This window comes from Panthera tigris, chromosome C1 (assembly GCF_018350195.1).
Source record: "Panthera tigris isolate Pti1 chromosome C1, P.tigris_Pti1_mat1.1, whole genome shotgun sequence".
Lineage (NCBI taxonomy): Eukaryota > Metazoa > Chordata > Mammalia > Carnivora > Felidae > Panthera > Panthera tigris.
Window position 1 is genome coordinate 215,958,443 of NC_056667.1, and position 72,089 is coordinate 216,030,531.

Sequence of the window (72,089 nt, forward strand, 5' to 3'; positions counted from 1 at the left end):
AGTGCAACCAATTTTTACCTCCTTTGACTATTTCTTCTGGAAGCTACCTACTTAGTTCTAAGTAGTATGTTTTCACCGCTATTTGGGGGAGAATATTCCATTAACTGAATGGTTTTGCTTCTAGCCTACGGTAGATTAGGGAAGATTTTGCATGGATGCTGTTTGTCCTTTGTTGTTTACTTTATATTGGAATGTTCCGGAGCCACAGGCAGAACAACCGGTGTTTCTACTGAGCATTGTTTGTTTCTGTAGATTTCGACCCATTTGCCGTTTTTCTTTCCCTTCACCAGTAAGCCTCTCAGGGATGCTGCCCCCTTGGAGCTGCCCTCCCCCTCAGAAGCAGTACCTGCCTGAGGCTGCCCTGAGCCTCCTCAAGCCAGTAGCTGGTGCTTCTGTCCCCAGGGTTCCAGACCTGCCCTCAGAACCCCCACCAGGGACGGGAGACTCTTTCTGGGTGACGCCATCTGTGGTCAGTCATCACCAGGTCCACGACTGCCTCCTTTTCCAGAGCTGGCCTTGTTAATTAGAAACTCTCTTTTTTTTTTTAATTGTTTTTTAAATGTTTGTTTATTTTTGAGAGAGAGAGAGAGAGTCAGAGAGTGAGCAGGGGAGGGGTGAAGAGAGAGGGAGACAGAATCCGAAGCAGGCTCCAGGCTCCGAGCTGTCAGCACAGAGCCCGACGTGGGGCTCAAACTCACAAGCCGTGAGATCATGACCTGAACTGAAGTCAGAAGCCTAACCGACTGAGCCACCCAGGCACCCGCCCCTCGTTTCCTAGTTACTTATAACGCAAAGTCTGCAATATTCTCTGGCCTCCAGGTTACGCTGCGGGTGTGGGTGGTACAGACTTTTGTCTGTTATCTTTGTTGATCTGTGTGGTTTTGGGAGGGCATGTGGGGACATTGGGGTTTAGGTGGTCACTGCTGTCCTATAGGGACACGGTTACGCTGCAGGTGTGGGTGCTACAGACTTTTGTCTTTTATCTTTGTTGATCTGTGTGCATTTGGGAGGGCATGAGGGCATGTGGGGGGTTTAGGTGGTCACTGCTGTCCTATAGGGACACGGCCATCCAGAGACTAATGTGGAGCGATGTCTTCGTGTTCTTTGGATATGCAGAGACGTCTGCAGCAGGGGAGTAGCTAAGATGAGCAGATGGAAAGTACCAAGTGTTGGCAAGGCCGTGGAGCCGCTAGCCCTGGCATTCGCTGCCAGAGGGAGTACAAGTTGATACAACCGGTTTGGAAAACTGGCGGTTTCTACTAAAGCTGAGCACAGACACACCGGAGGATCCCACACGGGTTTTCCCTCCCGGTGACACACTCAGCGAAATGTGCGCACGTGCACTCAAAGACACACGCAAGTATGAGTCCGTGGTCCTCAAAGACTAGAACCCCAGATGCCCAGCATCAGCGAGCAGATACATCCGTTTCAGCACACGCCCGCGGTGGGATACTACAGAGCAAGGGAGAGAAACTCACAGACGTAATATTGAGTGAAAGACGTCAGACACAAAAAGAATACTGCAGGTTTCATTTACATAATGTTTAAAATAGGCACAGACAGCCAACTCCAGAACAAAAGCCATGGTGTAGGCATCCGGGAGAGTGGGGCCCCTCTGGGGAGGAAGGGAGCAGTGAATGGGAGGGGCATCTGGGAAGCTGGTTTGTTCTGTTTCTTGGTCTGGGGGTGGGGGCGGGGGGGGGGTTGCTAAAAATAAGAGTTCACTCTGCAAAACTTCATCCAATTGTGCACGTTGACGTCGTTTACTTTTCCGACAGCTTTTTATTGCAATTGAGAATTTTATTGAGAGTGGGGATGGCCTAACTGGGTAAGGGGCCTTAAGGAATCTACTCCTGAAATCGTGGTTGCACTATATGCTAACTAATTTGGATGTAAATTAAAAAAAATAAAATAAAATAAAGAGGGATGTATAAATGAAACAGTGGAGGCTTTGGGGGAAGGGAGACAGAAGGACTGATGAGGTTAGGAAAGAAAGACAGAAATTTTCAGGACACAGAAGATATTTGGGTTTGGGCTTTGGGGGAAGATGATGGATAGAGAATGTTTCAGGCAGCAGAAATGAAATGAGCAGTGCAAAGAGAAAAGTGCAAACACCTAATAAATATTTACTGAATGAAAAAAAATAAAAAATAAAAGTTCGTGGCCATTTTTTTAAAAATAGAAACGTAGAGGGCAAAAGAAGCCTTTGGAATGGTCATTCTAAAGCTTAACAATTAGCCAACAGTGCTATCACAATGGAATTAGATCTCCATGTGATTAGCCATTGATGCTTTAGCTTTACTTCAAAAACCCGTTTTGTAGAAAATTAGGCTGTAATTGTTTGCATTGTTAAGTGATATTTATCTGGGAAACTAGCCCAAGAGAATTATTGTACGTCGGTGATTTGGAAAAGGGGTTTTTATTGTGCAAGTTAATACGCCATAATACAGATCCCCTTATTTGTACTTTTTGCCTGATTTTTTTCTACAAGAAAAATAAGAAAACTCTTTCTGCTGATGGACTGAAAGGTGCAAATAACTTTTTAATTAAACATAAAATTGTGGATTCTGCCAAAAATAGAAGGAGTTTATTGAGAGCAATCTTTAAAAAATTTTTTAATGTTTATTTATTTTTGAGAGAGAGAGAGAGAGAGAGTGTGTGTGTGATTTGGGGAGGGGCAGAGAGAGAGGGAGACACAGAATCCAAAACAGGCTCCAGGCTCTGACCTGTCAGCACAGAGCCAGATACGGGGCTTGAACTTGAACTTACAAGCCGTAAGATCCTGACCTGAGCCAAAGTTGGATGCCTAACAGACTGAGCCACCCAGGGGTCCCTTGTTTACTTTTCTGATAAATTTTTATTGCAATTAAGACGTTTATTGAGAGCAATCTTTTAAAATTATCTTCAATTCGAAATAAAAAATTTACTCCAGTTAAACATGATCTAAAAGTACGGTTAAGCTTTTCTTTGGCTGTGAACGGTCTTCCGCTTTTCATTAGGTCTATGCATTTTGCCCCTAAAGGAGGCGCCCTCATCAGGCATGCATCTGGGCACTGCCGCATGGACACTGCAGCGCCATCACCTGGCGAGCCCGTGTAGAGATGCTTGTTCAGCCAGGTGCAGAGGAAGAGCGGCCAGCAGGGAGGGGGTGGGGACCGGTGGGGACCCACCCCACCTCTTTTCTTTAACAGTGGTATTTCCAGAGCCTGGAAGGAGGTGGGTGTGGCACCAGGGGGCGGGTCTGTGCTGGTTGCTATGGTGACATTTAAATTCTCTCATCACCTATTTTCTGCCAGTTACACAAATTCAGGGTCCTGTTCCTGTTCCCAAATGTACTAGATAGAATTCAAGTAAAGAGAATGAGGTGAAGGCTTGATCCGTGGAAGCTCCATCGAGATCTTACAGATGCGTCTGCCAAACGTTACACGTGGAGACTTTTCTTATTTAGATTCTTTCCAAGTTGTATGAACAGAAAACCGTGACAACCATTTTCTCTGAAAGGCCGATGTGAGCCCTGCGATCCCACAGCCTCACAAACTCCCATGTGTTCCCGTGAACCCTCTGGGCTTTATCCACCTTGTGCGGATTTCATACCAGTGACCGTCTGGCACATGGGATTTCACGCTTGCATTTCCATATAAAACACTGTATCACGTATCGTTCTATTGCGGTCGCAGACAATTCATAATTATTCTAATTGTGTGGGGGGGACAGCGTGACAAAAGTTTTACAGGAATTTTTGAAGATAACAGATAAGTTACCCAAGGCCATGTTTGAGCTCCTCGCTCCCGAACCAAAAAGCCTCCAGTGGCCTTACTCTGCTCCGGAATGAGACCAGACCTCAGTGCCTGGCCAAGTCTCCGGCCACTTCCCCACCTGCTGCCCATCCCTCTGCATCAGCCAGGACCCCGTGTTCTTCTTCGGGCTCCCAGGAGGCACGCTGGCGAGACCTCGGAACAAACATCGCTGCCTCAAGGGGGCTGTTCTTGATCCCGCCCAGGCAGAGGTGGGGATGACCAGTCCTGTATGTCCTCCTGGACTTTACTACACATCACAGTGAGTAGTTGTACTGTTATCTCCGGGGTTATCAGCTCACTAGTCTCTCTACTCGCAGATGGTAAACCACACGGCTTGGGTCGCCGACGCCTTGCCTGATTCTGGCAGACATTCAGTACTGGGTTTGCTGAATGGCAGAGCCAGCCTGCCACCCCAACACGCGAACATTTTCATTTTGTATGTGTGCTTCCCTCCGATCTTTGTTTATCTGCGTATATACCTTCTACCAACCTGCCATCTGTATATTCATCATTTTACGTTCAAGGACCTTTTTAAAGTACAAACGCCCGTGAACCTATCGGGGTTATCGCGTGACTTCAGCCCATGCATGGGCGGAAAGTTTACAGAGGTGAGGCTCTTGCACAGTCAGAAGGCGGGCTGTGAGCAGGGCAGTGGGGGCTGCAGACGGGGAAGGTGGGGGCGGGGGGTGTTGCCACACGTGCCCAGAGCCGACAGCCTCTCAGAGCGCTCTGTACCTGTTCTGCCTGCCACTGCGTCCCCGAAGGCTGAGCTCGGTTCTCAGACACCTCAGAGGCTGTTGGCACCGAGTCTGTGGATAACTGACGTCACTTAATTTCACGCACACTTGATACCGTGGCAAGAGCCACGGTACGGTTGCACTTGAGCTTGATAACAAGTCATTCACTGCACTACCCTTCCCACATCAAAACTGTGCATACCACAGCCCTTGGGAGAGCCTGCATTTCAAGGTGGCTCCTTCATGGATGAGGTGGTGCAGAAGACAAAGCTTAGTCAAGTTTCTGTAAACTTGGGAGATGTGCACTTTTGGATCTTTTGTATAGAACCTGGGATTATGATCCCATTTTAAGGGTGAGCAGGCCCTATTTTTAAGCCGGCATTCTTTGGGGCCACTCTGCCTCTCCCGACACTTCAGACCAGACACAGAGAGACGTTAGTGAGAGGTGCAGGGTAGCAGTTGCCGGTGATCTGTCATCAGTGACCTTGGACTGACCCGGAAGCCCTGGAGAACCACTCTAGGGGCCCCCGTGAATGAAGCGTGTGTGGTCTCCCCAGTAAACTTGAAAACCAAAGACCAACAAAGACCCCTGACCTACTCAAGGGGGCATCTGAATTGGTAGTGGACTTCAACACGAGCACGTCCAGAGGGAAATCTGCCTGGCATCTACCCAGGGAAATTCTTGCAGTGAATGAGGAGTGTCCGTTCAGGATCTCAAAACCCTGTTCTTTCCGCCCCGCCCCCCACTCTCCGCATTTTCTCCATACGCTGCATCGTTTTAGCAGATTGATTGTGCCTTGTTTTTAATGCGCACTTGTCTTTATTCCCACAGGAGAAAGCATAATAAACAGAAAGCAGGTCTTTTTACCATGCAGAAGACAGGCCATAACATTAAGTCTACCCCGGATGCTCTTACTTGAAGCCCCGTGACTCTGAGCCTGAAGGGCCCTGATGGAAATGAAAAACAGAAACAATAATGCAAGCACAGAGCCAGGTCTGGGTACCCGACACCAGATAATGGGTTTAATGAATTTTTTCCCAGGACGTGGCAGACTGCCTGTCTCGGATAAATTGACTGGCTGTTTTGGCATGATACAGACAGCCTTGAATATCAGATTCAGTTTGTGTAATCAACCAAATGACCATTTCACCTCTCTTTCCCTATCCACAATGCCCTGCCTCTCCCAATTCTTCACCCCATTCAGAGTGGGAGGAGTGTCATGGCCAGAACACGAGCGTTGCGTCAGAAGGCCTTGTGTGATACCAGCTGGGCGATTTACCATGGGGGTGACCCTGGGCCAGGCCTGATCTTTCTTCGCAAAGTGGAGATGGTGTCAGCTTCAATGAGCACACAGAGCTGTTACAAGAATCAGGGTGCGTGGGTGCGACGGAGCCACCAGGGAAGCCTAAATCACTACCCGTAAGACATTTAAAAACGATTCTTCAATTTCTATTTCCTCCCCGCATTGTGTACCTTAAATGAATTAGAACTCTTTTAGGGCAGGGGCTGAGTCACGTTCATCTTTTCCCCTGGAACTTAACAGATAGTCTGTATATATTTGCTGAATTCAATCATAATCTCCGGCAACTCATGGAAAGTAATCATTTGCTTGGCAGGAAACCAGCATCCCCAGGTTCCCTCATCCCAGGGCTTCGCACTACCAGGTGTTTTCTTCTTGGTTTATTTGTTTTCTTGCTCAACTACAAAAGTGCCTTAGATATGGTAGGCACCCAGCTATTAACTGGCAAAGTCTTCCATTTGGAATCCGTACTTGTAGAACCAACAAGTCCCTTGGCCTACACTCCGCGTAACCATCGTTGGTCTGTTCATCTGATTTCATTGTTGGTTTGTAAGTTGGGGGGATACAGCACAGGACCCATAATGTGTGTTCCTAACTTAATGAAAGAACACCTGCCATATTTACTTATATTGTTAACCTTCTTTACCCAGGTTTGTCTTAAGAAAGTATTCTCTGAGCCTAAGCCAACAGTTGACAAGAAAAGATATTGGAAACAACAACAACAACAAAATCAGAACAAAGGGCATCTGGGTGGCCCAGTCAGTTAAGCATCCAACTCTTGATTTTGGCTCTGCTCATGATCTCACAGTTCATAGGATCGAGCCCTGCATCAGGCTCTGTGCTGACAACACAGAGCCTCCTTAGGATTCTCTCTCTCCCTTTCTCTCTGCCTTTCCCCTGCTCTCTCTATGTCTCTCATATCTCCCTCTCCAAATAAATAAACATTGAAAAACCCAGAATAGTGAGATAATCACTTCTTGTACCTGTCTGGCAAAGGTTAGATACTCCTGAGTGTTAGTCAATGTAAAAGAAAATTCAGAAACTTACCACTGATAGGAGTGTTAATTGGTATAAGATTCTGAGAGGTAATTTGAGAAATTGTGGCAAAATCCACTTAAAACTGTATACATTTTGACCTCGAACTTCTGTTTTGAGACATTATTGCCAGAGGTCAGCAAATATGTGAAAACCCATTCATGAAGAGAGGGTTATGATTCGTGGTGAAGAATGTATTCACAAAATGGCGCACGCATTGTATCCTTCATGAAAACTGGGCTCCAGACCCACTGTTTTCTGTCGAAGAGCTTTCCAGAGTTCTTTTCCAACAGTGAGTCACTGTAGACTGGTGGGATCATGGATAGTGTCCTCTGTTTATCTACAGTTCTTGTATTTTCTATAATAAATACCTATTATGGGCAGAACAAAAATCAGTGTATAGAGGCAACCAGATCTTCTAAGACCTTTGCTACAGGCATCATTGACAAATTATGCATGGTCGGCTATAGTATGAGTGACTGCAAGGTACACAGTGGCAGCTACTAACTGAAGAATATTAAATATTTACATGATGCAGAGGCCAGTGGGGAGAGCACACACATGAAGGGGCCATCGGAGGAATGTTGTGTTTACACTGAACGCGGTTGAAGGAAGTTGGTTAGGAAGTCAGGGAGGGAAGAGGAAGAAATATTTGATTGTGAGGGAGGCTGCATTGGAGATGTGGAAAGCAGCCAGTTTACTGTGAGGATGTCCTAAGACTTATCTGAACCCTACTATTCCCTTCTTAAGATGGAGATGTCCACGGCCATGTCCCTGGGCCTTATCTCCCGCGTTTCTTTCTTAATGTCTGCCAAGATCTGAAATGAACAGTCGGGAGGGAGATGCTTTCTGGCAAGCTGGCAAACGTGAGGCCCACACAGTGCCATTTTCTGTGCTACCTGACAGAAGTCTCTCATCCATCACAGCTCTTCGGCCAACCGAGACGTATAGCCAGAAGCTACCGAGAAATTGGAGAGGGAGGACAGCGGTTGAAACGATCCACCTACTTAAAAAGCAGAACAAAACGCCCCAAACAACTATCTTCATATTTCCGTTCAGTTTAAAAGTTCTCTTCTTATCAAAAATATCTTGCATAGGGTGCCTGGGACATAACAGACCCCTAACAAATATTTGTGGAGTAAAGTGGATCAGGGTGGAAATGAATGCAGTTAGAGACACTCATCAATGTTTTGCATACTGTTCTCGTCTAGCCATAAAAGTAATATGGTGGGTCATTACACCGTAGCCTCGGGGAATTGGACCCACAGTTTTTGAATTTCTGCACCGTCCGAGGCCCTGTCTGAGGCTCTTTCCCAGTGGAAATGAGAACACATAGGCAGGCTACCTGGGGAAGGAGGTGGTGCGTGATAGGATTAATATTAAAATGACATGAACCACAATGGGAAGTCAGTGTGGGCCAGAAGGTGCAAAGATTTTGTGCAAGAGGTAGACTTGGGGTGAACCTCAAAGGGTTGGCAGGATTGGGGGAGCTGCAAGGATGAGGGAGAGCCCCTAGGAGATGGGAATCGGGGACAAGCACGGGAAGGCCGAGATGGGGGCAGACTGTTCAGGGAACAGGTGACCACAGACATTCTGTTAAAGAAGAGTACAGCCAAATCAGAATTTGCTCCATGACATGGGAGTAAGGAATGTCACATTTCATTATTTTTATAACTTGGGTAAATCTCTCTGAGCCCTGGGGTTGGCAAGAATTTGAAATGTGGTCATTCATTCCCAAGCTGCTCCCCATCGCCAGGCCTGGTTCAGTGTCTACGGTGGCCCCTGTGCCTACGTGTGGTTGGCTTAGTTACGAATGGCGGCCACTTTCCTTTCAGGCTCAGCTTCCCCTCAACCACCCTCTCTGACGAGACGTGGCTTAGTCTGCTTCCGTGGGGGCTCAGTGCTATGCTATTTCACCCTCCAGATACCCGGGAGCTGCCGGAGCCTCTGGACACGGGGGGCTGGGTTGTCCTCTCCTTCTGCACCCTCTTGCTCGCTCCACTTTTCCCGCTGTGTCCTTCTTGTCATCTCTTGAGGGTGGACTCTCTGGAGTCTCTTTCCCACCGCTGGCCCTATGCTCTTCCTCCCGGAAAGGCGGCCTTTGTCTTGGCCTGGCCAACGCCTACTCATGCTTTGAGTCACAGTGGATTGCCCCCCTCTCAGAAGCCCTTCCCGGAGCCACCACCCCAAATTCACGGTGCCCTGCACTCCCCTCGCTGTCTCTCATTAGATTCCATTTCCTTCAACTGCACATCAACCACGGGTAGCTTGGGCCATGACCTGTGAGGAGAGAGACCGTCCCTGCGCCGGGCCGAGGACCTTTAGACATGGCAGACGCTGACTCGTGGTGGCCCCAGAGTGACCGCAGCCCACCCTTCCCCTCATCACTGTCCCGGTCTAGGGGGCGGACTGAGATGAGGGCGAGGAGGCCCTGCTTCAGTGAGGCCCTGCATGATGAGGACCGAAAAACTTAAAGGAAAGAGGACATTGAGAGACCTCTCAAGCCCTCCCCAACCCCCGTCGCGGCGGAGGCTGGTCAAACTGGCTGCAAACACAGCAGCACACAGAACCACCATTTGCCATGCGTTTCCTGTGTCTCTACCACCGACAAAGCGAACACGGCGTGAATGTATCCACAAGACTTACTTCCCGTCTCCCGCAAGCTTTGGCCAAGGCTGATCATTTCACATCTTACGGTTTTGTTGATTCCACTGTAGAGACAGTTTCTCATTTTTCCTATTTGTTTATCTCCCGTTTTCATAGGGCAGATGGAGAAGTCGTTTTACACCGAGGGAAAAGAAAAGACCCTCAAGGCCCAGGTGGACGGATATTGTTACGGATTCCTGCTCAGTGTTGTGCTGTTAAACAGCTGGCAGATGCCTTATTCTCATTTCCTCCATGGGGCATCTTGAGGGGACAGAGTAGGAACCGGGTTTGGAGCACTGCCCCCCGGGGTGATTCTGCTGTGGCTAGTGTTGAGGCTTTTCCCTGCAAGGGTCCCCTCGTCCAACTGTCCCCGCACAGGAGGCTTAATCCGCGTCTGCACAATAAACGTGAGCTGCCCTTTATGATGAATCTATTGTGCATTTTGTAGGCTCTAGCATTCGCCTCCTGTCCAATTAGGAGGAAGAAAATGTGTTGTGTAAATACAGCTTATTTACCTCGCACAAGGCGATTGAATTGCAGATACGCCACATTGTCAAAGAGCGTGGGACATTTCGTAGCCGCCACCTTTGAAAACGGACGCCTCCGATACGTGACAAAGGTCAGCCAACGGGGACAGGGGCATGGTTATACTTTCCTTTTCGAACTTTCTGGTATCATTTGCAGTAAGACGTAAAAAGCTGAACGTCAAGTTTAAAAACCTCAAAGGGAAGCGATATCCATTAAGATGGAATCCGGGTTAGTCTTTGAAACAGGAAGTGTTCTCCTTCGCTCAGGTCTCCCCTTCGGGAAGTCTAAATGTTTGTGCGGCACCTTCATGCTGGATGCGGGGGCTTGGGCCCCTGGCTTCCTACTTTCCTGTCTTGGAACCGGCACGTGCATTTTGTACTCAGGGCTTGTATTTTCAATTGCCCTCCAGATGCAGAGGTGGCTCCTCACAGCCAAAAAGCTGCAGAAGCAAGTGTCCCCCCTCGGGAGAGGCCCTCCACTCGAATGTTCCCACTGCCTTCCGTGGGCCGTGGGCCGTGGGCCGTGAGCTGTGGGCTCCCGTTCCTAGGAGTTGGACTGGATTCCTTTTTAGGGTCTGACACGAACCATTTGAACTCTTCCTTCCCACGGTCAGTTCTCACTCTGTGTCCTGATGAGGCATTTTACCATTTTATTTTATTTTATTTTATTTTATTTTATTTTTATTTTTTATTCTATTTTATTCTATTTCATTTTATTTCATTTTATTCTATTTTATTGTATTTTATTCCAGTTTATTTCATTCTATTTTATTTTATTTTATTCTATTTTATTTTATTCTATTTTATTCTATTTTATTTTATTCCATTTTATTATTCTATTTTATTCTAGCCTATTTCATTCTACTTTATTTTATTTTATTTTATTCTATTTTATTCTAGTTGATTTCATTCTAGTTTTATTTTATTTCATTTTATTTTATTCTATTTTATTTCATTCTATTTTATTTCATTCTATTTTATTTTATCTATTTTATTTTATTCCATCTTATGCTATTCTATTTTATTCTATTCTATGTATTCTATCTTTATTCTATTCTATTCTATTTATTTTACTCCACCGTGCTAAGAACACTTAACATGAGATCGACTCTCTTAACAGGTATTTCAGGGTAAATACAGTACCGTTCTCTATAGGCGCAACACTGCACAGCGTTTCTGGAAGTTACTCATCTTGCATAACTGAAATTTTATTCCCAGCGTTCAGCAAACCCCTCTCTCCCCTCCCGCAGCCCCTGGCAACCACCATTGTATTCCTTCCTTCTGTGAGTCTATTTTAGATTCCTCATGTATGTGGGATCGTTCAGTATTTGTCCTTCTGTGACCGGCTTCTTTCACTTTGCATCACGTCCTCCAGGGCCATCCACGTTGTTGCGTACGGCAGGATTTCCTTCTTTTTTAAGCCTGAATAATAGTCCATTGTGTACCTATGACACGTTTTTTCATCCATTCATTCATGAACGGATGGCGAGGAGGTGTATGAAAACACGCACGATGTCCCTGATCCCCAGCCGACCGCAGACCAACACCACAGCCACACCGCCTCACCGCTGTGGGGACGGCCACCGCCAGCAAGGGGACAGGTGTCGGCGGGGAGGCAGACCAGAGACCGGTGCGTCTCTGCCAACAGCAGAGGTTCCTGGAACGTTGAAGTACCACAGCCGTGTGATCTAGGAATCCCACCTCTGGGGATTTGTCCAAAAGGACTGAAACCAGGATCTCCAAGTGGTCCAGCCCCACCCAGCCTCTTGCAGCACCGGTCCCGGTAGCCCAGGCCGGAAAGTCCTGGTGAGCTGCCGAGCCCAGAGTGCTCCTCCTCCTCCTCCTCCTCCTCCCCCTCTTCCTCCTCTTTCCCCTCCCCATAGCCCACCTGGCCCCTTCCCTGGCGCACTCCAGGATGAAGCATCTGCCTCCCAGCCGGCCTGTCCTCCTCTGTTGGCCTCAGCCTCAGACATGGTCTGTGAGCTATTGCCAAACATAACTCTGTAAGGACCGCGTTACCCTGTGAAGCCGATGCTTAATGGTGCAGAACTCCCCACTTCCTACCCTTAATTTGTCATCGTGTTCCTTAATAGCCTGTGCACCCCACTGACACCGAACTGGGCTCTTCCCCAGAAACTCAAAGCCCATTCCCGCCAGCACACTTCCTCTCCTCTGCACCCCCAGGCCGTGCCTGCACAGTCCTGGGCACCTGACTCCCCCTCAGGGACCCCACGCGTCCCTCCTCCACCCCTTCTCTCTGGGCACCCTTTCCCTCCTCCCCCCACCCCCCAGCCCCGCTGTCCTCGAACCTTTGCAGAATTTGGATCTGTAACAAATTACTTGCTATTTCATTCTGTTCTCTTGCCCAAGCTGATCTTGGCTGTGAACTGCCCACTCCTTGAAGGTGGAAATTCCTTATTGTCCTGTGTAGCCCCAAAGCACAGATCCCAGGGGAAGGGGCTTCCGACCTGAGGTCATCTGACCTCCATCAGGCTTGCGCACGTCTTCACGTCTATGTTTTCCCAGACCAACCATCCCTTTAAACTTAGATGACTTCCTCATTCAAGGGACTTCTTATCACCTCTAGAAATGGAAAACAGGTATCGCTTGCCCTCAGCAGAAGTCGGTTGGAAGACAAATGCCCTGCAAGCAGAGTGGTGCTGTCCATCAGCGACTAGCTCCCCACGTCTGAGACGTTAGGGATGTGAGAGAGAGGGACTTGGAGTGAACTAGAACTCTCGCTGTATCACAGTTGTGGAATCCAATGTGCAGTCGCCTCCTGCGATGGCCACCCCGCCCACACTCAGGCTCTAATAACGACCACTGGTTGTGCGATTCTCAAGCAACGGGTCCTGGGTCTTGACACATCCGAGCCAGCCAAACTCTCCTGGAACGTGGTGCTTTCATCGGCCATTTTCCAGATGAGAAGATGGGGGCCCGGCAGGATAAGCTAGCTGCCTGAGGCCCCACCGTGCCAAGTCGCCGCATCAAGACCCGACGGCATGACAGCAGCCATTCTGAACTGCAGCACAGAGGGGATTTAATGCGGGGACTTCACAGGACAGAAGCTGGAAAGGCAGGGATTTATGTCACAGGAGCTGACACACAGAAGGCAGCAACGTGTGCGACTAGGAGAATGGCCGGAGGGGGGAGCGATAGTATGAAGAAACTCAGTTCCCTCCAGTCTGGTGGGTCGAACACATGGAGTCGGAATCGGATGAATTAGAAGAAAATAAAGACGTGTCATTTGTTGCACGCCTGCGCGTTGTAGACCAAAATTCCCAGCTGCTATGGGATGTGGAAAATGAGGGCATAGTATGAGGTCAGTCTCTGCCCATCCAGGGGGTTTGCTTGAGTCCCTGCAGGCAGGAGTTGGTGGATGGATGTTCATGGGGGCCTCTGGGAGACCCTGGGCCCAAAGCAGACATCCTCCCCGGCCAGGGGTAGGCATCACCCAAAACTAGAAAGGGGCCCATCCTACCCAAGGGGGGACTACAGAGTCGGGGAAGGTGGTTTCCCACTGAGACACAGCAGCCGAGGTCGTGGTGAGTCACCATAGCAGAAGTACTGACAGACTGGTCCCCGGGCCCAGGACAGCTGCCCCTCGCAGGTCCCGCGTGAGCAGGACGCAAGCAGTGGTGAGATTTCCGGTCCTTCCCCACTGGGCAGGGGCAGGACATTCAGGGTCACTTGGGCCACTGCGAGTCAAAAAAACATTTTCTGTCCAATCATTTCTTTTCACAACCACCTGAAGGCCGTGGACAGTTTCCTGTACTGGTGTTTTACTGTGTTTTCATGGGAGTTCTGCAAACCAAGGACACTATTCACGTCTCTTACACGAAAAACCCGAAGCTGTGTTATTTCCAAAGAAGCAGTCATCAGAAAATAATAGGGTCTCTTGAGAATTTACTTCCTGCTTCCAGGGAAAAGAATTGTGTTTTCGGCTTATATCTTGGGGACTAAAAGCTTTCAGGTCACAGGTTGCTGTTCCACTGAAGCCAATTTCCTCCCAAATTTCCTGGAAGGGTCTTGGCCATGAAGTTTAGGTGACCCAAAGATTCGTGCTGGGCCCCCAGAGGCCCTAGGGAGGTTCCCGGCCCACATGGGGTAGTTGACCCCCTGGCAGTGGCTGGCTCTCCCCACTCCTGCTCTGGATGTGCTTTGGTGAGCTGACATGTCAGGCGTGGCTAGTCGTGAACTCTCCCACCCCAGGGAAATAGGAGGGCCGTGGGGCTTGACTCCCAGGACTTGGCCCTTGGGACGAGGGCCACGGGCATTATGTCCCCCGGAGCAAAATTCTTAGACCCCCCCCCCCCCTGGGTAAAAGTCACACGCTCAGAAACGCTCGGGTTTCAAAACGGTCGGTTTTCATTTGACATCATGCCTGGGACCTACTGAGTGATTTCTTGGAAATATCTAACTTCTTGGAACTGGTAATGGGGCGTACAAAGCTGAAACAAAGAGATTAACGGGAACCTCAGACTGAGAGAGAGAGAGAGAGAGAGAGAGAGAAGGAGATAAGAATGCAGCTGTGGTCTCTCCTAAGAACACTGGCGGTAGGTGGGGCTCCCTGGGATGTCCCTTGTGCTCTTGGTTAACCTTAACCTTCCTTAAGGCCCTTGAACAAAACCTGAGCTTTGCTCTTTAAACCCGGCGTGGGCTTTTGTGTTGGGAAGAGGAAAGCCAATTTGTCTGGGGAGGAATTACTCAGAGCTGTCTCACGGGCCTCCGGGAACAAAAGAGGAGCATTTGCAATGGGAACAGAAGCCTCTGAAAGGGTGTCTTTTAGACTCAGAGATGTGAGGCCTCAGATACTCGGGTCTGTCCCCCTGATTTGCATTTTAACTGCTGTTTTCAGGCGCGGCCATTGTGAACGGGCAAGGCGTCTTCCCTGTACACCCTGTCTGGGCAGCTGGACACTCTGCCCATTGTTGGCAGGTGCAGTGGGGGACATCGGTCGCTTCTGTACTCTTGTTTCAGCTTCTTTTGGTATGTTAACGTCTCCTCTTTCGAAAGAATTTTGTCTCTTATTTCACTCGCGCAAATAGATAGAATTCCAAACAACCCCCTTATTTATGAAATATTTACAACAAAAAATTGGAAGAAAAGAAGAGTAACTATGGATCTCTCATAGGGGGACAGATAACCCAAGGCACACGAAAGCTTAGGATGTTGTGACAAATACTATAGACTGGGGTTAGATGGTGTTAGCGGGTCCTCCACGGTGAGGACCATGATGTCAGTCCCCACAGGTGCTGAGGTGTCCTGGGTCACCTAACAGAATTCCATTTGAAAGACCAGGAGCTGCAGAAAGACGTTTCAGGGAAGGACTGGGATTTCCCATCTAGAAAATCTCATCTCATGGATGATTCCCTTGCACAGTTATCACAGAAGAGGAATGGTCAAAAAAAAAAAAAACAAAAAAAACAAAAAACAAGAAATGTAAGGAGAAAAGAATCACCACGTGCCCTTTCAATGTCATAGAATAACCTCTAACATTTTAACAAGCCCATCCAAGGAGCATCTGAAACTCTAGAAGAATGTTCTTTTAAAAATGTAATACTTAGGGATGCCTGGGTGGCTCAGTTGGTTGAGCATGTGACTCTTGATTTCAGCTCAGGTCATGATCTTACTGTCCTGAGTTTGAGTTCCACTTTGGACTCTGTGCTGATGGTGCAGAGCCTGCTTGGGATTGTGTCTCTCTCAAAATAGATAAATAAAAACATAAAATGAACTAAAATAAAAATGCAATGCTTATTACTGATGTGGGGGTACAGCAATGTGATGAATGATCAGGAGCAAATTTTTCTGTCCAGTAGGAAGGAGGATCAAGTCAAATGGGTTCCTTTCGCTGTTCGTGATCTGTTTTGCTTTGCTTTCCCTGTAAGCCACCAGCTTTGTTTCTAAGTGCGAGCTCATTCAACATACTTTCCCCATGGATCACATACACTCACATCTTTTTTTTAACATTTGTCTATTTATTTTTGAGGGAGAGAGCATGAGTGAGGGGTAGAGGGAGAGAGAGAGCGAGAAACACAGAAAGGGAATCTCCATGCTGTCGACGCAGAGCCTGATGCGGGGCTTGATCCCACGAACCAGGGGATCATGACCTCAGCTGAAATCAAGAGTTGGATGCTCAAGCGACTGAACCATCCAGGCACTGCTCGTATGTTCTTTTGACCTAGCTTTTATCCTTCTGGCTTCCTCATTAATGAGTTCAGCAAATCTTTAAAACATGCTCACTGTGTATTTGTACGAGTTATATTTTATAAGCTTCAGGAAATAATGCTCTGATTGTGTGGCTAAGTTTTTAGAAAACAGTGATGGTCTTTGTGCTACGTTTACAACAACAGAGAGAACCAGAGGAAGAGCTTTCATTCTGCACATATCCCTAAATAAAAGCAAGGACGCAAAATAATTGCCTAAGGGAGTTTTGAAAAGCCACCATTGACTTGGGAGAAATCTCCTCACGGTAGAGCACCCGTGACAGCATCAATGTTATCCACACATCAAAAAATATTTTGTAGGTAGCAGCTGAAAGAGATATTATTTCCATTTCTTGAATGAGAGTGGAATCATAGCTGGGCCTTTTCAGTTGTGCATGGAGTCGCTGTTTAGTCATGGTTTTTACTGTCCTTCCCTCACAAAGCCATGTTATTCTAGAAGAAAAGGCGATCAGAAAACAAACAAACAAAAAAAAAAAAACGGAAGATGACACAGTAAAGAACTCTACTTCAGATCTTTTCTATATGGAACAATTGACATTTTTTCCAGGAAAACTCCACTTGTTTGTAGAGGCAAATATCAACGCACGAGCTCCAGGAGTGTAATTGCTTTAGGAAAGGAAACTCAGCTGCTCCGTGTCCTTTCGAGGCTTCAGATGAAGGCCTTGACTTCTTTCCCAGGGCTGTTTTGCTTATCTGCTGCAGCTGTATTATTTATAGGGTCAGAGAAAGTCAAAGTCTCACCAGTGCTCACGGATCAAGGGGACCCTCCCGAGAGCTAACTTCCTAACGTTCATTTGGAGAAATCCAGGACGTTTCCTACACAGAGTTTGGCTACTGACAAGTTCAGGGATCTCGTGATAAAGAAAATATATCTTCCTTCTGAATTCTCCTACAAGACAGTGAGAAGGGTAGTGAGCTATCATCTTCCTGAAGATACACAGGACAGTGGCCACAGCAGCAGTTTTACAGTGAATCGCAGAGCCTGAATGATCAGAGTGGCCAGAATGTCCGTCAGATTGAAGTACCACACTTCAGGAAATGTCTGCCGGTCAACTCACAACCTGGGATTAAGGTATATGTGCCTCTAAAAGCCTCGTCAAAACAGAACATGTTATTTGGGAGGAATAGCTTATTAGCTAATCAGGACAGACTTAGGAGTTCTTGATTAGAGAAAAAAGGGCACAGAGGTGAGAAGCAGAGGTGGGAAGGGAATTCAAGAGAATTCCTGCCCAGGGAGGAGTTTTGTCTTGTTCTGTTTTGTTTGCAGGCGGGTCCGGGGTGTGGGCAGTGCTGAACAAGGGCTGGAGGGGCCAGGGGAGGACAGCAGGGAAGGAAGCTTCTGTTTCCCAGTTTTACCAAAGACCTCACATTTCACATACAATTTTCTTATTTCTGTAATCTCTGATAATTCACACACACACACACACACACACACACACACACACACACACACTTTCTTTCTCAAGCCTGTGTAGCTTCACCATGGTCATCATGAGAGGGGCTTTGAAGTCAAAAGCCCAGATTCCACCTCAGCTCTGCCCCTTCCTCACCGTGTGGCCACAGATAATTGGCCAGACTTCGTGAGTTTCAGTTTGTTCTTCTGTCAAATGGGGACAGTAGCCCTTATGCATGTGCCTGGCTTGGGACAGACAGTCAATAAATGTTGGCAACTAGCATTCTATTAACACACTGTAAAAACATAAAGCTGCTTCTTGGGAGATGCAAACTGGCATTTCGAGTAGGCTTGAGTCTTTGTGTTATTTGAGTTCTTATATAAGGAGTCTTGGTCTATCTGATGCTTCTACTAGGAAGAATATGTTCTTATCATTGATGCTGGACGATCATACGCTCCAGGTACAAGAGAGGTGCACAGCATCCTTCAACATTATATTGTATATCCTCAACCATAACTCTGGTTGCGGATGTTGAACAACTTTTGGAAGGCAATAATTATCTGAAATGTAGACAGAAATCCATAAGATGCTCCATGGAGCTGATGGTCCCATGCGGTTTAGGGCCACAACTCCTACCAGCTGCCTGGGGAAGTCAGGTGACATCTCCCTCAGGCAGAGCTTGAAATGTGGGATCTGGGTACTTGGGCTGAATAAACTGGAGTGCATCAAGGGAGGGAAAATGTGTCTCCGAGGCCAGGTTGAAAATAGATTCTCCTCTTGACGAACTGGAGAGATTGCCTTTGTCTTCTTCCTGAGCTATTCCCTTAACACTTACAAAAACACTCCCCAGGTGATATGAAATGTATGTAAGAACATGTAAAGATGAGTATTCATAGTCACGAGTCTTTGTCGTACCTGTTTAAATTCTCATGTATTTGGCCTTTGTTTAAGATTTTTTATCAAGTGGACAAGAGAAGCAGCAAATTTGTATTTCACACAAATTGCCAGTGTGGCCCTCATATCCTCAGGTCCCAGCAGCTTTGGGAGCAAGGGGTACCTCACTTTGCCGAGTACTTAACTTTCAGCAGAGTCCTTGCTGGCCCAGAACTGGCTATGTCAGGAGACCTGCAAGGGTCTAAAAGTTGCCTCACTGGTCTTGGACCCCGTATCTCCTGTGCCACATCATGCCACTTCTCCCTAGTTGCCACCAAAGTGTGCTCTTCCTGGCCAGCTTTGGAGGTTCTCCGTCATTTCTCTCCAACAGTTAATGTCTTCGAGATATTGCCACCAGCACTGCTCTCACCTTGGCCCCATTGGTGGCCACCGAGGGTGGTCTTGGTGTTCCATTTCTTCCAAAGCAACTGTTTGCCCATGGACTGGGGAGGAAGTTTGGAGAGATATTCTCCCTCTACTGGCATTACTTGCTGGCCAAGTCTTTGTGCCGTGAGAGTCCCCAGGTAGAGAAACTTGGTCAGAGAACATTTGAAAGGTATCAGGCATCGAAACTCTTTCTTCATCTTTGATTCTTCTAGTGGCTCACTGTCCCTCCACCCACAGGGAACTGTCTGGGACTGGGGCCGTCTGAAGAGGACCCTGGAGAACTCAGTGAATCACCAATGGGTCTAATTTTGGAAAAAATGTCACTATTCAGAACTTACTGAAGAGGCAAAGAAAAGCAATGTCTTTCATGAATAAAGCTTGAACTTCAGACAAAACCACAATGGTTGGCTGCCTCCCTGCAAAGAGGGCAAAATCCCATCAAAAAGAGAGCAACTCACTTTGCACTTTCTTCAAAAGTGTGGAGAAAATACCTTTGGAAAAGCTTAGTTCATTCAAACTTACAAAACAGCCATAAGGTCACTACAGATTTAAGTACGATGTGAACATATGGGATAAAATTAAAGAAAGGTTTATGAACTTCTGAGGAAAAGTCCAAGAGCAGTTTTCCCTTTCCAATATAACTGCCTTCTTCCCTTCCTCCTCTTTTGAAAATATATTGTCGTCGTCGTCATCATCATCATCATCATCATCCTGAGTGGGCAATTTAGTATCCAAATTAAATGGAAATCAGCAACTCTGCATTAATGCTTCCTGATTTAATATATTTTTATTAGTACTGCTATTTAGTGTGTTGCATTTTTTCATAACTTTAATGATCATAATTTTTTTAAGTTTAGTTATTTTTAAGTAAGCTCTACACCCAACATGGAGCTTGAACTCACAACCCTTGATCAAGAGTCTCATGCTCTCCCAACTGAGCCAACCAGGTGCCCCTAGTGATCATAATTTTTACATTTTTATTTATTTTTGAGAGAGAGAGAGAGAGAGACAGAGCACAAGTGGGGGAGGGGCAGAGAGAGAGGGAGACACAGAATCGGAAGCAGTCTCCAGGCTCCAAGCTGTCAGCACAGAGCCTGACGTGGGGCTTGAACTCATGAACGCTGAGATCATGACCTGAGCTGAATGACGTCAGGTGCTGAACCGACTGAGCCACCCAGGCGCCCCTATAATTTTTAAAAATCATATTTATTGGATTTCTATTGGCTCGGTGGTAATACAGTTCTTTTAATATTTTACATTGACTCTACTCTTGACCATAACTGATTCTCCAAAGAGCGATGCTTAAGGAAACCTAACCCTCACATTTTGGAAAGAACTGCCATACATAAAATGGTACCATAAGATGCTTTATGTATATTTATGGCCCATCGCTATGAACAAATTTAAATAGTTTGTTGAGAAACTATTTAAGGAAACACATATTTAATTAGAGAAATGTTAGACTATTAGGGGAAAATGTTCAAATTCTAAAAGTAATATATTTAGCAATCACATGTTGTTGATTTGTAATATATGGCTATATTGCCTGGAGACATTTTGATGATTAATGAATAAGATTAGCAAGTACAGAGATTGCTTTCGTTTCTAAAAACTTTACAACTTGTATTGAGCCCTCACACGGCAGAAAGAAAGATCAATTATCCCAAGATGAATAGCCACTCCTTTCGTACAACATACACCAGATTAGAATCAAAGTTTGGATTTGGAATTAAAAGGCATAACTGTAACCTGCAATTTTGCACTTCCTGTAAGAAAAAGTGAATTATGTATAAAATAGTGTTAGCACAGCAAAATTATTTTGTGACACTTGGTTTCGAGGTGTTAAGTACGTGGATTTACACGGAGTTAGGATTTGGATAATTCGCAGGTTTTCATTTTAATGGTATTTGCGTAAATTAGATAGAAAGGCAGGGCCATCAAAGTTCCTAATCAATGTAAGGAAGGGAGAAATTTTTGACTATGTGTACCGACAGGTTATTTTCACTTAAAACAGCAAGAAACTTCAAACCCATGTTAATATTTGGACATCTTCTGATGCTAATAATAGCGAGCACTTCTATAGAAGGTGCAGCGAGCACTGTTCTGAGCAGATGTGCATCACCTGTGTAATCCTCCCCTCAACCTGACAGAGTAGGTATCATCACCATCACCACCATCATCGTGGTCATTGTCTTTGTCATCACTATGTCACAGGCAAGGAGACCCATGCACACGGAATGTAAATTGTCTGCTCAAGACTGGGCAGCAAGCATGAAGGAGCCTGATATAAAGCCAGGCATTCCGGCCACCTCGCCTGCACCCTTCATGATGGCTGTGCTCAACCTTTTGCCAGTAGAGCACCTTGGCATAAGCACCTTCACCTCTGGTGTGTCTGCAGTGTTGGTGCACACTTCACCGTGCTGTGTGTAGACACTGTGATGTCTACTGTTGCTGGCCTCTAGTATCTTACTTCCTGAGAAAGACAATGCCATCGATCACGCACAGACACAGTTGAGCTTTTGAAAAATGTAACTTTGCCCTGAAATGTTGAATGACTATTTTGGGTCATCTGTACTAAGTGCTTTCTGCTAAATGACACAGTCGCTCACCGGTGAGTGTTTGTTTCCATTTGTGTTTTCAAATTACAGGGTTTCATTTGTCCTGAGGCCATTCTCTGCTGTAAGGTTGAGTTTTAATTAAGCCTCCTAAAAATAGAAAATAGAACTGGATTGGCCACGGGTATTTTAAAAGTATTTTTCTCTTCTCTTTTGTTTCTGGTTTATTTTAGAACAAGAACACAGAAAAATAAATGACAGACCAAAGTATCATTTCTCTCTAAATATCGCTTCCTTCTCTTTTCTTTTCCTTTCTTTCCTCTCCTCTCCTCTCCTCTCCTCTCCTCTCCTCTCCTCTCTTCTCCCCTCCCCTCCCCTCTTTCCTTTCCTTTCCTTTTTCCTTCCTTCCTTCCTTCCTTCCTTCCTTCCTTCCTTCCTGTGTGTGGCTTATTTAATTACACTAGTCATTTACTTTTATTTAGCCAAAAATTATATTATTCATTCACTTCTTGTGTTTTTTTTTCAAGAGAATGTTCTCTGATGCTCACATCATTCTGATGTTCAAGTCATATCTTTTTTTGTTTGTTTGTTTTATTGTTGTTTTTGCTTTTATTTTTAATTTATTTTTATTTTTTACTTTTTAAAATATAATTTATTGTCAAGTTAGCTAAATACAGTGTATACAGTGTGCTCTTGGTTTTGGGAGTAGATTCTCTCATCAATTACATACAACACCCGGTGCTCATCCCAAAAAGTGCCCTCCTCAATGCCCATCACCCATTTTCCTCTCTCCCCCACCCTCCCCCCATCGGTTTGTGCTCTGTATTTCAGAGTCTTTTATGGTTTGCCTCCCTCTCTGTTTGAAACTATTTTTCCCCTTCCCTTCCTCCATGGTCTTCTGTTAACTTTCTCAAGTTCCAAGTTCAAGTCAGATCTTATTTCTTTGGTACTTAAAGGCAGATAATTCTCAGTCCAAAATTATCTTGTTACACTTTAAATTATGAGTTATATGGTTTATCAGTAAAGCGTACCTTACTGAGAACAGCTTAAAAGATAGTAAAGCTAGCAAAGGAATTTACTTAAAATTGTCTATTGTTTTTTAGGCCAGAAATGTATTTGTACACATGTATTTCCCATTTGCAGATCGATAGCCCATAACATTTCTAATTCAGATTACCTCTCAAATTTATATCTTTGCAATAATAATGACAACAAGAGTCCCTTAGTGTATGTCGAGTACTGTTCTAAGCATATGACAACCCTTAGCTCATTTCACCTCACAACCTGCCCGTGAGCAGTTGTTATATCCACAAGGTCAGAGGGGCTAAGTGACTTGCTCAGGTCACACTGCTAATAATGAGATATTACAGAGGCATAAAAATATTTTTTATCATCATCATTTTTATCATAAGGTTCTTTATTGGGAGGATACTATCTATGACTATCCCAACTGTCCCGTGAGTGATGCATTAAACATGTCGCTCTGGTGTAGAGTCAGTAGTGGTAACTGACATGTGGAAGATCAAAGACCTGAAGTCAGTGCTGGAAATCCAGTTCCGCTCTCTCTTCCTCTGCTCTTCCACACCTGTTTACATCTGGGGGGGGGGGGGGGGTCTCAGTGTTCTCAGGCAAAAGATGAAAACAAGGCCTTTCTAATCATGACAACGCATGATTGCATACGAAAGACAATTATTATGGCTCCAAGTCTGAACACTAGCAGTCATTTCTTAAACAAAAGGCAAAAACTTTTGGTGTTGAGATAAAACATTCTTGATAGGAAAAAACAAACAAACAAACAAAAGACAGTCCAGGCAGGTCCAGCCTGATAGACATGATACAGATTTTCTGTGGTCTTAAATAATCAAAGAAAAGGCCTGAAGGTTTCGAATCTGTTGAGGCTTAATGTATTTCTGGGACCATTCGTACTTCTTTAATATTATTTGTCTTGGGTGGGTATTTGGCAAGATTTATAAAGGAGAATATATGCACGTCAAACTTGAGGACTTGTGTTTTAGGCATTCTTGGCTCTTTTCTGCCTTTTTACCATCCGTGAAGCTTATTTTTTATTTTGTGTAGATCCAAAGTTCTATTGGGTATCCCATCCTTTCTGCTAGAAGAACATTCCATGTGGTACAAGTATGCTGGCAATAAATTCAGCTTTTGCTTTCCCGAAAAAGTCCTCATTTCATCTTTACTTTTGAAAAAGCATTTTAACTGGATATAGAACTCTGGGTTCACAGTGTTTTTTCTTCCTTTCAGTACATTAAAGATGTCACTCTACTGACTTCTGGCTCATGTGGCTTTTACTGAGAAATCCCCTGTAATCACTACCTTCATTTTTCTGTGTGTTATATCCTTTTTCTCTGGCTGCCTCCAAGATTTTCTATTGTAGGACTGTGATTATGATGTATCTAGGTGTATGCTTTTGGAAATTATCCTGCTTGGGACTCTCTGAGATTCATTCCCCTTCTTGTGGTGTGAAGTATATTATTTTTGAAAAATCTTGATGATTATCTTTTCAAGTACTTCTCCTCTTTATCTTTTTTCTTTTATTTCTGAGAGTCTAGCTATACCTATAGTTAAAAAAAAAAAAAAACTGTTACTATCCCCAAGGTCTTGAGAGCTCTTTTTTCATTATTTGTTTTTCCCTCTTTATGTTTGAGTAATTTCTCTGGACTTCTGTTCAAGGCTACTGATTCTTTTCTTAGTTGTTTCAAGTCTACTGAAGAGCCTGTCAAAAACATTATTCATTTCTAATATTATGTTTGTTTTAATTCATGGCATTTCCATGACACCTTTTCTTACAGTTCCCATCTCTCTGGTAAAATTCCCTGTCTGGTCATGCACATTGTCTGCCCTTTCTGCTAGATTATCAAACACATTGGCCAAGTATTTGAAAGTCCCTATTAGAGACTTCTAACATCTATGTCATTTCTGAGTCAAGTTTTGTTAATTACACGGAGTTTCAGCAATGAAATTTTTTTCCTTGCTGTTTTTCTTTTTTTGGTGTGTGTGTGTGTGTGTGTGTGGTTCCTAATCATTTATTAAAGCTTCATGTGTACAGCCCAGTATACCATTTATATTCCAATAACCAAGGAAATTTTAGAAACCACACTTATAAAAGCAAAGCAATAGTCATTTATTTTACAGATCCAGATGGGACTTTAACACACAGTTGGTCCATAATACATGGTACTGTGACTGCCCTGAGTCCAAAAGACGATTACTGGCCCACCCAGCCTTACTATGAACAGGAGTCCCACAGCACCTGAACAGCAAGAATAAGAATTAAATGTAGACCATCCAACTGTCCTATTGGTCCAGGCTCTGGCAGGTCTGGTCATCCTGTTTTCGTTATTCTGGATGAGTGAACAAGTGAGCTACTCGTGAGAAGACTGCTAGGGAGATCTTTTAAAGTGGTCCTCAAACCTTCCCAGCCACACAAATAAAAACAAAGAATGGATTACAGAGAAAATATAATCTAGAGCAGACAGACATAAAAGTTATCTAGCATCAAAAATAAAAACAGAAATACAGTGGAGAGATGCCATTAAAAACACAAGAGCAAAACAAGATTTATTAAATGTTTATTTGTTAATTAAATAAATGATGCTTGGTCCATTGGTTAGTTCTTTGAGAGAAAGCTGAACAAACACATGAATTCAGAATCTTCTTTAATACTGCATCCAGGTGGCCACTATCAATTAACCAGAGTTAACATTTAACTGAAAAGAATTGATCATCCCTTATACAGTATCCTACTTCTAAAAGACTAGAAAAATAATCAACATTCTCAAGGACTTCCATGTACAAAGATAGAGGATAATTTTGACATATGGTCTTTGGACTGTTAAAGACTTTCCTTTTTAAAAATTTTAATTAGTTAATTCTTTTTATTGATGAATAATTGACATATGACATTACATTAGTTTCAGGTGTACAATGTAATGATTTGATATTTGTATATATTGCCGAGCAATCATTGCAATAAGTCTAGGTAACATCCATCACCATACATGGTTATAATTCCTTTTTCTTGGGATGTGAACTTTTAAGGTCTTTTTAAGATCTCTTAGCCGCTTTCAAATATGTAATACAATATTATTAACTATAGTCACCATGCTATTTGATACCTCCCAGGACTTATTCATTTTATAACTTGAAGTTTTTACCCTCTGGCAATCACCAATCTGATCTATGTACCCCTGAGTTCCATTTTTTCTTTTTTTTATTTTAGACCCCACGTATAAGTGAGTTCAGACAGTATTTGTCTTTGTCTGACTTAATGCACTTAGCATAATGCCTTCAAGGTCCATCTATATTGTTGCAAATGTCAAGACTGTATTTTTATGGCTTTAAAATATTCTATTGTGTGTGTGTATATATACATATATATATATATATATGCACATATATATATAAATATATATATCAAGTTGTCTTTAACCATTCATTCTAAGAACTAAAATTACTAAACAAACCACTAAGGAACAGATTAATAAATGTGAATGAAATTACAGAAAAATTTTAGATGTCTCCATAGCAAAAAAAAAAAAAAAAAAATCCTCTAGCTAACAGTAAGAAAATGAGTTTATCTATATATAAGATTTTTGAACAAATATGACATGAGAGAATTATGTATACTGAACAGTGAACTCGATCCCAACTATCACATCTCCAGCACAAGCTTGGGGCAAGTTCTGTAGTCATTATTCATGGTAAAGATGAGACCTTAGTTCCTTCATCTCTAAAATGAAGATGTTAATAATTGTCACCCCACAGGATGATGATTTTCAATGACTTCCTTTTGCATCATCGCCCTACAGTAAACACTGTACCATAGTGAGTGTTTGCCACTATTAATATTGTTTCTGACTAAAGCAGTGCACTTATTCACTAAATACTTAGAACTAGTTAATACGTATTGTCATAAAAATAATATATAATCACTGAAGACTATTTACCTAAGAAGTTTAAACAAAGTTATTCATAATCATAGATAAGCCCTTTAGGAATTTTTCCTTCTAATTATATGTATGCATTCTCTTTAGTATAACTATGGATTGTATTGCATAAGTTGTTCTGTTCTGCTTTATTATTTACTATTTATTTTAAACAGCATGTTCCCCTGTATCACTAAAGGTCTTAAAAAATCTGGGTTTTTGCTGTTTATCCATTTCCTTTGAGGACGCTTTGCCAGTTTGTTTATTTTTACTACAATAATCCAACAAAGAGCACTATTGTGTAAATGCATCTCTGGTTATTTCCAAGAAGAGTCAAGATATTGAAAACATATTTGTTTGAGTGGAGAGATGGGTGAATGGATGAACTGAAACATGGATGAATGTGTGAATGTTAACCACTGGCATGTAAATGTTTGCATAAGACACAAAGCTCCAAGAATATCCATTGACAAGTGAGACAAAAGTCAGTTTTTTTTTCATGAAAAGGTCTTGAGAATATTTATGCGTTGAATAAAACTACTTAGGGAGTTGAGATCCTAAGCCCAAGATGGAAAGAATATGACTGAGAGAAGCAGACCTCCAGGGAGACCAGAGAATCAGATACAGAACAGAAGTAGAAGGCCAGTGTCTCAGGAGTCACCGCATCCTTTGCAAATGCAGAGGAGGAGGCAAGATTGCAAGGTTGTGTGTTGATGTGACATGATCTGTGGAAGCAGAAAGAAAGTTAGGAGGGTTCTGAGGCTCCAGCGGGGTCTCTAGGTAAAGTCAGGATGATTTTTTCAAAATGGAGGGGGAAAGGAGTTGGTATTAAAGTGTGGGCAGATAGCAAAAGTCCACAGGAGCCTAGTTACTACAGAATATGAGAAGACACTGGCAAGGGCCACCCAGAGAGCTGGCCAAGCAGCTCTGCAGTGCTGCTTGATCCTGGAGGCCTCACAATGCCAGATGGAGGGGGGGAAGTCATGACTCAGCTTTGCTAGAAGGAAGGCATAGAAGGACAGGTCAAAGAAGGGAACCACCCGGGTGTCTTGGCAGGAATGTGAATGTTGTGACAACCCAGAATCAGGGCTTGATATCAGCACAGTGGAGGCAAGGCCGAGGGAACATATAGATTGGCAGAGTCCAAAGGATCAACTCCTCTGGGTTTCACTGCATCTCAGACAGAGCTCATAAGAGAAAGCAGGAGTGATGGGAGATCATGGTCAAGGAATTCCTGGAGTAGAGGAGTTTAAGATTTCAGAAGTAGGTAAATTTAGGCACAAGTCTAAGATACGGTCCTAGGACTGAGCACCTGAAGGATGTGCCATTGGGTTGAGAAGCTGAAAGTCATCTGGTCAAACCCAATGGACACTTAAGTCATCCAGAATAGAGATGAGTCTTAGAGTACAAAAGGAGACAAGCATCTGGTGAGAATGTTTTCTAGGAACATGAGCCAATGATTTAAACTGGATACATGGTCAAGAAAAGGAAGGCCAGAAGGTGGTAGACAGGATGACAGAATCTTCATCGACACAAGAACACCTGGCCCTCGGAAGGGAGTAGAACGGGATAAACAGGATTGCCATCAACAAAGGAGGGGAGGAGAGCCTGTTAAGCAAAGGCTGCTCCATGAGTAGAGTCAGAGTTCCTAGACCATGGTGAACAAGAGAAGAATGGACAGCAGTGAGTCCATGTGGCCAAGATGTAGTCAAGCACTCAGCATTTAATGGCAGGACTCTTGTACCAGCGAGGCTTATAGTCATGAGTAATGGAAAGTGTGTTCCAGTTGTCAAAGTAAGTGAATAAAATGCATTTTATGGGGTGTTATTTTTAGTTTTATAAGGCCAGATGTTCCAGCTGTGCATTGCCTTATGTGCCTGTATTTCCTGGAAGCGTCACACTCTCCATTTTCCTTACAGTCTGGAAACACCAAGTTTGGCCTCTGTTATCCAGAGTCAACCCTCCCATAACCTCACTTATTTGAAAGCTGGAAAAGGAAACAGAGGGGACATGATGGGCTTCGGAGTGGCCAAAACAGATGTCACAAAGCCCAGGAAATTTAGCCACTGAACATCAGTCACAGCTCATTGGATTTTAAGGCAAAACTTTAACAAAGAACAGTTTTCTGGGTTTTTAACCCAGAAGTGTAGGTTCTGATGCTAAACTTGAAGAGCAGATAGGGAATAATAAATCCAAAGGATCAGCTCTCAAAGAGGCCAAGCAGAAGAAACACGAGAGGCTGCCTCATTCTGGGGCCGTCAGGAGCAGCTAGGACAGGAAGAAATGTGTGGTTTGTGGCCATGATTCTGTTATTACCATAAAACTCTGTTACAATAAACAGTCCATTTCACCTGAATTGAGGGCCTCCAAGGTAGGGCCCCCTCCTCCCTCCCTGGCTGTCACCTTCCTTGAGTGCTCCTGTGTCCCTCCCATGGGGTCCAGGAGCTGAGCCATCACCCTATAGTCTTCTTATCTTGTGAGCCAGCTGCAAACGGAGAGCCCCTTTTCTTTTCAAGAGTTTTTGTACCAGGGTTTTGGGCCAGAAAAAGATAGAGAGAGAGAGACAGAAACAGAGACAGAGAAGAGAGAAAACAGATACATGGGAAAGTTTCAAAGAACGAGAAGTTCTCTAAGCAGTCATGCTACGGTCAATAAATATTTGTTGGGTGGATTAATGATCTGTTTAGGATGAACTCAGACCTCAGCCAAGCTCTCACTGCCCTTCCCCCAGGCCAGGGGTCTCAGCTGTCCTCTGGAAGTCAGAGTGTTTTATTTCCATCAGATGCTTTTGGATATTCGGGATGGAGGGACAGAGCGTCAGCTGGAGCACAGACTCCTGAAATAAGCCTGGGGCCCTGAGGTTTTTCCACATTTGAATCTGCCACACAGCGCTCCTCCCCTTGGCTCCTCCCTAGGCACCTTTCCTCCAGCCCATTCTTCCAAAGACTCGTTTGTAATGGCAGATCAGTCCATCTCTGGACTGGCTCCTGCAGTAAAAGAATCATTTGCTGACCCAGAGAATTCCTGATGAGTCTGCTGACTTGGTCCATTCTCCTTATTCCCTGGTACTAAGGAATCAAATAATTATTATATATATTTTACAAAAAAATATTAAGACCATTAATGTTTTATAAGCAGTGGTGGTGAACATCATAGTCTTCATTGTGAAAAGTGGACTTTTGGAGCCACTGTGTCCCAGCTCCACATGGACTCGATGAATGATGACAATAGGTCTCTCCCTTCATCTCAGACCACTCAGGGCTCTGAGTCGCTCACCATCTTCTCTCCTCAGTGTGTGCAGAGGTATGTGTGTGGCTAGTGGTGATAAAGGGATTCCTGGAGAATGAGAATGAGTTCTCAGCTTGAAATAAAATCTGCACAGAGAGACAGGGTAGAATCTTCTGGAAGTCAACAGAGTGGTCCAGAGTAGTGCTCTCTAAGAGTACAAAGACTGACTTCGGAAATGAGAAAACTTCCACTTTGGTTCAATTCCCCAGTCACTGTGCACAAATCATGAGCCAGATGTAGGCTACCTGCTAGAGATACAGAGAAGAAAATTCAGTCCTTAAATTTGCAAACCTCACAGTCCAGAGGGGTGAAATGGAAGCGGGAAACCGTTCAGATGCAGTGAATGAAGGGCGTAGGGTGAGGTCTGGATCTCTGATGTGGACAACTTAGTGAGGGGTGATGCCTTGTCTGAGCCAGCAAACATAACAGAAGTGGGTTGGAGGAAAAGATAGCAGGTCCAGTGCCGAGACTTACCATGATTCTTCTCTGAGCCAGGACCGTGTTAGCGTTAGAGACAATCGTAGAATCCAGTCCAGTGGAACACAAGGAGTCTTGCACAACAAAGCATGGCAGGAGACTCGCAGCTTGGGTTTTCATGGATTCGTTCATCCTGTGACCAGCAGGGCGTACATACAATGAGGACAGACCCAGATCCTGCAGCAATGGATGGAGAAAGATGCGATAAATCTGCTGGAGAAGGGGGTGGGGGTGGGTAGCTGGGGGTAAAGAGGAAAGTTGTTTTGCACACAGGTTGGTGGGGGGACGAGCAGGGCACAGAAAGTTGCCCTTTTCAGGAGTGGTGGCCTGGCCTGCAGGGAAAGGGCAGAGAGAGATCCCCCAGCCCCTAAGCCTAGTTCCTCCTCCCTGTGAGTTTTTAGAAGTGATTCTAGAAAGAGTGGGATCAACACATTTAACGGCCTGGTGCACCTTGGCCTCTTCTCAAGGGTGCTTTGGAAGAAAATCTGTTCTTCCTTTTGGGCCACTGGGGCATCCACCAGAGAGCCAAAGCAGAACAGAGCCCCTGGCCACCTTCAGGATCCCAGAATACTTTACTGTCTGGTGAGAGATGACGCTTTTCCAGGAAGGCTAATTCTTGTACTCTCCTAAAGGTCCACAGAACCAGAATGCAAGCTATTAGCTCCCTAAAACCCCTCTAAAATGAAAAGCCTGTATTTCTCAACATTTTAATGAAATGCATTTTATTTTTTTAAGTTTATTTATTCTGGGGGAGGAGGGGGGGGAGAGAGAGCAGGGGAAGGGCAGAGAGAGAGGGAAAGAGAGAGAATCCCAAGCAGGCTTCGCACTGTCAGCTTGGAGTCTGATGCAGGGCCGGAACTCACGAACTCATGAGATCATGACCTGAGCCGAAATCCAGAGTGAGACGCTTAGCTGACTGAGCCACCCAGGTGCCCCTAAAATGTATTTTAGAGCTGAAATCTTGACTACTCAAAACTCTGGTCTGGCTAACCAGGTGGCAAGTTTCTATGCCATTGTTGCTGTCATTGTTTCCAAGCAACATTATAGACTGCATGATGGGACTGTAGAGTTCATTTTGAATCGTAACGGCACATGAGGCTTCTTTAAAACTGATTTTCGTGTAGAATCAGAACAGATGCAAATTATTTTTCCTGCCATTGACAGATCTGTTGCTTAAAGAAATCCTGTTTTTCGAATGTTTCAATCATATTATCTCCTTCAAGGTATTCTCTTCATTTGTTGCCTTTAATTCTTTCACATCATGTCACGTATCTTTCCTTTTGACATTTCACAACAGTAACACGGCAGCTGGGCCATGCCACATTACTGCAGCCTTAGTGTATGGAGGGTTTTATTTGATTTTAGACTTCCAGATAACAAGTGTGGGTGTTGGGGCACCCAGGTGGCTCAGTCGGTTGAGCGTCCAACTTTGGCTCAGGTCATGATCTCCCAGTTTGGGAGTTCGAGCCCCACGTCGGGCTCGGCGCTGACAGCTCAGAGCCTGGAGCCTGCTTCGAATTCTGCGTCTCCCTCTCTCTCTGCCCCTCCCCTGCTCATGCTCTGTCTCTCTCTGTCTCTCAATAATAAATAAACGTTAAAAAATAAATTAAAAAAACAAGCATGGGTGCTGATTGCAATGAATAAGAAGCCCTATTTCTCTGTGTGCCACCAGCGTGAATTTTGATCGCGTGATGATTTCACATTTGTTAATCCCTTATAGTCAATGATCAGTTCCTGTGGGGCAGGGGGAGGGCACAGGATTTTGCATGGAGCAGCATGGAGACTGGGTCTTGCCCTCTCCATATGAGGGGAGCCTGTGGTACGTGACTCACATCTAACACATAGAAGTTGGTGACTGTCTAGTGTAAGGTTGACAATTGATACTTTCATCCATTTAGTTCAGCAAATTTGCATCAAGTAGCTACTATATGCCAGGCACTGAGCTACACGTGGAGTAGTTAGTGATGAGTAGTTACACACACCTTCTTTGGGGAGACAGATGATAAGCCCACTTAGGAAACACAATGGCGAGTTCAATGAAAAGTATAGATGAGGTAGTGGTAGGGCAGAATACGAGTGTGTGCGTGTGTTCATGTGTGTGTGTGTGTGTGTGTGTGTGTGTGTGTGTGCGCTATCAAGTGTTAGGAGAACGCTTTAGCTAGGGTGGCCTGGGAACATGTCTCTGAAGAGGTGAGGTTTCAGCTGAGACCTGATGCAGGAAAGAGAGGCACATGAAGAGCATTTCAGGCAGTGGTGATGCACATAGAAAGTTCTGGAAGTACAGGAGTCCTGGGGCGGGGGGGGGGGGGGTACAAAGACTGGTGGAACAGAAAGGAAGCCAATGTGACCGAAGCAAAGTGAACAAGGGAGTGAGAAAATGGAGGGGGTACAGATCAAAGAAAAGAGTTAAGAGCACTGGGGTGTCATTAAAGGAATTTTTTAAACATTTTTCAAAATACGAGAATAATTTTAGATTTGCAGACAAGTTGTAAAGATAGTACAGAGATTTCCTGTATACTCTGAACCTATTTTCCTCTGTTGTTAATCTCCTACATTTGTGGGATGCATTTGTTCGTAACTAATTAACCGATAACAATACATTTTTGTCATAGTTTGCAATTTGTTTTTTTTGAGTGCTTCCTTTCTTTCTAGCACTATAAGGTGCTCCAGACCCACCTGGTACATTTCCTGCCCCAGCCCTACCACCACCAGTCATTTCCTCAAGGGTCCTCATTCCTTTTATTGGAGAAGGGTGGTAGAAACCAAGATCTGGGTGCCAGGTGTGCTCATTGCCATGGGGTGCCTCTGCTCTGAACTCTCAGTAGAAAGAACTTAGAAATGTCTGTGTGTGAAGGGCACCTGGGTGGCTTGTTAAGCGTCTGACTTCGGCTCAGGTCATGATCTCGCGGTCCATGAGCTCGAGCCCCGCATCGGGCTCTGTGCCCGGAGCCTGCTTCGGATTCTCTGTCTCCTTCTCTCTGCCCCTCCCCCGCTCTCATTCTGTCTCTCTCTTACAAAAATAAACATTAAAAAAATAATTTAAATAGAAGACATGTCTCTGTGTGTGCTAACCCAGATATCTGCAATTGCCTCTGTGTTTATCCGTATGTAGCCGTATCAGGATAGATGCAGATCAATGTTTCCAACCCTGATGCTGTATCATGCATACACTCTCTCTCCATACCGCAGCTTATCTCTAACCTCCTACTCCAAGAGGCAGGGACCCAGTCCTCACCACTTGCTGCCCATTTCTGTGACTGTCCTATTCCAGCAGGCATATACTGGTTTCCGAGTTGTTAGCCCCTATGTCCCCAAGAAACAGCTTCACCAGCCATAGCACGGTGCCCGTGTACAGCTCCTTTTGCCTCTAGCCTTACAGACTCCACTCGTTTCCTAAGTTTCTCAGGTCAGCCCCTCTTTTCCCCTTCCACCCTCAGTGGCGTGGTTTCCTGCATCTGTGAGAGAGTCACGTTCTTTGGTCATAGTCCGTGTTCCATCCTGGGACCCCCCGGCCTCCGTCAAGGCTTTCTCTGTCTCATTTACCTTTCTCGAGCCCCCTCCGATTTCTGAATGGGAACCGAGCTGCAGGGAGTTGAGTTGGGGCAGGAAGACACAGACGGGCCAACACAGCCTGCAGGTGAGGGAGGACAGGGTTTGGACCTGGGTGACTGCTTTGGAGATGAAAACATGTACATGAGCTCAATTGTGGGCATAGGTGGATAGATTTGAGGTTAGTTTTTGCAGTAAGTGTTAAGATGTCCCAGAGGGAACTAGACCTCCCCATTCCATTTTGTCCTGAAACCAGCCTCAGCCTCCTCCCTCCCAGCCCTGAGTCCAGCGTTAGGCCTGGTAGAAAGCTTTAAGGGTGACTCATCATACCCCAGAGAATCGTGCTCACTAGCAAAAACGCTTTATTATTCACGTGGATAATGTCTCTCAGTGCGGTTGAGTCAGGCCGTCCGATCATCATAAACATAGTTGCCGGGCTGTTTTAAAGAGTTATGAGTGTGAGAAGGACGTCGCTCACCTCCGCCATCTGCTCAGCACCAGGAACAGCTGAACGAGGTCTGGCAAAGGGGACAGTATATACATTTTCTGCCCCTTTGATAGATTTGTTTGGGGAACATGTTCTAGTGATTAATGAGCCATTTCCTTACTGATACACAACACGTGTCCCCATTAACAAATAAATGATTCCAGGGCAGGCTTGGCGGAGCCCTGCCTTGACCATATCTCAGGATGCAGCCAGAGGGGGCGGGCCAGGAGGGGCTGGTGTCTGGGAGGAGGTCATGACCCGGGGTGGACAGGCCTGGAGAAATACCTTTCTTTGCAGGCTGGTGGACGTGGTGAGCATGGTGGGGGACCCAGGGAACCCACAGAGGGGCAGGTTGGGGCACCCAGGCTGCAGGATGCAAAGTTCCCTCCTGTCCATTCCGATATCACTCCTCCTGATAGTTCCTGCAAACATGAGCTCCTGCCTGAAGGATGCATCACTCTCCCTCCGACTCGTGCTAGCACATCTCATGTCACACCTGCTCAGTGCCTTTACCAGGGCTGTGATGAGCCCCATGCAGAGTCCAGGCACTCTCTCCCAGGACTTCGGACGATGAGATAGAGAGCCAACAACCCAGAGTATACTTGTCACCCCAGCCCCCAGAAGGATTCCCTTAAAGCAGCCATTGTGAGGTCCAGTATCCCTGGGACGATCCCCAAAGAAGCCTCCCTCATGTGAGGTTCCCAGCTCAGAGCCATCTGCCAGGGCTCGCTCCCCACGAAAGGGGTCAGTGAGCCAGATCAGGGCCCCGCCCAGCTCAGGTTTATTAATCTCAGGGTCTGCAGAGTCTCAAGGACCACCTCCCAACCCTGCATCTAATGCAGGTTCCCAAGACTGGGAGAGATGCAGCCCTCTCCCTACGGAAGGCAGAGGAGCAGTTTCCAAGGTCCCAGAGACCCAAGCAGCTTGGCCATGTCCACTTCTGAGCACGCTTTCTCCAACCCTGCCTCTGCTCCCGTTTTCCCCTGGCTCTTTCCTTTTCTCTGCCTGGTGCCCCTTTGCATTCTGCAGCTCTCAGCTCACATGTCACCTTGTCTAAGAAAACATGCTAGTTAGGAGAGACATCCTCCTCTCAGCTCCTATAATGTGCCATGCCCGTCCTAAACATAGGATTCTCGTATTGTCACGGGAGTAGCATTCTTAGTAACTTCCTCATTCTCTGGAGTGTGGGATTCTTAAGTCACAGATGAGGTCTTCATATTCCTGGAACCTCCGAAAAGTACACACTCAACAAGTGCCCGCGGAAGGAAGATTCAGATGAAGGAATGAGCCCGATCACTTCATAGGGTCTTTTTCTTCTTCCGGGTGGAGAGACCCCCACCTTGTAGTTCACAAAGAATTAAGACCGATCATGGAATGACTCCTTCCCGGGGATACTTTAAAGCACAAAGAAAGGGAACTGGAATTTGTTAAGTACTTTCCAATGCTTCTCAAATTGTGGATTGTGAAATCAGTTTAGAAGGTGGTGGCCAGCATTTGTTGAACGGAACGGAACGGAACGTAGTATAGGATGAAGTACAATGGTAAGGGAAATCATACCCACATGGTAAGGATAAGTGCTGTTTAATTCCATTTAAATTACAGCATTAACCACACACACACAGACAGACAGGAATGCCTGTAGTTTGGGGGAATCTGTCCTACATTTGTGGCTTCAGTCTTGGCCTTCAGAAGGCCAGCTAGCTGTATGCCTATTTCACCTCAGTTCTGGCTTCCCCAATCCTATGTGGATCAAGGATTGTGTGATCGTGTAGTATAGGTTATTATACTATCTAATCAGTTTAACAAAACAATAACTTGGACAAAGAGATGACATTCAGATTTGTTATCAGCATATGAATATTTGTTTCCAAACCTAGATAGCCATTCCAGATATAACCAGGAATAAAAATCTCCTTGTCTACTTTATATTTTAAAATTCCACCAATCCGTGGAAACATAAGTGCGTATTCAATATTGCATGAGCAGAATGCTACTATTAATAATAATATGAATTCTATTTTATATCAAATATCATTACAATTTTTCATATACTTAAACAAGAACAAATATTGGTAGATACTGAAGAGAGTGGCCATGTGTTAGGTGGTGTTAGGAATAGCATTGCTTTCTTTGGAACCAAAAATATTCATAAAAATTGAAATAGTAACACAGGCAGAACAGAAGTTAGTTCTAGCCTTCGTAGAAATTTTTGGGTGCTGGTATTTATAACAGTAAACACAATAAATAACTGTATTTCTATTTTTTATTATTTAATTCCATTTAGCTCATGAGTGTTTTAAGAAAAAACAATCCACTTGAGAATACTTCACACCTTATATGGAAGAATTAAAAACAGAAATGTCAACATTTGCCATCTTGAAATATTATAAAAGGCAAAAATCCAAAATTATGATCTTTAGCAAATGGAATAATCAAGACACAATAAACAGTGTAAGAATATGAAGGAATTAAATCTCAGGAACCCATTTTCAACTGAGGTCAGAGGAGGAGCAAAGTATTGGAGGACATCCCCCCCTTCTCTGTTTCATGGTGCAAATGTGCAGTAGGGTGCCAGGAGTGAGAGGTGCCCGTGCCAAGAGATCATCGCTCCTGCACCACACTGCCAAACTTCAACATTTTGGTCTCTACATTTTTTTGAGAGAGAGAAAGAGAAAGTGCACAAGCAAGAGACAGTGGCAAAGAGAGAGCGAGAGAGAGAGAGAGAGAGAGAGAGAGAAGCTTAGGCAGACTCCACGCTCAGCACAGAGCCCGATGCCGGGCTTGATCCCATGACCCTGGGATCATGACCTGAGCCAGCCTCAAGAGTGGGACGCTCAACTGACTGAGCCACCCAGTCACCCCTTGGTCTCTAAAATTTTAATAAAAACACAATAATAAATAAGATTTAAATAAAAGTTTAAATAAATTTGAATTTTATTTTTTTATTATTAAAACCCAGATACTTTGATCTTAGTGTCAGTCAGTTGTTGATTTTAATATTTGGTCATTCAACATTTGACCAATACATGTATTCAGTGCATCTCTAATGTCTCTGTGTGTGCGCACGTATGTGCCTGCAGTGTGTCCATGTGGGCACATGTATCTACATGTGAGTGTGTGCATGCGTCTGTGTGTGTGTGCATGTGTGCTTCTGCATTTGGAGACTAACGTGTGTCTTTGTCACAGCCCACGCTGGGATTATGCATCCAGAGCGGGTTTATAAGGGTTCCTCCTCCTCAGCATCATCCTGAGCTGGGACTGACTTGGGTTGGATCTAAGGTTTTCCCTGGAGGAAGGTGAGAGTCCTAGGGATAGTGTCCTCCCAACCTTCTCCAATGATAATCTAGGTTACATTTAGGGACTTCCTCTTGATCCTATGCTCCTCCATTGATTCATAGATTCAGGGGCAGCCTCTGGAGTCTAGTATGTGGAACGACACAGTGGCTGTTTCCTGCAAGAGACTCTGAGGAACTCGGGATGGTGTATGAGGATTCCACGGGACTGGAGATAGCTCTGTACCCTAGTTACACTTCAATAGATATGTTGAGGAGGCCCCACAAACATCCCAAAACTACGGGTGTGTTTTTAAGAGTGTTTATAACTGTCTTCTTATTTTCAAAGGGGCCAGTGACCCAGAAATGGATAGAAGCCCACTTCTCTGAGAGTTTCATCAAACTTCTGAGTCACCGGCATTAATCCTGGACTGCTTTTGATGTGATGGTAGGAAAATCCTATTCTCTGCTCTGCAGCTGGTAGCAATCCAACATAAAGCAATGCAAGATCAGAGTGTCATGCTGAAGGTCCGGGCGTGAGTCAGTTGCTAGGAGGGGATTAGTCAGGGCAAGGAGAACTGTAGCCTGCCCAGGGTACCCAGAAGGTCCTGAACAGTTTCTGACCCAGCTATAGAAAAAGAGCATGTGGCCCAGGAACAGGGCAAATGAAGGACGGTATTTAGACTCAGAACCCTGAACACTTTCCTGGAATGCAGGGGTCAAAAATCCCTGGTCATTTGGCAAAACGGAAATAGGAAGAAATTTGAAAATTTTAACACACCAATAACCAGCAAAGAAATTGAGTCGGTAATCAGAAAAAATCCCCAACAAACAAAAGTTCAGGACCAGATGTCTCTATAGGTGAATTCTACCAAACATTTAAAAAAGAGTTAATATCTATTCTTCTCAAAGTATTAAAAAAAACAGAAGAGGAAGGAAAACTTTGAGATTCATTCTATGAAGCCAGGATTACCCTGAAACCAAAACCAGATAAAGACACCACTAAAAAAGATAACTACAAGTCAATATCCCTGATGAACATAGATGCAAATATTCTCAAAAAAATACTATCAAACCAAATTTAGCAGTATATTTAAAAAAAAATCATTCACCACAATCAAGTGGGATTTATTTCTGGGTGGTTAAGGATGGTTCAATATTCTCAAATCAATCACTGTGATACATCACATCAGTAAAAGAAAAGATGAGAACCATATGATGATTTCAATGCAGAAAAAGGCATTTGACAAAGTACAACATCCATTCATGATGTAAAACTGTCAACAAGGTAGGTTTAGGGGGAACATAGCTCAGCATAATAAAGGCCATATATGAAAAACCCACAGCTAACATCATCCTTAATGGGGAAAAAACTGAGAGCTTTTCCCCTAAGGTCAGGAACAAGATAAAGATATCCACTTTTATTCAACATAGTACTAGATGTCCTAAACAAGGCAATCAGACAACAAAAAGAAATAAAAGACATTGGTAAAGAAGGAAAACTGTCACTATTTGCAGGTGACATGATGCTCTACATAGAAAATCTTAAAGACCCCACAAAAAAAACCTGCTAGAACTGATAAATGAATTTAGTAAAGTCACAGAATACAAAATCAAGTTTAGAAATCTGTTGCATTTCTATACACCAATAATGAAGCAGCAGAAAGCGAAATTAAGAAAACAACCCTATTTACAATTGCACTCAAAAAAAGAGAGATTAAGGAATAAACTTAATCAAAGAGCTGAAAGACCTGTACTCTGAAAACTATAAAACACTGATGAAAGAAATTCAAGAATCCACAAAGAAATGGAAAGACATTCCATGCTTATGGATCGGAAGAACAAATATTGGTAAAATGTCTATACTGCCCAAAGCAATCTACACATTTAATGCAATCCCTATCAAAATACTAACAGCATTTTCACAGAACTAGAACAAACAATCCTAAAATTTGTATGGCACTACAAAAGACGCTGAATAGCCAAAGCAACTTTGAAAAAGAAAAGCAACCTGGAAATATCATAATTCTGGGCTTCAGTTATATTACAAACCTGTAGTAATCAAAACAGTATGGAGTTGGCACAAAAATAGACACATAGATGAATGGAATAGAATAGAAAATCCAGAAATAAACCCACAATTATATGGTCAATTACTTTTCAACAAAGCAGGAAAGACTATCCAATGGGAACACGAATGTCTCCTCAACAAATGATGTTGGGAAAACTGGACGGCTGCATGCAGAAGAATGAAACTGGGCCACTTTCTTACACCAGATACAAAAATAAATTCAAAATGGATTAAAGACCTAAATGTGAGGGGCGTCTGGGTGGCTCAGTCAGTTAAGTGTCTGGCTCTTGATTCTGGCTCAGGTCATGATCTCAGGGTCATGAGATCATGCCCTGCGTCGGGCTCCCCTAAGTGTGGAGCCTGATTAAGTTTCTCTCCCCTCTCTCTGCCCTCTGCCATGTGGACTGTCTCTGTTTCTCTCTCAAAAAAAAGACTTAAATGTGAGACCTGAAACCATAAAATTCCAAGAAGAAAACACACTAACCTCTTTGTCATTGGCTATAGCAAATTCTTTCTAGATATGTTTCCTGAGGCCAGGGGACAAAAGTAAAAATGACCTATTGGGACTTCATCAAAATAAAAGATTTCTGCACAGCAAAAGAAACAATCAATAAAACTAAAAGGCAACCTACAGAATGGAAGAAAAATTTGCAAATGACATATCCCATAAAGGATTATACATCCAAATATATAAAGAACTTATGAAACTCAACAACCAAAAAAAAAATCCAATTAAAAAAGGACAGAAGATATGAACAAACATTCCTCCAAAGAAGACGTCCAGATGGTCAACAGATACATGGACAGAGTCTCAACATCACTCTTCATCAGGGAAATGCGAATCAAAACCATAATGAGATATCACCTCACACCTGTCAGAATGGCTGAAATCAGCAACACAAGAAATAATGAGTGTCGGCGAGGATGTGGAGAAAAAGGAACCCGTGTGCGCTGTTGGTGGGAATGCAAACTGATGCAGCCACTGTGGAAAATGGCATGGAGGTTCCTCAAAAAAGTTAAAAATAGAACTACGTCATGATCCACAGCAATTATGCTACTGGATATATGCCCAAAGAAAACAAGAACACTAATTAAAAGGGATACATGCACCCCCATGTTGATAGCAACGTTATTTACAAGAGCCAAGATATGGAAACATCTATCCATCAGGAAGACGTGTGTGTGTGTGTTACACACTCACACTCACACACACACACAATGGAATATTACTCAGCCATAAAAACAAATGAAATCTTGCCATTTGCAACAACATGGATGGCGCTGGAGAGTATAATGCTAAGTGAAATAGAGAAAGACAGATATCATATGATTTCACTCGTGTGTGGAATTTAAGACACACAAAAAAATCAAGCAGAAAGAAAAAAAATAAGAGAAAGAGATATAGAAAGAAAGAAACAGACCCTTAACTATAAAGAACAGACTCACGGTTACCGGAGCAGAGTTGGGTGAAGAGAATGGATTAAATAGGTGATGGGAATTGAGGAGTGAACCTGTTGTAATGAGCACAGGGTGATGTATGGAGGTGTTGGATTGCTATATTGTACACCTGAAACTAATATAACACTGTTAACATACAGCGGTAACTAATTGGAATTAAAATAAAATCTTTTTTAAAAAGCTCCGGTCCGTTGGGAAATGAAGTTCATTCATTACAAGTCAAATTGCCTTGTAAACAACTATTGCTGAACCCCAGAAGGAAAGCTCCTTTGGTCCGGACTTGGCATGTGCCTTCGTCATCTGCCTCATTCTCCGGAGGGCTAAAGGAGGTCATGAAGAGCTCTGAGCCAAAACGTAGTCTCATGGTTAGACCACGTGTTTGTCCTTTGGTACTTGGGGCTGTGTAAAGTCACAGATGGACACACGAGCCGGACATTCCGCTTCATGTGGACTGCAGTGTAGGAGTGTGAACCGGGCTCTGCAGAATTCAAAGATTTCCTGACGCAGCCCATCTGCGCTGTGTGTACGAGGACTCGGGGGTTCACGTTGGGTGAAGTCACATCCTTCCATTTCCTGGGCAGCTTCAGTGCCTGCACCGGAGTTTCTCTTTCCCGTTTATCCCAAACCTATCCTGGCTGTGGTTCCTCAATGACACTGAACCTGCTCTTTATCCTCATTTTTGGTGCCTCATTCTTAAACTTCTCTCCTTGCTCCTGCTTCGTTGACCCTCGTGGGCCTACTCGGTCTTCACGATTGTCAGTCAGGATTCTGTAGTTGCAGATAACAAGAGTAGACTATGAGTAACTAAAGCAAAATAGTGTTCTGTAGGACAAATACAGGGAATGTCTCACAAAATAGACAGCTAAAAGCCGACAGTTGCAGGGTCTGTAGATGGCAAAAACTGATGGGCGGATTCCTCAGGACTCAGCTTTCATGACTGACATGTCTGAGCCAGGGTCCGACCCTGACCCACTCGGCTGGATGTTTAAACATCAGAGAGGATCTCATTTGTTTAGTTTGGACCATCTTCCCCCATGGATGGTGTTGGATGCACCTGGAGCGGTGGTGGAAGCAGAACGTGGTGCATCCCCAAATGAAGGTCAAGGACTTGTTACCAGGATATGGGAGAAAGGATCCTGGGCAGGTAGAAACAGGGGCATCCGTCAGAATGCCTCACAGAGGACACAGACCCAGGAACAAGACAAAGCATGCACAGTGGGCAGGGGCATTTCTGAGTGCAGCCACATTCTTCTCTGCTGAGCCTCACAAGCTCAGACTGGTAACGAAAGTTCCCTGGAGCCAGCTTGTGCTCACCCCTCCTGGCAGGACGGAGGTTGATGGATTTTGTTTATGCAAATGGACCATTTGGTAATCTTGCAGACACACTCCAGCTATTGTCCCACAGGATATGAGATAAAACTTGCATGCCCCAGGAAGGGCGAGCCTCAAGCAGAATGTCATTTCAGCGAGGAATTAGATAGGGGAAGACACAATCTCTGACTGAAAGTCTGGAGCTCAGCACCCCTTCAGAGCCCACCGAGACAAAGACCGAGGCCAGCTTTGAACTGTAACACAGAAGTGGGCGCCCCGGGTCAGGAAAAATCTGCCACAAACCAGCTGGTGTCCTTAGATAGTCAGCTCACCTCCTTGAACTTCAGTGTTTTCATCATGAAAATGTTAAGGTAGCCATCCTCACAATAGCCCTCTGTGAATCTATAGTCAACAGGCGAAGGCTGGACAATGAGCAGGGCTCACTGTCCATAACTCCATTCTAGGACTTCTGTCACAGTGCATGACTGTGTGTGTGTGTGTGTGTGTGTGTGTGTGTGTGTCCCATGGTACAGCCATTTCTTCCATGGCTGGAATTCTTATTCATATCTATAGCCAACATATCTAGCACAGTGACTGATGTATAATCAGCTCCTGCTGGATATTTGTTGAACAAAAAAATGGATGCATGGATGGATGAATGAATGATTGAATGAATGAATGAATGAAGATGACTCAGAGGCCAGACTCCATTACCTTAGAGGATGCCATGAACAAAACAATGAAGTAGGCCCCCTTCTGCTTAGAGCATCTAAGAAAGGAAACACCTAGCTCAGCTGTGCTGGTGTGATATCCTTAGTGTCACCTGTTCTGTAGCTCAGAAAACTTCTCTCTTTGGAGCCTTCTGAAAACAGAAAACCATGATGCTTATGCAGGGGGGTGGGGATTGGGTCAGTAGAGTCCCTAAAATTTCCAAGAGTAACTGGGTGGGAGGTTCACATTAGAATCAACCTCATCCAGGGCATGGTGAGAGCCTCATAGCAGAGCAGAAGCCCCTTACATGTCCTCTGTGGTGACATAGGGCTGTGTCAAGAAGGGTGTGGAGTCAGAGCATCACCCAGTGCCCCCAGTGTCATGACACTCAGGTAATAACCCTGAGGCAGGACAAGGTCTTTGTTTCTTTTCTTTTCTTTTTTTTAAATTTTTTTAAAAACCTTTATTTATTTTTGAGAGAGAGAGACAGACAGACAGACAGAGTGAGAGCAGGGGAGGAGCAGAGAGAGGCAGAGACACAAAATCCAAAGCAGGCTCCAGGCTCCAAGCTGTCAGCGCAGAGTCAGACGCAGGGCTCAAACCCACAAACCGTGAGATCATGACCTGAGCCAAAGTTGGACGTTCAACCGACTGAGCCACCCAGGCGCCCCAAGGTCTTTCTTTTCAAAGGCCATCCAAGGACTTGGGAGTTACAGACAGACCACATGTCCTGGAGAGCTCTACAGTTTTCTCCCCATCAACCCCCAAAAATGGGCTGCGGTTTTCACAAGAGCCAAAAGGTGGAAGCAAGCTAGGTCATCATCGAAAGAAGAATGGAGAAACAAAATGTAATCTGTCCACACAATGGCGTGTTATTCAGCCTTAAAAAAGAAGGACGTTCTGATACATGGACAGACCTTGAGAACATATGCCAAGTGAAATAAAGGCAATCACCAAAGATACTGTATGATTCCACATATATGAGGTTCCTAGAGTGGTCAGATTCACAGAGACAGAACATAGAGGGAAGATGGTTAAGGGCTGGAGGCGGGGGGGCAGGGAGGGGAGGAAGGCTAGTGTCTACAAGGTACAATTTCAAATTCCAGAGATTGGTTGCACCACAATGTGCATGTACCCAACATTACTGAACTGTACACTTAAAAATAGTTAAGGGGCACCTGGGAGGCTCAGTCGGTTGAACGTCCAACTTTGGCTCAGGTCATGATCTTGCTGCTTGTGGGTTCGAGCCCCACTTTGGGCTCTGTGCTGACAGCTCAGAGTCTGGAGCCCATTTCGGATTTTGTGTCTCCCTCTCTCTCTCAAAAATAACTAAACATTTTAAAACATTGTTGAGATGGTTAAGAGAAAGAAAGCAAGAGTTCTGGTTGCAACCACATCGCTGATGCAAGGAGCTCGGAAATTCAGATTTCAAAGAGAAGCAATGTGGAATCCTATGTCAGCTCTGCTGATAAAGGAAGGAATTAAAATAAATGGCAAGCAACAAAGTAGGCAAAATGAGCCCATAGATGTGAGCTGGGGGCCTCCCTGCTCCTCAAGAACCAGGCATAGATAGCTCAGTCTCCTGCCAAGGCCCCGGTGCGTGGCAGCCTCAGGCCCTACCCTAAACCCCCACACTTTTGAGGACATCCCACAGCCTCCGCGTCCAGGCTCCTGTTCCCGTGTGCATAGCACAGATGTGAACCCCACACCTCTCTGTGCCTCATAAAAAGCCACAAACTCAAAGTAATTTGAGCACTCTGGGGTCTGGGGGTTGGCGATGTGAAAGGAGGGGTTTCCACTGCCAAGATGCCATGAACGGCAGGGACACTGTAGGCATCACCTGCTAAGGACCGGTGCAGGCTGTCCGAGTTGGCCGCCCCACCACCAAACTTCACTGGCACCATTGCTTTCCAAACCCACCCCCATTTCCTGCCTTCCTCAGCATTCCCCACTCTCCCAAAAAAAGTCAATGCCTCCATGGGAGTCTCAGAACACCTTCTTCCCTCTGTGGGCCTTCAGCACCGGGTCATGTAGGCCTCCAGTGGTTCATCTCTGTGCCAGACCATCAGCAGAATGGTCCAATCAACGTTACTTCTCCACCTGTGTGGAATTCTCACGTCCACTGCTAGGATAACACAGGGCTATCCATGGTGTCACTGGGTTGCTGAGAAATTTAGCTCGTTGTGCAGGGTTGGGGGAGAGGATTCGCATTTCCATCCAGGTCTTACATCAAAGCAGCGGAATAAGCTTTGGACAGAGTTAGATGCAAAAGTAATCCACAGAAGGCAACATTTAATCTAAGCTCTTGAGACTGAAAGTAATGGGAGAAATAATAAAAATGGAAATTGACAGGCTCAACTACACGAAAATACAAAATTCCTAAATAAATAAGCGAAGTTTGAAGGCCTTGGAACAAATCTGTGTCGAACATGGCTGGTTTCGACCTCTTCTGTCCACAGCTCAGACAACCAATAAAAACAACAGCAACGCCTTTAATATAAGAGAAAGCGCTGATTCTCTGCAACAGTTTTCTCTGCACATGAAATAGAAACAAAGTGTTTTTTCCAGTCACTTTTAAAAGAACATGCAATACGACATCAAATGTCATTTATTGTCTATACAATTGTCAAAAGATTTCAATGACAATCCTCAATGCTGACAAATCGCGGTGACATGGAGAGAATAAAAACTTTTTACGGAATATTATGTCCCAACAAATCTTCTGGAAAGCAATTTTGGCAATAACGATGAACAGCCTTAAAGTGTTCATTTGGGTCAATCTTTCTAGACTCTGTCCTAGGTACACACACTGAAATATTGCAATACGTACCTAGCGTTTTCTCAGTCTCACTTATAAGTATGAAAATCTTGCAATAATTTGGCTAACAACATTGGAAAGGCTAAATGAATTGCCATATCGATATAATGAAACATTATGCAGGCACGAACAATTACGCTTTGGTGGATATAAATGACACTTAGTCAACATTAATTTAAAAAGCAATGTTAAAAACATTCTATATGCATTGATATATATTATAAATAAGCATGCATATATATATATATATTCATAATATTTTTGGTAAAAGACTGGAAATATGCTGAGTCAATTGGATATCCTCCTGGGAAAACACACACCATAAAACAATCACTCCCAGATTTATTATAGATTTAAACGTTGAAGGAAAAACAGTGAACGATGTAGAAAAAAACAGAGCATCCTTATGAATATGAAGTAGGTAGAATTCTCTTTTTTTTTTTTTTTTTGAAGCAGGTAGAATTCTTAAGCAGAACATAAAATTGCTGAACTGTAAGGGAAAAAAGGATTAGCATAACATTTTAATATCTTGAGGAATAGAAATGCAAGCCACAGAGCAGGGGAGATTTGCTGCACATGCGTCTGAAAGGGATTTACAACCAGAATTATAAAGAACTCCTACAAATCAGTACAAAAAAGAAAATGAGTAGCCTATTGGCCAAACAGGTGAAAGATATGAATGGGCACCTCACAAATGAAACCATCCACACAGCCGCTACACGGGGAGGAAAATACAGCGTTGGCCACACTGTGGACAGAGCGACTCGCTCGCTCCTCCGCTGCCCGTGAGAGCGTAACTCCCTACAACCACTTGGGAAAACTGGATCGGCTAAGGTTGGACACAGATGTCAATAAATGGAACACGGGTAAATACAGTGAGCTCTGCTCACACAAGAGAACGCCATAGAGCAGCGACAAGGAGCAGCTATGTGGGGGTGGGGGTCTCAGAAACACGATGTTGAGTACAAACATCCGGTTCCAAAAACGAGGCATACTGTGTGATTCCATTTACGTCAAGTTCGAAGATAAGAGGAAAACGTAATCCGTGGTGCTGTCACCCCGGAGGCGAGGGGGTGGGGGGACCAGGAGGGGCGCAGGAAGTGCTTCTCGCTGTGGCCAAAGCTGTTTATTTGGGTAGCGGGTTGCACGGATGTGTACAATCTGTGAAAATGTGGCAGGCTGCACTGTTATTAGGACTTGTATACGTTTCGTATCTCTATGTTGCTTAAAGGTTTGTTTAGGGCCGTGAGAAATAATCCCTGAAAAGGACACAGGTCGTTCCAATCTCTGGACGGTGGGGTTCCTTGCTTTCTTCTTTGTGTTTGTTTTCTGAAACGAGCATGTGTTACTTGTAAAACAACTGTTCTGCTTTGGGTTTTGCTTGTTTTGAGGACAGCCTGCCTGCCTTCAGCAGAGCGAGCCCTGCGATGTATCACACCTGCTGGGCAAGGGTGCCCCCGGGGGGGACGGAGGGCACACGACGGGGTTCCCGCTCTCAGGGCAAGGCCCACTGGTGACACAGCTCCTCGTAATGCTGAAGCCGGAACCGAAACGCAGGCACGTTTTCGGGAGCTCAGGGGGTGTCCCTGCCCTCCGCTGGAACTGCTCCCTCCCGGCTCCCCAGCCCGTGCAGTCCGGCCTCTGGCCACACGGGCACCATCGAAGGCACGCCAGTCCAGAAAGCCAAGAGTGGATCCCAAACTGTCCTTCATGGACCGGAGCGTCAAGGAGGAGAAAGGTTGTAAACCCACTCCGCGTACAGCTCTTTCAAGGGGAGAGAGAACCGGTGTCAGAAGACGCCGATGCGTTGACGTTCTGATGGTCCAGCCAACAGCACGTCTTACCTGACACGCCCTGTCATCCACATCCTTTTGGTTTCAAATCTCAGACCACCTGACTCACACTGGGTTACATAGCAAAGACAGAAAAAATTCGGAGGTGGGCTCGGTATCCAGGCGTCCTTTCCTCTGGACCCTGACTCAGACTTGCCCACCTCTCTCTGTTGGCCACCCCTCCCCCATGCTGGCGAGATGGCGGCAGCAGCCGCCAAATCCACCTGCTTCCTCATTCAGTTCTGACCAAGACCTGAGCTTTGATCTGATGGAACGCTCCTGAACCAACCCCAGTGACGGGGAGAATGGCATGCTCTGAGGTCGTGATTTACCTGACGTGTCCACTCTGCCAGGGACACTTGGTATCCTGTGCCGAGGGTGGGGTCACCGCTACCCACACTGCTAACCGGGGAAGGAGGGCGTGGGGAGGCAATCCTGAGTTCCATTCCATATCCGTGTGCAAAATGGTTGTCCGACCTTAGGTTTCTTAGGTGCAGATTTGGAGTTCATCACTTTAAAAGGACGGAGAAGGGGGGACTCCTGGGTGGCTGGGTCGGTTAAGCCTCCGACTCTTGGCTTCAGCTCAGGTCATGGTCTCACGGTTCGTGAGTTCAAGCCCTGCATCGGGCTCTGTGCTGACAGTGAGGAGCCTGCTTGGGATTCTCTCTCTCTCTCTCTCTCTCTCTCTCTCTCTGTCTCTCTCTCTGCCTCTCCCGCGTGCTCTCTCTCTATCTCAATATAAATAAATAAAGACAAAAAAGGAGAGGAAGACCACAATAAGATCTTTTCCTTCTCCAAGAACCCTCAAAGTCTCCTTTTAAAAAATATATACCAGATACCTACCTACTTGGGGCCAGGTCCTGACCGAGGTCCTGGAATAGAAACATAAAAAGGATAGACCGTGTGACCTTGAGATACTCCAGGGGGCTCCTTTCTGGGGGTGGGGGTGGGAAGGGAGGGTCTAGCCTCTCCCACATGCACATGTGGGGAAAACCCTAGAGGCTGAAGCAGCAGGTGCGGGATCCTTAGTGCCTCTGGCTGGGCTGGGGGTGGCAGACACCTTGTCCTGCCTTCCTCCTAGGTCTGGAGGACACTGGCACCTCCAGAGTGATCCAACCTGGCATTGTCACCTGACCCAGAGGATGGCGAGGCCTGGGGAGTCACGAAGCTCCTCTCCACCCACTTTGACACCCTCTCCAAATTGCGTCCCGTTTTCCTTTATGTCAGTCTGTGAAAGGCAGGTCTGAGCCAGCATGGCCTGGGAAAGGAAGGAAAGGAAACGCTCTGCTTTGGGAAGGGCCACTTTACGCAGCCTGCTTCTGATTGTCTTTTCCTCTGAGTGACCTCTTCTTTTAAAAGCACTGGCCTTTTCCGAGGCCTGGGAAAAATAGCCAAGAAAAGCTGAGGACAGCCTCCTTTTAGGGCCAACCTTTCCTTCCTTTCATGTGGTAAAGAAGCCCCCTTTGAGGGCTGCGCTGTGTAAGCCTCTTAATTGCAGAGCTAATATGAACCAGAGCAGAATGATCCATCCAAGAATCTTTGTTTGGATTCGTGACCATTTTCAAAGGGGACTCGGGGTCCCTCCCTTATCTGGTCTCCTATCAGCTGAATGACGTAAGTGTTTACAAAGGGCTCAGCAGAAGAGATAACACATTATCACCCCTCCCAGCCTCAGGGGGGAGGGAGGTTTACTCTAAAGATTATCAAGTCTTAACTCCCAAAGGGTGAAGAAACCCAGGCTTCTAGGAAGCTGCTTCTGCCCTGTTCATGGCCCGGCCCAGCCAGGTGTCCCAGGGAAGGTCAGAAGGGGGTCCCACAGCACCGTGGCCAGAAGCGTGAGCCAAAAGGGGTGAGCAAGACCGGTTCTTGTTTCAGAAAGGAACTGGATCCCGGTGTAGACGACGTGCTAAGGGGATGGGAATCTTCCTGCTGGAGCTGACAAGACTACACAGAGGTTATCAACCGTCCCTGTTATGAGCGAGCTGGGATTCCCCTTCAGGCTGAGAGCGGTGGTTGGCCGACAGATGTGGGTGACAACTTACAGGTCGCCCCCTGTTTTTGACCCAGGACCACGCTGATCTTGGGGCGCTCCCACCAGGACTAGGCAGGGGTGCGGTACGAGGTCCTGGTCGTTTCCACGCAGCACAGGACTCCTTGAAAGAGCAGGCCTGTTCCGGAGCTCAGTGTTGGGCAGGCAGGGAAGATGTCAGCTTTGCACTGTGAACCTGCTCCTGCTTCTTCCCTTTTCCTCTCAAAGCCATTTTCCGTCCTCACTCTGTCTCCGTGCTTGCTTCCCAGAGGGTCCACGTCATGCGTCCATTCACCTGTCCGTGAGGGACTATCTTGTGACCCCTCGCATTTGAGGACGGAGCTCCACAGCGGGGTGGGGCCTCAAGGACCTTTTAAAGAACAGCAGGGATGATTTGGACAGTTGAGGAAAGAAGAATTTCTTGGAATCTGGCCCTAGATTCTCTTCCACCATCTGAATTCATTGGCCAAGGGAGGGGTGAGGGATACTAGCTGATTGAAGAAGACAGCTTCCCAAGGATGTTCCCTAAGGGAGGGCTCCTGTCAGATTCAGAGCAGCACACTCTGTGTGTGACGAGCCATGCTGTGCACACTTGGGTGGAGATATGTCTGGGGCTTGCACAGCACAGGCGTGCCAGAGTATGCTGGGCTCTAGACTGTGTCCTCACCAGACAACACTTGGAAAGGTGAACAATATACTCCTCAGGGCGCCTGGGTGGCTCAGTCAGTTAAGCATCGACCTCTTGATATCGGCTCGGATCATGATCTCAGGGTTTGTCAGTTCAAGCCCCACATTGGGCTCTGTGCTGACGGTGTGGAACCTGCTTGGGATTCTCTCTCTCTCCCTCTCTCTCTCCCCCTTGCCTGCGCTCTCTCTCTCTTTCTCCCTCAAAATAAATAAGTACACATTAAAAAAATTTTTAAAAATACTTCTCATCACCCAGTTGTGCCCGATCTGGCCCCCAATGTCACCAAAATGTCCTCTCTCCAGGACCCGGAGTCAGGCAGCGTCCAGCTGCCCCTGGCACTGCATCTGAGGAGGCATTTTGCACCTGTCTCTGGAGGACGCCCCAGCCTCGGCCGTCGTGGCCCAGGGCACGCTCCGTGACATTCCTCCCTCACCTTCGTGCAAGAGCTTTCTCCTGGAGAGTAGCCTGCAAACGTTCTAAGGCTGCCATTTCCTCCAAGATACACCCTAGTGGCTTCTTTGTTCCTTGATGTACAGCAGAAGATAGGTTTAAGTGATGTTTGGAGAATTTGGTAATTAAAAGAATATGTTATGCGGAGAGAGTTTTTCAGTTGAAATTTAATACATAAGTGCATTCAAACCAGGTTTCCCAGACCATAACCCAACGGTAAAATCTAGAGTGCTGACACCACGCCGAGCCCAAACTCCGCGTTTCTTGAACTTGAGCCCAGGGAAGAGAACGTATAACTGTCTGTCCACTGACATTTTTGCAGGGCATCAGGGGCTGTCCACAGTCTGGCACATCACTCTGTGAAAATATGTCTCTGAACCAAACCATGATGGCTTTGTTTTATTTTTACAGTGGGTGGGTTGCAGAAAGCCAGGAGGAAATTCTGTTTTCTAGCCTGCTTATTTTACTTGGACAGGGAAAATGCCTCCCTAACGGGTGTCCTTGAAAGCAATCAAAGCCAAGAAAAAGCGTTGCCAAGGTTCAAAGGGTAAATATTCCAAAAAGTAATATTTAGCAAATTATTTTCAGGAACAATGTCGACTACCACCACAATTATTTATTAAGGTTTGGAAGTCTTGGTCATTGTAACATTATAATAACATCGGAAACAGAATAAAATGAATGCATATGGTAAGGGGAGAACAATTCTCTTCACAAAGAGTAGCCGTTAGGAATATACTATCGTTTAAAAACAGTTTGGCTAAGTAACTTTAAAGGACAAATGTGTAAAAACTAATAGTATCTCAGTAAAGGTCTCACCTGCCATAGTGTTAAAAAATTGTATAATAGAGATGATTTTGAGAAAATAGACAACATATAAATAAAACCTCAACGTTCCATCAGAAGTCATAAAAGACAATCAATTTGAGAACCGAAATGTATTTCTAGATGTAAGAATGAATAATTCAAACAGATTCTTTATGGATTTGGCAAAAAATTGGCTTGGACTTTCAAAAGACTGTCTGAAATATAAGACTAATGGGGAAAATGTTTACAGTTCCAGCAGATATTAAAATATATTTTAATAGAAACATTAATTAAAACATTATAATATTGGCTTAAAAACCAAGAGAGAGATGGATGGAATATCGTACATATGCCTTGAGGTAAATGAAGGCAATCGTATATAGAAATTCAGCCAGGAATATATGGAATTTTTGATGATCTAGCAGCCACGTTTAACAAAAGTAAAAGGAAATAAGTATACAACTAATTTTAATAATATATTTTATTTAACCCTATATATCAGAAGTATTTTAATATGCAACCAATCTAAAGAAATGTCATTAACAATATTGTTTATGTTCTTCTTGGGTACTAAGCGTTTGAAATTTGGACTCTCCACATGTCGAGTGTTTGATAGCCACACATGGAGAGGCTATCCATCATTACAGCATAGATCGTGGGGAAGGGGATTTTGTACATTATGAACAAGAATCAGGAAAACAACAGAGAAGGAAAATAAATATTTAATGAAGAGTATGAGGTCCTGGTAATGGTTTGTAAAATCTAGAAATCCATAACCATGGAATCACACTATAGGCCTTCTGATGCAATAAATTTTAGAAGAAGTAGATTATAAACAATCTTAGAAACCAAGAAACAGATAAGCCGACTGTGAGTTGAACAGAGTTATGACTTGGGTGGATCTGGGTGGGAGGCCCACTAGTTCCAGGACAACATGGCCTGCGGAGGAAGGGAAGAAGGCAGAAGGTGACAGACACAATGGAGACAGTTGACCTGTTCACTAAGGCAAGTCCTGGGGATGGAAGCCAGGAGTCCAACAACCAAAAGGCAGAGAGAAACTTTCCAGAGTGATTCAGATAACTCTCAGGACCTGGCAGTCCTGGTGGGCGAGGCTATGTAGCAGAAGTTTCCGGGCCCTGAACCAATTTGAAGTCCAGAAGGGTGTTGCCTGGTGTTGGGTAATCTATCCGCAGTGGACAGCACCCCACCCGTGGAAGCCCCACCAGAAAGAATGGAGCTTGTCCTGGGGAGAAGGGCTTGTGGAATCAGCATGCCTCAAGAACTGCCAGGGTTTCAGACGGCTTCAATCCTAGAGGGACAGGAGGACACCCTCAAGACCACAAACATACCGTTAAGTGAGAGAACAAGGCAGAAGGTAAATGCCTTGGACAGATAGCCATGGGAGTGGAGGATGCTGTAATGTGCTGAACTGTGTTCCCTACATTTATGTGCTGAAATCCTAATCCCCAGTACCTCTGAATATGACTACATTTGGAGATAGGGTCTTTACACATGTAATTAAATTAACGTTAGGTCATTAGGATGGGCTCTAATCCAATAGGACAGATGTTCTTATAAGAAGAGGAAGTTAGGACACAGAAACTGAGAGAGACAGCCATGTATGTGAAGACTCGGGGAGAAGAGGGCCATCCCCAAGCCAAGGAGAGAGGCTTCAGAAGAAACCAGCCCAGAGGAAACCTTGATTTTGGACCTCCAGCCTCCAGAATAGTGAAAAAATAGACTTCTGTTGTTGAAACCACCCAGTCTGTGTCACTCCACTGTGGTGGGTCCAGCACACTAATATAGATGCAGAAACTAAAGACTGCACCAGTGAGAGCCCCCAACCCCAGGCCTGGTGAGCAGAAAAGGAGGATCCATGGGATCAGCACACAGGAGCCTCACTTCTGTGTCTTGGGCAAGCCACGCCTCCTCCTGAGGACTGAGAACAAATGTTTAACCTGGTTAGAAGACTTGACACAGGACACAAAAGAGGACCCTAAGCTAGGGTGGTTGGATGAAACACAGGATGCCTAGTTAAATTTGAATTTCAAACAAGCAACAAAATTTTTTAGTGCCTGGCTTAAATTTTGCATGGGGCATGCTCATTCCAAAAATTATTTGTTGTTTCTCTAAAATCCAAATTCACCTGGCCATCTTATATTTTAACTTCCTAATCAGGCATCCCCATTCAAGGATAAGGGAAGGGCCAGCATGTGTAGCAGGAAATGCAAAGGAAAGCAGAAAGGGAGGACCTGAGATGAAGCAGGCTGGCCATCAGGGAACACTCACCAGGACTCACCAGGGCAAGGGAATGTCCAAAGACCAAAGCCAATGGATGGGATTGCAAAGAAATGTCCAACACATTTAACTATATCAATGCTTCATAACTAAAATGAAAAGAGATAAGGAAAAATAATAGGCTGGGCAAACCATTCCTACGATATGAAAGGTTTGGTATGGAAATAAATAAATACCAATATCTCAGTAGGCAAACAGGTCAAGGACATGATCGAATGATTTGTACAAAAAGATCTACAGTTTTCAAACAAGTTTGCAGAAGTATTGTCTTTTTCATGATTTCTACAGCCAAGTTTCTAAGAAAGTAAGGATCAATTGTCATCTTTTTAAACAGGAACTTAAACAAATAGTAACTAAGATACTCAGTGAGAATGAGAATGCGGTGTAGCCGACAATACCCTTTCTGGTGGTGGACAACGTGTTTAGCAACATGCTCACGCTGGCTGACCCAACACAACCATTCCTGATTTTATCCCAAGGGTAATAATTTAAAATAAAGAAGGAAAAAATGATAAAAGATGGTGCATTATTTCGTTATCATAACTGTAAAGTAATAAATATGCTTGAACAATAACTGGAAGGAAACATGGGGGAGAAAAGCATTTGATGTGAGTATAGCTTTATCTTTAAAATTTCCTCTTGGGTCATGAGTACACTCTTTTATAATGACACGTTTTAATGTGAGAAGCAGTTCCACTGTTGCCAGCAAGGACTATTGGCGAAGGTGCGCCCGGCAAGGATTCCGGGAGGGGTGGGGGGTGGAGGGTCCACCTCTGGATCTGCTCAGGGAACACCTCCAGGAAACTTCCTTTATTTGTCTGCATCTGCAGGGCCATTTCTGGCCATCCAGGTCTTTGAAACAGCTCCTCACAAGCTCTAAATGTCTTCCTCGGGCCAAAGGTTCAATGGACTGTTGGCCATTCTCAACAAACAAACGTTTCCATTGAATGAGACTCATTATTCTGCCATCTATTTCTTCACTGGAATATTAATGCCCTTCATCAGTCTTCACTCTGTCTTCTCCCAACCAAAAGCCCAACTCCAGGAGTTACTGTGCTGCCCATCTTTGTGTATGGTCTGCAGTAATAAATCTTTGCTGTCTTTACCCTGTTTTCCAACATCCCAGAGAAGGGAGAGTGGTCTGCTGGCTTATCCCCCAAGTGCCTGGGCTTTGGTTCTGGAATAGACGGTCATTGGAGCTAGCAGGAGAAAGACACTGCATTATTGGTTGGTTAAGTGCATGTTCTTACTACTTGGGGCGGGAAAGGGGGGCTTCTTTAAAAACAAAGAATTCACATTAACATCAAAGCATGTTGGACTCTCCCGAGGTTCATGCAGCTTTTCTCACAGCAAATGAGCCAACAAGAGACCACTCGTGTATTAATCTGCCCCAGGCTGCCATAAGGAAGCACCTCAGACCCGGGCCGAGAGGAGGGGGTGGCTTAAACAGCAGAGATTTATTGTCTCACAGCTCTGGAGGGCTCAAGTCTGAGATCAAGGTGTCGGCCGGGTGCGTTCCTCTGAGGCCTCTCTCCATGACTTATAGATGGCCGTCCTCTCCCCACACCCTCACCCGGTCACCTCTGTGTCTATGTCTTAATCTCGTCTCCCTATAAAGACATTACTCATCTTGGATTGGGGCTTACCCTAATGGCCTCATTTGAACTTAATTACCTCTTTAAAGACCCTTTCTGCACATACAGTCCCTGTCTGAGGTTCTGCACATACAGTCCTGTTTGGGGTCAGGGCTTCCACCTGTGAATTGGGGTGGGGGTACACAGCTCAGCTCAAACGACTCATGAGATCATGAGCCTTCTCGTGACCTTCTCTCTGCACAAGAGTTAAAGAGGTGAGCCATGAAGCCTACACTAACCACTGAGACCAATGTGCTAGAAGAGCCTCTTTGACCTGCCTGTGGCGAGTGACGAGGACTTGCGGGTGACACACATTTCTCCTTGACTTCCTGAGATGGTCGTCTCGATCCTGCAATTGCCTCTTAGGAGAGGAACCTCTTGCACACAGGTGTCTGTGCGAGCCCCGCCCCAGATGCCACTAAGGAGTGCGTCTCCAGTAGGTGGCTTTGGGCCCCTGAGGGCTGGGTGAAGTCTCCCTGCCTGGGCACCCCTTGGGTTGTAAGTTTTCTCTGTATCTTGTCATTCTCCCAAACCTCGTGGCCTGATGCCACCTGTACGTGACCTGCGGAGAGGGCTGTGAAGCTACATGATCCCTGGTCTGGGCCCTCGTTCACATTTCCTTATATTGCCACGGTGCACCTTAGCATGGCCAGCATCGGCCAGGCTACCCCAGCACGCAGCCTTACTGCCCCCTTACTGGCCTCCTGGCCTCCTGCTCGGACCCTGTTCCTGGACATATGGGATGCACAGAGCACTGGGGGATGTTGTACTCACCTTGTGGAACCCCCACCCCCTGGGGGTCCCTAGTATACCGTGAGGCTAGAGTGACACTTTTTTTTTAAGTTTATTTATTTATTTATTTATTTAGAGAGCACATGGTGGAGAAGCAGAGAGAGAGGAGACAGAGAGAATCCCAAGCAGTCTCCATGCCTGATGCAGGGCTTGAACTCACGAACCTCGAGATCATGACCTGAGCTGAAATCAAGAGTCGGATGCTTAACCCACTGAGTCCCCCAGGCGCCCCTAGAGTGACACCATCTCTAACAGCAAGCTGAGGGTCCCGATCCATTGGCTTCCTCTCCTTCCACGTACTTTATCTTTTAGCCACACCGAGGGTTGAAGCACAGGGTGGCAGGAGACCTCCGTCCAGCTCTCTGTGGAACAAACAGGAAAGAGCATGCATGCGACATGTGCAAGTCATTCTGGTGGCCAGCTGTCCTCCTCCCCACCGGGGTATGAGCCCTCTGTTGAGCCGATCCGTCTGTCTACACTCTTGGGCCTTAATGTGTCTCCGACAACATGTGGAGTCGGTGGCCCAGTGCAGACTTGGGATTGCGCTGCCTCCTTCAGAGGACACACAGCCAACTCCGTAGCTGGCGTTCATGCTGCAAAGAGGTCAACAGATGTTACGTAACATCTGCAGCTGCGGAAGGGATCCCAAACACACGGGGAGCGGCACCGCCCTATCTGCCTGTGAGCGTCAGGGCACAGGATGAGGTGTCTGTGCCTCTGGAGAGCATGTGGTTGGTGTCAGAGAAAGTCAGACCTGTCACTGGCACAGTTGAGCAAGACCGAAGGAAATTCTCCAGGAATCGAACTTACCGGACGTCTCGGTCAAATGCTATCTGGCTTTCCCTCAGGCGGCCCCAACACATTAAATATGGCACCACCGCCTTATCCCCCCGGCCCCCGGCTTGCCTGCCGCTTAACTGCTGATTAAAAACAACCTGAAACGCTTTGCCTTATCTGTATTGGAACACAGGCTCTGAAATTATCCGTAAAATCGTTCATTACTCGAATGCAAAATAGTACGGCGGGCCAGGCCAGTACAATTTCAGATAGATGTCTTACATCTACAAGCAGGAGTTTCTGGATCACTGGCTGAGCTTGGTTTCGTCTTCTTTGTTTGCTCACTAAACATTGTAATTTCTAACAGGAACCACTACTGGAGAAATAGGACAATGGAAGGAGTTAAAGATCCTGGTTTGGCAGATGGACTTCAGAGCAGGAAGAGGTGAGACCCCTAGAACCAACAGAAGTAAGGCGGGGGGGGGGGGCGCTCGGGAAGCTCCTCCCCGCCGCCTGGTCAAGCCCCACCAGGAAATTGCCTGGCTGTGGTAGTGTCCAAGGAATGGAAATAACACATGGGATCCGTCTACGGCATTTTTCACAACTGCGTGCGCATCCTTAAGTATCTTGAAATTGAACGTTTAGTTTCAGCTCAGGCAGCAGGTATGTGGTCCCAGTGGTCTCCCCGTCCGCCACACAACACCTGAACTGTCCTTGTGTCCCTGACACCTTAGGAAGAGAGCACCTTGGGTGTGGGGCGGAGGCCAGGCCTCTCTGCAGACCCGTGTCACTGGTGCTCGAGTCTGATGGGTGCTGTTTTGTTGGGGGGGGGGTGGTTCCTAAAGCCAGGTTGCTGCCCCGCGCCTCCTCCCACCCCACAGTGACCTGCTGACCGGGGCACACCCCCAGGGGAGGAGACGGTGCTGCCCACATGACACTCTTCCTCACATCTGAGAAAGGAATACGGAAGTTTGGGATGCAACTGCCCAGACGGAGACGCGATAGCATGAGCCCCACTCTCAGAGAAGGAAAATGACCCCAGCATAGCTATAGGATTTGGAACCTCAGTATTTCCTCAGGCTCTCAGATTTGAAGGGAGGTCTTGCAATGTGAGCAGTAATTAGTGTTTTTTAGTGAAGACCCCAGCAAGAATAATCATGGCTCAGTAAGCACTGGGTTGGAAGGAGGGAGGGAGGGAGGGAGGGAGGGAGGAGGAAGGAAGGAGGGAGGGAGGGAGGGAGGGAGGGAGGAGGGAAGGAAGGGAGGGAGGGAAGAAGGGAGGAAGGGAGGGAGGGAGGGAAGAAAGAAAGGAAGGAAGGAAGGAGGGAGGGAGGGAAGGAAGAAGGGAGGGAGGGAGGGAGGAAGGAAGGAAAGAAGAAAGGAGGGAGGGTAGGAAGGGAGGGAGGGAGGAAAGGAGGGAGGGAGGGAGGGAGGAGGGAAGAAAGAAAGGAAGGAAGGAAGGAGGGAGGGAGGGAAGGAAGAAGGAAGGGAGGGAGGAAGGAAGGAAGGAAGGAAGGAAGGAAGGAAGGACGGGGGGGAGGAGGGAAGGATGGGAGGAAGGGGGGAAGGAGGGGAGAAGGAAACTAGACTAGCCCAGGTCTAGCTACATCCAAAACTAGGCTGGAAAGGTCTTTTCCCTGTAACGTGGACCTCCATGATCCAACAGAGCTTTGAGGCAAACACTTCCGGTCAAGAGGAGGCAAGCACCCCCCCAACACCCCCCACCCCGCCCCTGCTGATGATGTCTCTTACCATTGGGGCGGGGAGCCTCCGAGAAGCCATCTCTTCTGGAATCCATTTTTGCTGGCAAGGATGCTTCAATATTAATTCTGTAAAAAAGAAAATAGCCACGTTTGGCAGACAACTCCCAACATGCAAAGGCTAAATTCTAAACAACGATTGTCAACAGTTATGTTGTTCAGTTCCCAGGGATACTTTTCATCACTAACCCACCCCGGGGCGGATCCCAGCAGAGTTCCCAACCCCGGGGGCGTCTGGAGCAGGGAATCAGGGGGTTGTTTTGGACGGATCACATGTGACCCCTGCTCCTCGAGTCTCCCAGAGGGCTGGAAACATGATAGCAAAAAGGGATTCACCCTCCTCTACCCTTCCAGCGGCGTTTGCTGTCCACGCACGGAGCGCCAGCCACTGGTTGGTCACACTGCTGGACGATGGCCACCCACCCAGCCACCCACCCCAGCAAGGGCGGCACGTAACACCTCCAACACATACTGAGACTCGAATGTAGCGGGGGCCACATTTCTGTAGTTTGCTTATTGCGAACCCACCCTTAAAGTCACCATTCACCGGATTGGGGGAAAAAATAGCGAACCGCTGGTTCTTTTTTAGTGCTCGCTCTTGTCTGATAATGTCAAAAATTGCTTTTGTCCATCCTAGAGCAAGAACAAAAGGTTCTGTTTCTCAGCAGCTCCCTCTCTGCCTGCCTCTCGACGACGACGTCCTTCCCCACGTCGGGGAGCGGGGCTCTCTGGGGAGTTTGTGCTGGGGGTCAAGAGTTGAGGGGCTTGCGTGCAGAACTTTCTGGCAGACGATGACCTGGGTCCCCAGACTGCTGCCGGCCTGCCTGGCATTCCCAACTCCCGCTGCAGGTGCAAAAGGCAGTCTGGTCCGCCGGGGTCAGGCAGTGCTCTTGCGATGCCTCCTGGTGGCCTCGGCTGCTGCTGGAGAAGCTTCAAGACTAACTCCTGGTTTAGGGCTCTGGCTCCGTCGTGAACCGGGGCTGCGGCAATGGGGCCCAATCCCGGGCTGCCTCAGGTGTGTGCGGCATGTGGGAAGGACTGAAGGACGTCACATGACCTGGAAGGGCTGAAATAAGAGAGGATCCTGCAAGAAAAAGGGCCAAGGGGCCAGTGGTTCCCCAAGTGTGGTCCCTAAAGCAGTAGCATCAGCATCACCTGGGACCGTGCTAGACATGCAGAGGCTCGGGGTCCACGGAATCAGAAACTCTGAGGCTGGGGGTTTTGAGAAGTCCTGTGCCGGGGGGGAGGGGCCTTGGGGGGGGGTGCTCTGCGGCAGGCCAAAGCGTGAGAACATGAGGCAAATCTGCCTTCCTGCGGAGTAATGAGCTGGGAACATGTGAACTTGCGGTCACTTTGCCTCTTTGATTTTTGTTTTCAGGTTCAGAACCCGTGTTTCATCAGCTTCGGGACCAACTACACAGCAAGAGGACAAGTTCTGATCAAACGCGTCTCCTCTCCTCAGGCTCTGCCGAACGTCACCGGGGTCGGGGAACCGTGGCATTTGACGCTTGCCTACTGTTGGTCCAGACGTGGGGCCCAGAGGGGGGCTTCGGGCTCCTCCCAGGAAGGAAGGTGAGTGACCCCACGGGGGCCGGGCGTTCAGAGAGGCATAGGGTGGGGATCAAATCTATAAATCCATTTCCAGAGAGTCCAAACGCCCCATCTGTTATAAATGAACATGCCTTCTGAGTGACAGAAGGCCTCTCCTTGAGCCGGAGGGTGAGAGAGGGTCAGAGGGAGGAGGGCTTGCTGTCGAAATTTTTGTCTTTCCAAAGCATGGCTGTCAGCATTTTGGGCAGCTTCTGAAGGCCGGGCTCCACCCGAAGCAAGGCCAGCTTGGAGCCTGGGTTCCCTGAGCGGGTGCAGGGCCGTTCCTGTGCCTTTGTCTCCAGGCTGGGGGTCCACCTCAGAGCCGGGGCCCCTCTGAGTGGGCCAGCCTTGCCCGTCCCCTCTGCGTGCCCTGAGCTGGCCTCCCGTTCCCGTGGGCCTTGCTGTCCCTCAGCCGGAGAGGAGGCCCGCTAAGCACACCTCTTTGCCCACCTGTCCTGGCGGGGACAGTGTGGCTGCGGCCGTCTGTGACCCTGTGGGGTGAAGGATGCTCCCACCTCTGTGCCGTCAGGGAGTTCCTCCGAGCTCGTTCATCTAGAGATGCTTTCGGTATAATTCTGTTCGCAAAAAAGAAGTTTCTCAGGTCAGCCTCCGAATCCTAAGTGTTAGACACTCGTGAGGAGTTAGGAAACAGATGCTCTGTCTAGAAACGGACGCACCTGGCAGTGCCCTGGCCTTCCAGAACCTGACCAGCGGGCGAATTGAGGGGGCAGAGAACCTGTCACCAGGAGACCCGAGATTGTTTTGCAGAAGAAACGATCCCGTAAATGTTGCTTTCTTACAGACGGAAGCTCATTCACCCACACGTCCTCTCCGGTCCTTCTGGGCAGGTGTGCTGTTTTGTACAAACACTCAGCCCAAGTGAGATGCGTCTTCTGGGTAAACAGCTGACCCAGCTACCTCCCCAGAAGCCCACCCCCTCCCCCCGCCTCCCCAGAACCTGGCAGGCTCAGGCCCATCCACTCTGGCTGCAACACTGAGTAGAGGGGACATATTCTGAGGACGAGAAGCTTCCAGATTGTCAAAGAGTTTATTGTGCTGCCCCGTTCCCCAGGACTGAGCACTTTCTGGCCCTGAAGCCTCAGGACGTGAGTGTGGGCCTCCCCGTACCTGAGGCTGCCGGCCACACCCTGTGCCTGCCTCCTTTCGAGGGCAGGACTCTGGGACCCAGGCTTGTTGGAACCTCTGGCTGAAGAGAGGTGCCAGCCACAGCCTCCCGTCATAGGAGGCCCCCTGAGCGCCCTGCCTTTGCCCCAGTCCCTGTGCACCCCCCGCAGAGAAGGTAGATTGAGTTCTTCCGGTAAAAGGTCCCCTCAGTGAAAGCTCCACCTGTTCAGAAAACGACACCTTCTCCGAATCTGCCCCCGCCTGTTCCCCGTGTGCCAGCCGGGACGTAACCGTAGACAACGGGATTATTTCCTTGACTCGGCACTGGGCCGTTCGTTCTATTACTCAATAGGACAAAAGTGCACGCATTTTGAAGATAAAATCGAGACCATTTCATCTCGTGGCAGGCGGCCCCCCGGCTGTTCCCGTGACTCCTGGAATCACACTCCCTCGCTGCAGTTGGGACATTCGGGGCCAAGAATGTCTGAGAGGGGCGGGCCTCCAGGGACCGAAATAACACTCGGGACCCAACCTCCGTCCTTCGAGACCACGTTCATTAAGCCAACCACGAAGGAGGCTCACGACGTTCTCCTCCCCCTGGCTCCCCTCACCCCCTGTGCCTCCTCTTCTGCCTCGGTTCCCTTAGAAATAGAGAGCTACAGCTACAGTCTTCACGGCCTTCACCGTCCTGGAGGGAAAGCACAGTTCTGGACATTGTCTTGGATTTATCAGGCCGCGGTTCGTTTTCCTTATCAGGAGCATTTCTCTCCGGGAAGGCGGGTCAGTTTCAACTCAGCCAGGACGGGGACACGCGCCCTCGCGGGTCCCCTGTCGTGAAGACAGCCAGCTGGGCGAGCTGCGGTGGGGATGTTCAACCGCGAAAGGCCGGCCGCCGAGGAAAGCTCTGCACCCGTGCGTGGGCCGGCCCGCAAGAATGTTCCTCGGCCTCCTTCCCTACTTCATCACCAGGAACCTCCCGCCCCCCTTCGCCCTGGGGTCTTTGCACAGCCCTCAGTCCGTGTGGGGGCTCCTGTGGGTCCTGCTGACAGCCAGCGTCGCTGGTGCTTTGGGCCACGTCTTCTCGGCCCAGCTAAGGTAGACACCGCTATGGCTCGACAGTGAGCTCTAACCCGGCAGCTCCCCGAATCCGGTGTGTGGGCTGACATCTGCATCATCAGGGGGCGGCGCGGGGAGCTTGTTAAAACACAGACTGCTGAGCCGTGAGCCCTCCAGAGCTCCCGAGTTGGCGGGTCTGGGGTGGGGCCTGAGAACTTGCATTTCTGCCGTGCAGCTCTCTTCTCTGTAGCTAATTCTTGGGGACCACCCTTTAGAACCACTGTGGTAACTGTGGCTACTCAAAGTGTGCTCACGGGCCAGCATCGGCTCGTTCTCGGGCCCTGCCCCAGAACGACAGGTGGAGCTTTCACTGAGGGGACCTTTACCGGAAGAACCAGGGGAGTCGGGGTTCGGGATTTAATGCAAACGTTAAAGTTTGCAGAGCCCTGCTCCCACCTGTGCTACCGGAGGACAAGTTTTCCTTATTTTTCTGGATATTCCCGGTCTCTAGTAGAGGAATGAGCGAGACTGGGGCGTGGGGCTGGAGCAAGTATTCTAGCTTGAGAGAAAACCCCATCCTGGACGTGCATGCTCGTGATAGCACACATCTACTTACCCACAGTGGCTTACTGGGCGCTTGGAAGGAAAAGCCCTCAGCATCTCCAACAACCTGCAAGGTTCTGGAATCTCACAAACATGTACCATCATTTTGGTTCCCAGGTGATCTAAACAGAATTGAAACCTGGATTCGCAAGAAGAGGGTTTTGGCAGGTGTCTCTCCACACCCCGTTTCCGGAAAGAGGGAGGTGGGGGGAACTAATTTCCAAACCACCCAGGCATTGGCTTGTGGGACCTCCCGGAATGGACTGCATCTTGGCTGTCTGAGTCCAGACTTGGAGCTCAGTTTTCTGTTGACAACTTTTCCATCGTTTTGCTGTTGTTAAAAGCTTGTTAACCTACGAGCATTTCCTTCCCCCAAGCTCCAGGACTGATAGTCACGAGCCTGGAAACTCAGGGGCCCATTGGATGATCTTCAGACTCACCCCCACACCCACTCCTGATTATTTGCTGCACGAAAGCCCTGCTCTCTGGGGTGAGTGTGGGCTGCCTTCGACAACCTAGCACACAGATGACGTACGAGACAGATTAGCACATCTGGCAGATGAGGCCCAGAACTGGGTGATGATGAACGTTTTCATTTGGGCAGATGTAATAAAATCCTCCTCGCTCTGCAAATAGAATATTCCAGGAGGAAGGAGCCCTCACCGGAGCCGCGTCTTACGCTAGGGATGTCGCGTTGGTGTCCTCCAGGGAAGGGGGGAGTTCAGCTTGATAGAAAAATGGTTCAACCAAGAGTTGCCCAGACAATATCTTGTAAAATACACATACGGATAAGGCGATCTAAAGAGCCCCCGTTATTATGTGTCAGGTTATGGATAGAGTCCTGAGTGTCCACAGAGTCGGGGCGGGAGCTGACTGGGTGCCCAGCAGCCCCTCCCTCCTCAGGGCAAGCAAATCCTGCAAAGGTGGTGTCAGCTCAAGTTCACATTCCTCTGATCTCTTCCCTCCCCCAGGATTGTCCCAAAGTATACTTTTCTGAAATGTGAGTTCTTAGGGTAGAGTGTAGGCAGGGGGATGTCCAGACAGGAAGGTATACTTTGTGTTCCCACGTTGAGGCCATGATTCATCCCTTGTTTTAAAATCTCTGATCCCAAACATTAAAAAAAATTTTTTTTTAAAGGGGGCACCTTGGGGTGCCTGGGTGGCTCAGTTGGTTGGGCGTCTGACTTCGGCTCAGGTCATGATCTCGCGGTCCATGGGTTCGGGCTCTGTGCTGACAGCTCGGAGCCTGGAGCCTGTTTCAGGTTCTGTGTCTCCCTCTCTCTCTGACCCTCCCCCATTCATGCTCTGTCTCTCTCTGTCTCAAAAATAAATAAATATTTAAAAAATTTAAAAAAAAGGGGGGGGCACCTGGGTGGCTCAGTTGGTTAAGCGTCCGACTTTGGCTCAGGTCATGATCTCGCGGTTTGTGAGTTCAAACCCCACATTGGGCTCTGTGCTGACAGCTCAGAGCCTGGAAGTCCCTTCAGTTCCGTGTCTCCTTCTTTCTCTGCCCCTCCCCTGTTCGAACTCTGCCTGTCTCCCTCTCCTTCTCTCAAAAATAAATGAACATTAAAACAGAATTTTTTTTTTAAATCTCTGATCCCTCTAGCCAGCCCACCAGCCCAGGAGGAGCTCCCTCGGAGCTTGACGAAGCCCAGGCCTGGGTTGGAAACACCTGCCTCTCGCCCCTTGTCTTCCCGAACGCCACAGGGGTCCACGTGGGGCTGCACAGCTATAGGCTCTGTCACGTCCCCTGGGCTGGAGCAGGACAGGTGGAGTCAGGAACGTGCCCCACGTCCCTTATTACTACAGCTCACTCTAGGGTCCCAGGTAAGGGGTGGCTGAGCTGGGTCTGCTGCTTCCAAAATGTGACCCTTTTGTTTCCCAAAGGAGAAAGAATTTGCCCAGGGTCAAGGGGGTGCTTCCCTCTGGACCACCTTTCCTCTACATTTGCCCTCCTTCCTGCCCGTGCGCCCACCAGACTTCCAAGCCACTCAGCCAGTGGCTTTGAAGGGTACAAAGTGCTTCACGCAGGACAAGAGATGCTTGGGGCAAAGTGTCTGTGCTTTGAGGGTGTTGTGTCCTTGGGGCCCAGCACGAGCTCTGCCCCCAGACTAGCCCTCTCTTGGCTAGGCGTCACCCCAACCTCCACGGAAGACCAGGGCCACGGAAGAGGCGGCTGGTTCCCCATTAGCCTAGCTCAAGCCCTCCTGGTAAGAATGTGGATCCCATCTACCAGCGGCCCCCGGTTCTGCCTTCAAACCCAGAGCAAGTGCCTCCTTCTCCTGATGTGGTTGGCTCCCCCAGAGCCACATCTGCTTCCTGAGCCCCACCCGACATTAATCATCTTTGAGCTAGAACTCGCTGACACCCCCGAGGTCCTCCCAGCGTGCGGCCTTAGTCACTAGCCTCGCGGAGGTCGTGAACTTCCCATTTCTGTCCTCGTGCCCCGGGGCCCGTGCTGGCATCCGACTGCACGTTCCCAAAACATAGCTGTTGTTCCATTTCTAAATCTTCTCCTCATTCCAGACTCGGTGGGGGGGGCGGGGGTTGTTCCCAAACGACGGATGATTCCAGGTCTGGCTCCTCACGCCCTCTGCCCCAGGCCTGCCTGCCGTTATGGTAACAGAACTCTCCTGTCTGGATTATGGGCTGGAAAACCTGAAAGATGAGAGATTGTGGCTTTTTTCCAAAGTCAGGAAACAAGTTGAAGGACGTGACCAGAAAATGATGCTTTTTCTCTCAAATTGGCTTCACGGTCGAGGGATGGCACGTGTGTGCGTTCCGCGTGTGTGGCTGTGCATGTGTGTGTGTGTGTGTGTGTGTGTGTGTGTGCGTGTGATACGTGGGGTGCATGTATGACATAGAAGGCTTTGAAGAGAGGGTGGGATTTCAGAAACTATTTGCAAGAAGAATTATAGAATTGGGGAGAGAGCAGGAAGAGAGAGAGAGAAAGGGAGGGAGGGAGGGGGCGAGACAGAGACAGACAGGGAGGATTATGGGACAGGTATGCCAGACTTGAGCCTGTGCAGAGCCAACCTAGATCCCTGCTTCCTGACGCAGGGAGTCTCTCCAGCCAGGACTCGTTCTGGCCAAGGTCCCCACGCTGGTCAAGGACAGGCGTGGACCTCAGGACTCTCACGAAAGCTCCCGAAACTTCATTACCAATAAACTGTACCAGGCTTCTAAACAACACGAATCTGTCTCTGGGGCCCTGGGCCATTAGGAGGGAGATAACACTGGCTCGATCCTCCTTCCCCAGCCAGTGGACCCCCCAAGCAATGAGCCATCCCCAGGGGCTCACACTCTGGGCTCTGTCTGTGTCCATTGACTCCGTCCGTCAGGCAGGACAGCCAGAGTGGCCCTGCGTCCCGTTCCTTTCTATGCACCCCTCCCCCTTCCCCACCCGGACCCCAAACCTTGAGGCCCATGGGTACAGCACAGATCGGACTGAACATCTAGGAGCCAGAAGAGGATACTGTTGCAGGATTCCTGGCCTCTTAAAATACCGGACGTTTTTGCTTAAAAAGCCCCCTGGCTGGTTCCAAAGCTCACTCTCCTGTCTGCGCCTTGGGTTGTTCCTCTCTTCGCCCTCCAGAGGACCGAGCCCTGCCTTTTTTCTCCTCATCTTCTGCTAATCCATAGCCACGAACAAAGCCAAGCGAAGAGAAAATTCTGCTCTCCGCTGCATATTTTAAAGTATTTACCTGTACCCGTTTGCCCATAGCTGCCCCGACACCCAAAGGAGATGCCAAGTGATCTCAGATCAACAGCTACCCTTGTCTACACTACTTGTGCCTAAGGACCGGCCCCTCCCCTCCACGACACTCGTCAGCTTTCTGCCGACGTTTGCTGGGCTATCAGATTCTGACAACAAGGGGCCCCACGTCTCGGTGGTTCTGACAGTCGCCTTTGCCACCTGAGTACGGAGCATGGAGAAGGAGCACAGACGACAGACCTTGGAGCATCGAGCACAGATCCCGGAGCAGAGAACTTAGAGCATGGAGTGTGGGACACGAGGACAGAGCACAGAGCACGGTGCACGGAACTTGTGCCACAGGGCGTGCAGCACGGAGCACGGGCTGTGCACAGAACAACTTCCTTCTCTGCTCTGCGTTGCGGTGAGGGTGCTGTTAGAGATCCCTGACGCACACCGCTTTCAGCGTAAGGCTGCCTCGGAACCCTCCAGGAGCCCCTGAACCCTGTGCGGTTCCTATAGCCACCTGCCACGCCCACCCTGCTCCACTCTCCACGTCCTGAGCAAGTGGGAGCTTCTACCTTCCCATTTCGGGGCCACCTGAGAGCTCTGGTCAGACAGAGAAGTCGGGGGTGGGGAGGACGTGTTTGGAAAGAGGGCTGGGCTACAGATTAGGAAACCTGGGTCTGGGTGCTACTTGGGCAGAGGCCATGGCACCGACCCCGGTCTAAGTCAGCTCACTCCTGGGGGCTCTGTTTCCTCATTTGGCTCGTAATAGTTTGAATAATTGGATTACTCCTGGGGCTCCTGGGTGGCTCAAATGGTTAAGTGTCCGACTCTTGATTTTTGCTCAGGTCGTGATCTCATGGTCCATGAGATGAGCCCAGCATTGGGCTGTATGCTGACAACACAGAGCCTGCTTGGGATTCTCTCTCTCTCTCTCTCTCTCTCTCAATAAACAAACGTTTTAAAAAAATGAAATAATTGGATTACTCCTAAACTATCTTTAATATTTAAAAGGTCTTTCTTGGGGCGCCTGGGTGGCTCAGTCGGTTGAGCGTCCGACTTCGGCTCAGGTCGTGATCTCACAGCTCGTGAGTTCGAGTCCCACGTCGGGCTCGGTGCTGACACCTCAGAGCCTGGAGCCCGCTTCGGATTCTGTGTCTCCCTCTCTCTCTGCCCCTAACCCACTCACATTCTGCCTCTGTCTCTCTCAAAAATAAATAAACATGAAAAACAATTTAAAGGTGTTTCTTAGCAAGTTGTGCCTATTGAAAATCAGAGACCTCTCTTGACTTTTCCACGACCTACCTGAGGTCTTACTAAGATGCTAGGAGGTTCTAGAACTTTCCTCCTTGACCCTGTAGAACTTGACTCCCCTGGTGTCCCAACTTGCTCTGACTTCGGGTTAGTCTTTGGCAGATGAAATGTTCCTGCATCTGCTGTTTTCCTGCAGCAAAGTTGCTCTGTGGTGCACAGTGTATTGTTTTATTCTTTGCTCTTGAATCCCAGTCAGAAGTTCCAGAAGGGGATAAAATAAGACAGTCCCGAGGGGGCCGTTGTTCAGCACAAACACCCTTAAGCCTCTGGGTGTGTCTGTCATCAGTTCTTGTGCAGACATCACGGGCTACCACAGTCTGTCGTTCCTGACTAGCTCTGGGAGGCTGTTTGACAATCAAATAGAAGGGAGTTAGCACAGACCGCTCCCCCCCCAATACCTCTGTCTGTCCAAGTTTTAATTGGTGCCCAGAGGCATAGAAATGATTTATTTTCAGTACTAAAAGAACCTCTAAAGGAACAGGTGTCCAGCCCTCCAGGGAGCTGAATGAACAAGAGTGTGAAGGAACTCTTTTAGGAATGGAAGTCAGCGTACCGTGATCCCCAGGGATAAAGAGAGAAAGCTCAGGCTTACCCCTGCGTATGGAGGACGGCCGGACAAGTCCCATCCGTCAGGGAATCATCGTGCGTCCTGCTTTATGGACTGACCAGCGACTTACTTTCCATCAGCAGACGGTTCGAATGAACCCAGAGATGAGGTCTAGGGACAATCATTTTGAAAATATAAGTCACAGGTAAGTGAGAAATTCTATGTGAAAGTGCTTAGCACAGCACTGGACATGGGGTAGGGGTCCTATAACTATTGACTCTGCCTCCCATATAAAAATTATTAAATGAGGCATTTTGTGGGGTAATCGGGACCAGTAGGGAAGCGGAAAGTGTGGCGGATTCGTTTCCTAAAACGGCGGCACTGGTACCTGTCGCCCCACATGACCCTTCGCAATGTGACCCTGCTGTTCCTCCCAGTAAGAGGCAGAGTCCCTTTCTCCTCCCCTCAAATCTGGGGGGGGCCCTGTGAGTTTTCTTGACCAAGAGAATGCGGCAGAAACAGTGTCGTGTAAGTCCCTAAAATGTCTATAGCTTCTACTTTGGACTCGGAGAAACCTAACTCTCCTGAGACCAACCACCATGCTGTGAGGAAGCCCAAGTCAGCCAGGGCGAAAGAAGAGCCATAGGGAGGTGCCAGACCTGGGAGTGAAGCCTCCTGGGACCTTCCAGCCCAGCCCAGCCCAGGCACCCACTGAATCCACGTAGCCAATGATCCCCCACAGCACAGACCAAGCACCTGGCCAGACTTCCTGCCCCACGCGATCAAGAACAAATGAAATGATGACTGTTTGAAGCCGCTAAATTTACTACAGGTGGTCTGTGGACTGAAGCCGGGTCTCCTCTAACTGCTCATCCAGCCCTAACATTCCATCAGCCGTGGGTGGGGTATCTGAGGACTGACCCCAGGGAAGACGCTTTAGGCTCTACAACTGCCAGAAACCAGAGAACTGGACAGACACAAGCTTATCTAATTTTTCTATCTACTTTTCTGGCACAACAATGAGGTCACCGGCGGGCAGCTGAGGGGCTGGCAAGACACCCGTACGCTACGGCCAGGACGTGCGCTCCTTCCTGCCTCCTCCAATTCTTCCATGCGGTTTTGGCCCATGTGCTCCCTGGAAGGGTCTACCACTTCTAGATAACTTGCTCACACTTCCAGGTAGGAAGGAAGAGAGGGAAAGGACAAGTCTCAAAAGGAAATTCCAGTTTGATCTGTGCCTTTTCATCGAGAAAGCAACTGCTTTCCTAGAAGCGTCACCTGTCACCCGCTGGAATCTATCTGTACTGGCAGGAGGAGCTGGGCACACTCTGACACGAACCCGCTTTTGTGGTTGAGGAGAAGGAAGCGGGGTGGGGAGGGGGCGTGTGCGTATACTGGGGCGTCGATCAGTAACGTCCACTGCGGTCAGTGGGCTGAAAAGGCCTTTGGACAAGACTTGGACTTCAGCGTTGGAGTTTGAGGCTGATTCTCTGACTTGCCTTCCTCCACATCTTCTCCAGGTCCAGTTAATGTGCCTTTTTGCTCCACAGAGGCTAAAAGCTCGACACTAGACTTCCCAGACTCCCTTGCAGCAGGGGTTCCGGTTGGGACTTAGTCTGTGTGCCAATCAGGACCGCTCCAAGACAAATATCGATTTATTGCTGAACATCTGAAACTAATATCATGTTTTATGTCCATTCTACCTCAAATAAAAAGGAAGCACTCCTTCAGGACGTGCGTTCAGAAGTGAGTTGAGTAGGAGAGAGGCAGGTCCTGATGAGGCTCCCGAGGCAGCTCCCCCTCAGGCAGCTCGCTGGGGAGCCTCTGTGGCATCAGAGATGTTTCTGGAAGCTCACCTGGAATCGTATCCTCCAGAACCTCCGTAAGTGTACCGTCCGCCCAATAACAGAGGTAAATCCCTTGCTAAACTGGCCAGAGTGACTCTGCCCTCTGTAACCAAGGCTTGATCACAGAGCCCTCGATCCATTTCAGCCTCCCCTACTCCCCAGCTGTGGGACCTGGGACAAGTGAGGTCATCGCTCTAAGCCTCGATGTCTTTTCTCTCAAATGGACTCTTTGCTTCGATTGATTATAAAACCTCATGAAAAATGCTCTGCATAATGCCCGGCCCAGAGTGAACGTCCAACAAACATTAGCTTCCACAACCTTCTCTCAGAAGCGTTAGTGAAAATGCAATGGAGGTAGACGTTGAATGGTGGGGGTGGGACTAGAGAGACATCCTGATGTGAGATAACGGCCCTGTGCTCCACGGGGTTTCAAGGAGGAGGCACACAGGAGCCCAGACTCAGAACCCGTGCCGATATCTGTCTCTTCCAGTAACGTACAAGCCCCGGGGTCTTAGGCTGAGTTTCAAGCTATTTGTATTTCTTTTCGCTTCTCCCATAAATCCTGATACAGAGGAGTCTGTATGGAAAAGGCCTGGATGGAAACTTCCAAATGCTGAGAATAGTCTCGGAACTAGTAACCATGCCCTTACCGTCTCTGAGGCACGACTCATGTGCCCACGCTCTGTCAGCCGCAGCTGTGGTGGCAGCCAGGACGGACGCCGTCATTGTCTTCCTAGAGTTTCCCATCTAGCACAGGAGGCAGACGCTGGAAAGTCCACCTCTGCTTATGTATATCTGTTAGGATTGATGTGATAGAAAAAGGGATTGCAGCCATGCCTCCAGGGAGGGCGCACCTGAAAAAGTCACGTTTAGGTTGATGCTTGATTAAGGAAATAAATCTGTATCAGCTACTTTACTTTCCCTGTGAGACTTTTGGTGGCCAAGCCGCTCGTGGTGCCAAATGTAGCTTTTGTAGGGAGCAGAGAGTAAGTAAATGTTGCTGAAGGCAGTAGGGAGCCAACGCAGACAGCGGAGGAACAAAGTTGTGTGCTTAAGGTCAGTCTGGCAGCGTGTGCAAGATACAAAAGGAAGTGGAGGGAGGGCTGGGGTTCGGTCACGGACCTGGACACCTCAGTGGGAACAGAAAAACAGCAGAACGAGAGTTTTTCCAGAGAACCTACAGATTTTGTCACATGTCCAAGTTTCCTTCTTGCGGATCTTCAGAAAATAAAAGAAGGGAAATGTAATCATTTAATTGGCCCAACTTCTCCTTGGGGAAGCTTTAATGACGCCCCGTGTGTGCCTATCAACAG

The 72,089-nt window shown here is 47.1% G+C and overlaps 1 long non-coding RNA gene across 1 annotated transcript; it reads left to right on the plus strand.

Annotated features, from left to right (window-relative positions):
* Window positions 1-21,160: 21,160 nt before the first annotated feature.
* LOC122241491 lies at window positions 21,161-57,676 on the plus strand. Its single transcript, XR_006221659.1, has 4 exons — window positions 21,161-21,595; window positions 26,322-26,381; window positions 37,905-38,003; window positions 57,599-57,676. It is a non-coding gene; the product is annotated as an uncharacterized LOC122241491 (long non-coding RNA).
* The last annotated feature ends 14,413 nt before the right edge of the window (window positions 57,677-72,089 follow it).